At 33.3% G+C, this 72,089-nt stretch overlaps 1 protein-coding gene across 1 annotated transcript; it reads left to right on the top strand.

Moving 5' to 3' along the window:
* Positions 1–24,600: 24,600 nt before the first annotated feature.
* On the top strand, positions 24,601–66,030 carry LOC118183993 (uncharacterized). The gene is made up of 5 exons (XM_035353626.2): positions 24,601–24,737; positions 39,625–39,751; positions 45,693–45,835; positions 59,138–59,276; positions 65,415–66,030. Exons 1-5 carry the CDS (start codon positions 24,695–24,697, stop codon positions 65,659–65,661), a joined length of 699 nt encoding a protein of 232 aa, XP_035209517.1. The 5' UTR covers positions 24,601–24,694; the 3' UTR covers positions 65,662–66,030.
* The last annotated feature ends 6,059 nt before the right edge of the window (positions 66,031–72,089 follow it).

The raw sequence follows: 72,089 nt of genomic DNA, 5'->3' as shown, positions 1-72,089 counted from the left end.
GCTTTTGTTAAAAGCACATTTTAAAATATTATATTTTTATTGTGTCTTAAAATACGTAAAATTATAATTGTTTTAGTTAATAGTTTCATGCGATAATTAATTACACACTTTTCTTAACTACTAAACAAAATGTTTTGAGGTAATTCAAGCATTTATATAAGATTGTCAATTAAATACCGAAACAGAATTTAAATATCAGAAGCGCTCAGAATTGCTAACAATTAGGAAATCAAAAGCTTGTTTTCATTCATTAATTGAAAACCCGATTTATTCCGATATTAAGCGAAAATTTATATGCCGGCATATGCAATAAATATTTCCGAATATGAAATTGTTATAAGAATGTGGAAGTGCAACCCTCTTACAGAACATAAAATATTTTCAATAGGTTATAAATTCGCTGTATTAATAAGTAGTAGTATTATCATCCTCTCACACCGGTTTGTAATTTTTCATAAACTCAAAGTATATTTTGTTTTATTTATCTAAGATATGAAAGAAACATTTTCTAGAGCGAAAATTCCTTTCGTTCGTCAGCAAATCCTCTTCTGATCGATTTTATTGCTCAAGCAATATAAAACAACAATGAATAGAAATAAAAGTTTTCATTGAACCGATAACTTTGCTTTCATTATTAGAGCTTAGGATCATTAAAAGTTCATAGTTCACGCAAAATGCAAAATTTCTGCACTCTTAACTCAAGGAATTTTATCTACACAAACAGAAAATCGATATATAGAAATAATTAACTTAACTAGTCCCGTAAGGATGCATTTGAGAAACAACCAATTTATTCGTTCTGCTTCCGATAGAGTCAGCTGCACTAGCTATTCAAATGCTTTCCTCTTTAACATGTGATTAATTAACTTGTTTAAGAGCTCGATTAACAGATCATTGTCAATAATCGATAATAGCATGCTCATTATTAATCACTCCTTTTTTTCACAGAGAACGCAGTTTTCGGTAAAATCTGGCCATATTAATTCCGACTCAGTGAATATTCTCATGATATGACCATATATCAGTTCAAACCAGAGTAAATAAAAAATTAGTTTTCTGGATTTATCGAAACTTTGTTGTTACCAAATACTTTTGCTTAAGTTAAATCGCTTATCCAGTGATCAAATAAAACCGTGTCAGGTATTTCTAGAATTTACGTTAAAAGTAAAAGAGTATTGTGCTTTGTTATTATTGTATTTACCCACATGGATAAGTTGTTTTCTCTCAACCATTCCCACTTGGGCCCTTGCTTCTATTTTTCTTATTACTGTTCCTCATTCTAGATCAGTTGTTCCGATCTCCTTTCTCGATGATGATTCTTGTATTTGATTCCGTTCAGGTTAATAAACGTCTTCAAAAGAAATATTAACACCAAAGAGATCTGCAACGCTTTGGAGAAATTTTTTTTTTCAAAATATGTAACTGAAATTCTACTCACATTGCAAAACGTATTTAATTAATTGCGTACTGCTACAGTATTCTGTATATTCAACATCATAATAACTACAACAGTTAATTTTTAGTTCGAATAGATGGGAGAACATTACATAAAACATATTCGCTTATTTCCTTTGTACTTACATAAAAATTCGAAGTTGTTTTTCAAGGAATGCACAATATTAATGACGAATAAAAATAAAATTTTTAAAAATAATAGGTCGATATATTTCGTCAATTTCTGCAAGTCCTTAAAACGCTTAGTCGTGATAATATTCGAAGTGAATAATGAGACAAAGTTCCAAATAAGGTTGGGTTAAAGGTAATGACATTTTCATTTATGGTCTTTTTTTATCTCAGTTAAATTCGTTAAAAAATAATTTTTAAGTATTTCTGATTAGTTGAAACCTTAGGACAAAATGTAACAATCAGTTTTCTGTTAATTAATAAATGTGTTTGATGGGGTTATATTCATAAAGCACATTTATGCACATTTAAAAATGTCGAGACAATTTTTTTAGAAAGGCGAAGTTTGAGGAAACTTAGTCCGAGTTCAAAACTTTGAGTAGCAAAACAAAAATATGTCTGTGCATCGTCTCACAGACATGCTCAGGGATGGGCAAACATTTTCGGTCGCGGGCTAAAAATCAAAAAAAAAAAAAAAAAAAAAAAAAAAAAAAAAAGAGTTTGGCGGGCCAAGATAAATTGCTATTTCATGTTTAGAAGTTCTTTATATTGAGGTTCAAAGTGAGATATACTGATTCTAAGGAAAGAGGCATAATGCTCACCTGTCAGTCTACTTTTGAAATAATTCCTTCTAAGATTCATAGTTGAAAACACTTGTTCACATATACAAGATGAAGCAAACACATATATAAGATGAAGTTCACATATATAAGAGGAAGCACTTATTTTCTGGGCGTGAGATGTTAAATTTGAGAAACTTATTTTCGATAATAATTTGTAAAACTCTAGCTTTGGCATATTTAGAAACAACTGTTTGAGGTGATTGCTAGATTGCAACTCAGTTAATTCAAGCTGCAAATCTGACCTCACTGCTTCCCAATTTACGTTGAGAGGCATGGTAAAAATATGCAGTTCTGTTTGAATGGCACTGAAATCTTGAAATCTGCGTTCGAACTCAAAATGCAGTTTCTTTCAAGCCATCTTCATAATTCTTAAGCTTCTTTTCATTTAATGAGGGTATTGAATTTCACCTCGGGAAATGATATAAGTCATCCTTAGCTAGCTGCCCAGCAAACAGATTAAGTTTTAGTTTAAAAACTTTGAGATGGGCTCAGATATCGTCGATAAATTGATTTTTCCTTTGCATCTTGACATTCCAGTTTCTCATACGACAAAGAAGTTCTGTGAAAAATGCAAAGTCCGGAAGCCATTCTATATCTTCCAACATTTCGCACTCCGGAAAACACTGTTTCTCACGGAAGAGGGACACAATGTCGTTTTTCAGCTGCCAGACTCATTCGAAAACACATCCTGCACTAAGCCACCTTACTTTCGTGTAATGCAATGCATTAGAGTATTCAGATTGCACGGATTGAAGAAAATCTCGAAATTTCCTGTGCGGTGTGCGTAAGCCCACGAGATCGAATGGTATTTACAAGCTTCACGACTGCATCAAGCACGGGCTTCATATTTAATGCAGATTTACACAGAGCATCTTGATTTATAACACAAGGTAAAAAAACAACATTGTTCCCGGGATAGTTTTGATTAAAGAGTTCAAGAAATCCAGGTTTTTTCTTGTCATATTTGGTGCTCCATATTACATATATTTGTTATAGGCACTTTCAAAGTTAAAAGCTCTCTCTGAAATTCGCGAAAAATATCACATCCCGTTGTAGTTCCCTTTAAAGCACGCATGCACGTCAGTTCCTCGGTAATTTCAAAGTTCTCATCAACACCTCTTATAAATAATACTAATTGAGCAGTATCATTTATATCAGTGCTTTCATCCATAGTTATGGAGCAAAATTTAAACTGGCCAATCTTTGACTCTAATTATGATGTCAAATTTTTATCGATGTCTTAGATTCTAGAAGTCAGCGTTTTTTGAGATAAGCTTACAGTCTAAAAATTTTTTTCTTGTCTGAACTTAAAACATCACAGACTTGGAGCATGTATTGTTTAACGAACTCCCCCATCACTGAGAGCTGTATTATTTTTAGCAATATTGTATGCTACACTGTAAATTGCATGTGTAGCTGCTTCTTGGGTACTGTTTACCTTCCTGAAAAAAAATTTGTCGGCTTGCTAGTTTTTTTCAAAGACTTTCTGCATTTTGTTTTCTTTCATATTCGGATATTGCTTCGTAATTCGAATTCTTATGCTTAGATGTGAAATGACGGGAAATGTTATATTCTTTGATGATTGCTATAGCTTCATTGCAGATGAGACACGCTGGTTTATCTTTTACAACTGTAAAAAATATTTCCATGTCCATTGATCATTAAAAGCACGGCACTCTGAGTGAACTTTATGTTTTTTAGTAGCCATTTTGGGGCTGAAATATTTTATGAATAACCCAAACAAGCACTAGGTATACTTTTAATAATTTCACCACTATTCACAATGATGCTATATGTCCACAATCTTTCCATGCGCAATCAAGAATATTAGAACTCGCACTAACAGAAAAAGCCGCTGGCTGGAGCTTAAAAATGCTCAGGTTGCCAAATGTGAAGTCTAATTCACCTATATTACATTTCCATATGTCTGCTCCCCAAGAAAGCGATAACGCTTGTTGGCACCAATCTGCAGCTATAATAAACAAACAACTTCCGCTTTTAACACTTTACCGATTAAAAGCTGTCTGTGCTTGTCAATTTATTTCCGTCGATTTATGTTTTTTAGAGCAAAAATAGAGAAAGTAAAAAGATAATCAGTCCTTTGGGGGGGGAGGAAGAATATTTAAACAAAGTGGAAAACGAGATAGATATATAGTATATAAATATATACTTCTTTTAATTTGCCTCGGACCGGGAAATTAAAATTCTATCCGCGGGCCGGATAGAACCTTTCGACGGGCCGTAGTTTGCCCATCCCTGGACATGCTGATATGAAAGAATGTATAGGTACTAATTTTAAAATAAAGACATCGAAAAATAGCTAGATAATAATATTCGAAACGTCCTCAGGCGGATAGTGGAATTCCCCTTGTCTTAACAGAAAAATATACTTGTGTATATACATGTATATATATATATCTATATATATCTATATATATATCTATATATATCTATATATATATCTATATATATCTATATATAGATATATATATAGATATCTATATATAGATATATATAAAATAAACAGTGTGGCTTTATGAAAAAGGAATTAAAATTACCCTTGAAAAAGATATATGAAAAATGTTATTCTTGAATTTTAAATAAATTCTAAATTAGCCATATAAAAACGCTAATTTTGGGGCATTTCGATAAGCATGAAATTCAGATCATCCAATAAAGGCATTTGAAATAGTACACTAAATAGAAAAAAACATGTCTTATAGTTATGTGTTTTTGACGTCCGTAAAGAAATTTCCTTCCACGTAGAAAATGAACAAATAGACAGGGAAAAGTCTGATTGGTACTATTTTAAAGTGTTCTCAGTGGAGCACGTTAACATATTGTCTACATGCAGTGACGCTTCGTAGATGTGATCTTCATTTCTGTGGCTTCAAGACTAAATTTTATTATTTAAGCTATATAGCCTTAAATTTTGCGAAAAGTCCAGTATTTTTTCCTCATTAGTCTTACACAATTTTAAACGAATTTCTAATGAGTCTTCTATTAATAATTTAAAAGAGAAAAAAATATGTATGTTTAAAAGAAATTAAGCATTTCGAACAACTGCGTGAATATTTACTTTATAATTTTTAAATGACCATGTAAACAGAAACACATATAAACTATGAATCTCTTGAAGCGTAAACGAAAGCCTCACACTTTTATCTACACATTTTGTTTTAATGGGCTTTTATCACCGTTTTCAAATATCTTCCCTCTCAATATGCAAATAACAAAAACAGTAATCAAATCTCTAATGCAAACGTTAGTTGAAACGAAAAGCTATACATTCAAAAGTGCGTCAGTTCATTGACTTATATTTCACTTCATGCAATTTATTCTGAAAAATTCAGAATTAAAACGAATATGCAAACTGTACTAATGTTCATATGAGCTGGATCTCTCTATCTGTAAAGTAGTAACTGAAAAATTTTGGGTTAGTTCATTATGGCAAACCACGCAAGGATATCTGCCTAAGGAAAGGGATATCTTCGTGGAGGTTTTTCAAAAGAAAACTGGCTCGTATACACATAACACATGGGGAAAATCACGAAAATGGACATACAGCCAGCCCTTTCGCTTGAATAGAATGCAGGTCGGTTTGGTTTATTTAATTATGACAAAGCACACTAGGGCTATCTGCCTAAGGGAAGGGATGCTTTCGTTAAAAACTTTCTAAGGGAAACTGGCTCGTACACACGTTACACATGGGGTAAACCACGAAAACGCCCATGCAGCCATCCCGTTCGAGGGATTCGAACCTGGAACTGAACTACCAGTGTTCAGCGACTTTACCGCTCGTGGTTACCGCTGGTGGGCCTGAAATAGTTTGATTTCTTTATTTTGAACCTCCATACCTTCCATTCAAAATGCTACTGTTATCTCACTTTGAAAGCTTATTCCAAGGTAACTCAAATTATGTCATAGCGATCAAAAGTCTATAATTTAAAAATTGCAGGATATAATTAAATCTAATAGGTAATCTGATCTGATTTAATTGATTAATTAAAATAATTGATTAAAACAATTAATTATTAAGAGTAGTTTAATTAATTAAGTCTTTAATCTAATAGGTAATCTAATCTAATAAATTTAACTGATTTGATTCGTTAAAAACGGATTAATTTTAAAGTATAAGGTTTTTAAAATGTGGTTCTCTGCAGTTGTAGTTGTACAGATTCCGCTTGTAAAGTCGACAGCAATAATTTTTGGTATATCAGAATTTATATTTTTAATAATTCCACTAATTTCTTACTTTAGTCACTCAGCTGAGTTTAATGCATCTTCTTTAAACTCCGTCCTTAATTGTAGCTGCATATTATGAAATGATTAAGTTCTGAGCTGCGTGAAAGACATTTCATTCCAAATTTTAAGCGTTTTTCATCTAATATAATTATTCTTTTACCGTATATTATTTCCAGCCAGGAAAAATATTTTCAATGCTGTTGGGTTGACTTCACCATGTATGAACCAATATCGGCAATATCGATCTTCATAATGCATGAACCAATATCCGGCGGACTGCGAGCTTCGACAGAAAATTTTCTTTCCGAAAACCACTCATAGTTCAATGATTCTTTAACAATCTTTCTGTGAATACTGAGTCACTTAGTTTTCCCGAAATTACATCATATTATCCCTGTTATCAGGGACCCTAAAGCAGTGATATGCGGATTCTTAAGGTACCAGTAGCCCGTTTTTAAAAACTGATACAGTCGTTCAGGTGAAAGTAAATAAAATTTCTAGAGAAAACATATTTTTCACTAACATATCCGTATCCTATAATCTAGACCATTAAAATTTGAAAATCTGTGTCGGTTTTCACTGTCTTTTTCCATTAACTGCTGAACAAAGTATGGAACCAATTCCACAGCTTTCTTTGTAATGAACGTTTTGATATCTCTTATTGTGATGAAGTTAGTGACTTCTTTTCCAAAATATTCTGCTTCTTTTTACATTTCCGGCTTCTGCAACAGCATATGTACTGCTAGGTCTCGTTTTTTCCTTCAAACAGGTTGCTTGTGGACTTAAATTTTGTCATTAAACTCTCCCCGCTCTCCATAAAAATCTGAAAGAGATTAGAAAAATATAATGAAATTAAAACCAGCCCTTCTTAAAAATAAATTAACCTTTTTCAAAGTTCAAAATTAACTTTAACGAACCTAGCCTCACCACGAAACTTTAAACTTCAGGAGAATTTTCCTTTTACCTAGCATTCTTACTCTTGTCAATAACAGTATTTCTTGAATTAATGTGGTTTCTTTCGGTAACAGACGTCTTTCCGGAGTTAAGAACATCATATTAAGAATTTTTGAAACTAAGAAAGAAAGTCGTATCTTAAAATTACGTTTGATGAATGCTCCTAATACCATAAACCTTCTATTTATGTAAAGTACCCATTCCGTAGAACTTTACGCAGTATGAGCTTTACTTAAATCGAATTTGTAAATTGTTTAAATGTAACTTTGTCAGAAACTGTACTATTTATTATCATTATCCGTATGAGCAATCTCTCTCTCTCTGTTTATATATATAATATAAAATAAGAAAATAAATCTAATATACAAGATCTTAAATAAGAAAATAAATTTCTAATAAATTACTAACTTAATTAACAATAGCTCTTTAAATTTCTTCTTTAGATTTTTATATGCTCCTCCTTCTAGCATATGCAATGTATAAAAATTTCTCTCGACTACGTAATTTCTAGATCAATCCATACATATGATGTAATAACGTTGATGACATAACTAACGCAGAACCTAAACCGAAACTTAAACATAACTAATTCGAAACTTGCATTCAAAATTTCGAGAAATGAAACCTTTCTCTTAATAGGCTGCCATATTGTATAACTGCACACTTTTGCTTCTACCTCTCTTCCCGTTAAGATGCTGCTTCTCTCGTTTAGCATCTGCTAGTTGTCCATTGTTCTAAAAATATAATCTGTATAAAACTGTGGGGGTGAATAGTGCACTTACAATGATGATGTGCAACGAATGTGTCCAAAGAATTATTGATCAAGGAATAAAATTACGTGTAGAATTTACAGCTACGTCTGTCTTCGAGTATCATCTTTCTTACTATGTACTAAAGCCTGTCCAAGTTATTACAACGCAAAGAACCATCACGAATCCTTTGCAGCTTTCTCCAAGTCATCCTATTACATATATATATATATATATATGTAAGATGTGAAATATAAAAAATACGATGGCTTTGCTCTACGCGAACAGGCAACCTCTAATTAACTTTCCGCCATTTCAGGATCTTCTTCCTGGACCAGTACTTTCGAGAACTTTCTGGCGTATTATGTAACCGCTACTATAAATGAAGAGCTCACGCCATTTTTCATCAGATTGCTTTTCTCCTCCTGCCGCTCAAGACCTTTGCTGCTGCTCTTCCCGTCTGTCCTTCTTTGTTTGAATAGTACGACACAGTAAATTTAAAGTTAATCCGATTTAGTCTAAATTACTATCGCGTATGTAATCTTGGAGAATCTAAAAGAATAATTATTTGTCATTTGAACTGAATAAAGATGTGGAATCAAAACAGCTAACTTCTTCTGTATCATAATTTCATGCCAAGCTTCATGTGAGTGCCCGACTGCCAAAATATGACATACAGTATGTATATATATATGTTACTGTGAAAGACCGAAATTCGAGAATGTCGACATTCACCGGTGAATGTCAACCCATACCAAATATGTTAAATATGTAATACCAAAGACCGAATATTTGGTTGTATTCTTGTACATTAGGACCATCACCGGTGTATGTCGAGAATCACAGACATACTGTGGTGAAGGTCGAAAAGAGAAGTCGAGTTCAACAGAGGGGCGACTATCTGTCGCCAAATCCTTTGCTCTGTTGCGATTGAAGTTATTTCGCATGTATTTGTTATACTCTGGAACAATGTTTGTCAGTCTTATGCTAGTTCTGATGGTACGCTCAGAGTTTTCTTAATTTTTTTTTCCATCTGATACCCTAATTTATGTTGAATGGATACTACAGTGAATCGTGAACTTCTCCTTGAAAAGTTAAATGCATTAATTGCGAGTAAATGAGAAGGCAATTGTTTTCATTTTTCAAACACATTTCTCCTCACCGGGATTGATTACTCCTTATGAAGCTATGTTTGGCATTAAACCAAGAAGAGGCATAGCATCATCTTTTTTGCCTGGCGAACAAATCGCAAATATTGAAACCAATCAAGAACAAACCTTAAGAAATTGCTAATACTTTTGAAACTGAAGAACAGCTTGAAGAAACTGTTAATAGTTTTGAAGAAAATTTGAGCGATGGCCATACCGAAAGCCATATTCCAAAGAAAAATATTGAGGAGGACTTGCAACCTACCACGCCTTCCAAGCCTGGACTAAACAACGCGAGTTAATTTCTATAAAAAGATCGGCCGCGAAAGGTAATCTTTTACTGCGAACAACGAAAACGTTACGAAACTAAAAAAAAAACATTTTTCCTGCTCAAATTGGTGATACCGTACGAATACAAGTCCCTCATGTCGACCATGGTCGTACAGATGGCCAAAATGTGTTGGCAGTTGTTGTTGGAATAATACTCCGGCTTTTATAAACTAGTAAATAAAAATGACACCTTCAAGCAGCTTTATACCCGTAATCAGTTCTTAATTTGTAAAGAAAAGTTACTTTCCGTAGATGAGATTTCTTCTCAAGTAATGTCGCTGAGAGAAGCAGTTGCAGCTAATTCGAGAAGTAGAGGGCAAGGCTATACACGCTGTTACTGCAAAAGGAAGTGTTCCACAACTAAATGCAGTTGCAAAAGCAAGGGACTCTTGTGCAATTAAAAATGTCATAAAAGTTTATGTTGTTGCAATAAATAAAATTTCAATCACATAATTAAGTAAGTTTTTTTTGTATTATTTTCTTTTCTCATTTAGAATGTATTGTTTAAGTTTAAATGTTTATTTACATGTGCTGTTACTTAAGCTTTTTCATATTTTGACATATACGCTAGAAATGCAAAAGTAAAAAGAAAGTTCTTTATTGACTAAATTTAAAATTAAATACTGAGCATTTATCCAAGCACGACTGCTGTCATTATTAAGAAGTCAAGTAATATCGAGTAGCCCTTCTCGCGTTAGAATCAAAAGCTGCATGTCACGCAGTGAAAACGCCTGTATAAAGTAACGAACAACTCTTCTCACTAGGGATTGGTTACTCCTCTCTGCAAGACATGCGGAAGCGTTACGTCACCCTTGAAGTTTTATGGCGCCTGAAATACGGAGAACAAAATGCAACTCTCCGACGTATTCAACATAGTCGACATTTGCCGGTCAGAAATAAGGATATTTAGCAAATATTTTGGACATTCTCCAAATCTCGGTCTTTCACAGTAACATATGTTTATATATATGTGCTTTTTAAATGAAGCATCAAGCAGCAGTATTTACTCGATGTAAACTACAAAAGTTTGACATGTCCGTAAAAGAATGTCCGAGTTTTAATGGTATATTACAGGGGTTTATTTTATACTAAATATAACAAATCATACATGAAATTGAAGAAAAACTAACCTAGTTTTTCCTTATAAGAACTCAATGTGTGCGCCTTTAGTGATACGGCACACATCCAAACGAAAATGCAATTCTTCCCATACTGTCTGCAGCAAGTCCGGAGTAATGGAAGCAACAGCTTGTGCAATTCTACCTTTCAAGGTTGGTAAATCGTGGAGTAGGGGTGGAACGCAGACCCGATCTTTTAGGTGTTTTAGGTTTAGGTGTCAGGTGATCTTTAGGTGTCAGGTGAACGAGGCGGCCAGGTAACAGAACTCTGTCGTCTGGACCGTGACGCCCAATCCAACGGTCAGGGACTTCGATGTTTAACCAATCTCGCACAAAGAGACTCCAATGAGGAGGGGCTCCATCTTGTTGCCAAATAAAGTTTGCAGGTTCACTTTCTACTAATTGGGGAAAGAGCCATTGTTGTAGCATATCCAGATAAGAAACCCCTGTTACTGTAGCTTCAGCGAAAAGAAACGGTCCGTAATTTGTCGTCGTGAAAACAGCACAGAAAACGTTTATTTTTGGAGAATCTCTTTCGTGTTGTACAAGTTGATGAGGATTTTCTGAACCCCATATACGAACATTATGGGTATTTACCTTCCCACTTGTATGAAACGTCGACTCATCACTGAACACCACATGATGCAGAAAGTCATTATGCCGTTGAAGAACTTCACATGCAAAACGAAATCGTACTGCACAATCATTTGGCTTTAATTGCTGTACCAACTGTAATCGGTATGGACGCAAGTGTAAATGTTTTTTAAAATCGTCCGGACTGTCGTCTTTGGCAACTGTAGTTCATGACTTGCTTTCCGAACAGATTTCTGCGGACTACGACGGAAAGATTCTTCGACACGTTCCACATTCTCTACAGAAACTGTGGGTCTTCTCGGGCTTTTACCTTTACAAAGACATCCGGTCGTTTCGAATTATCGATAACATCGGCGGATATTTCTGTCACGTGGGAGATCACATTTAAACTTTAATCAGAACGCACGTTGAACGGCAATTACCGAATCACTCCTAGCAAATTGTAGAACACAAAACGCTTTACGCTGAAAAGTCGCCATTTTGAATAGATGACGCTGCAGCTGTGAAAACGATGTAGCGGTACAAGCGCATGCGCTTATCTGAAACTGTTGGAGTTATTCTTTATTCGTCACCTTCAACCACAACTGTCGAACGATTACAGCTGATACTATTACAATTTGAAACTCGGACATTCTTTTACGGACACCCTGTATATTAAAATAAACTGAAATTACACTTTTCTAATAAACAATATAGTATCTTGCTATAGCTGATTTGGCTCTGTAGTAGGACAGACAGCGATGGAGGTGGATGGCTTGTAGACAGAAATGTTATTCTTTTGACTATGTCTACCTTCGCGATGTTGACGGCTACGGATAGTAGGATCGAGTTGTTTTGATTGTCATCATCACGTTGTTAAGAGCGCATCTCACTAGCATGTCTGGAGAAGATTTCGGGGACACGTGTATTTTTTCTTCGTAGATGGCCTTGCAACTAAACGTATTAGAATATATTCTACTTCTTAAAAGCCTCGGTTAGCCCTCTGTTATAAATTTCTTTATGTCTGGAGTTGGAGATTCATTATTAAATATTTGTTCAAGCAAATATTGCTCCTTCTCACTTATTTCTGAAAGAATTCAGGAAAAGTATTTTCCGTGTCTCTATCTGGAATTACTTCCTCACTCCTCTCTTAGAAGCTATGTAAATTTGTACTCTTCTTGAACCGTTCGAACACTCACCAGCTTTAAATTTAAATACACTCTCCGTGTCTGTAATGCTGACCTCCTTTTGTAAATCCTTAGGTAAGACCTAATCTTCTCGTGGATAATCGAAAACTCAAAAGGATTCGTGATCTACGTTAGATTCTCGATTCAGTGAGACAACAATTCTTTCATCTCTGAACTCGGTTACTTAGCCCTTGAACGTTACTGCATATTTCATGCTTTCAGAAATGCGAACTTCAAACTTCACCGTCGTATTTACTGTCAAACTAGGTTGATTTCTATCTCTTGTTATTGCTGATGTAGGGTCCCGTCTTCACAAAGGAGAGAGCCAGTTTCCCTTAGAAAGTCCTCCACGAAGGCGGCCTAGTGTGCTTTGCCGTAATCTCAATAAACCAAACCAAATCACAAAGGAGAATTATCTTCAACTTTCCTTCTAAAGTACTTGAAGACAAATTTTAAGATATTTTTCTTGCATCACTACCAGCGCATTCGGTTTTGAGTTTCAAATGCGTCTGAAGGGTAAAGAAATAGAGAACGCTAACGGTAAAAAAACAAGTGAATAAACTAATTGCTCTAATATTGTTTTAATAAAAGAAATACCGTTCAGGAAAAATAGGAATTGTTTATGAAATCCTTATTTATAATTGGCAGATTTTTATCTGGAATGCAAGTGCGCTAAGCACTCTTGCAAAACTGCGAATTTAGGCAACTCGCGTAATACGTAAGTTAGGGGATTACTGCATAGCAATAGTATTAATAAATCAGTACAAATGTAATCGCAATAGTAATATACTTTTGTCAGGTTGTTTAGGTCACTCTATGTGTCTGATATAAAACTTTTGATGTAGATGGGTAAAATGTAATGTATAATTTTAAGATATTCAGCTTAAAATATTTTATTCTGATTTTCTATGTTTAGAAACTCGGAAAGATTTGTACATTAAGAAATCCAGATCATGAGCAAATAATTTAACTTGCGCTACCCTATCGTAATAACCACATCTTGTTTGATTCAATAGATTGTGACAAGATTAGGTTCTTCTCAAATATGTTTGTGATAAGATACTTAGCTGCGAAGTGTCATTATAAATTGCATGGCATATATTTCATCTAATAGCAGCAGTCACTTTCGAATTTTTGATCCTTTTAATGGATGTGTATCTTTTGTCCAATGATAAAGTCTACATAACAAAATCAGTCATAGTGCTCAATCATTCTGCCAAAAAGAATATCGAACCGCAGTGCAACAATTCAACAAAGCGAGCCAGGCTCTTTCCTTGTGTCAGGAAATAAAATATAAAAGTTGAAAAGGGCCTTTTTTCACTTTATTTTACACGGTTCGGTTTTTCTTATGATTGGTTAGTATAATTGCATTCGGCCTCTTGAGAGAGACAACCTGGAAGTAGGTTTTCCAAATAAACAGGCAGTTTATATAAATATAAATATCAAATATATTAATTAATTTAACTTGTTTTCTAATTTGAGTTATTAGATTTCTCAGTAATTAATATGCATTCTTATTCATGCTTTTTTCTTAAAAATGCTTGTTATTCTCTTAAAAACTTAACTTTTGGAATTTAAGAAATTTTATTTTTTATATTTACCTACTTCAGCAAATTTTTAAATGAATGTAACCTTAAGAGGTGGTGATTTTGTAAAAATGCTATCACATGGCATCAAAATAAGGAAAGCGGTAGATTTATATTAACTTGCATATTTTTGCATCTAATTTAAAGAACTAATGAGTGATTGAATACATTGAAAACACACTATTTTTATACTATTTATAATGTATTTTTGCCTTCTCTTCCACATGCATTCGTGATGTAATTGGAAGCATACTCAACGCGTATTGGAGAGTCTCGGTGAGGGCACTGCACATTTTTGCCATCTCCTGCTTAATATATATATATATAAAATGTGAAAATTTTCAGATTATATATATATTAATTAGAAAGCTTTCAAATAATATATATATATATATATGAATCTGAAAGCTTTCAGATTTTATATATATATATGTGAATCTGAAAGCCTTCAGATTTTACAATGACGCCCAAAGGGGTATTCTTTTTGTGTGTTACCTTTATTTATTAAATAACATATTCCTCGCACTTAAATCATAAAATTCAGCTCAACAGCAATATCGCAGAATAATTTTAAAATTAGCATATCTTTAGAATTTTCGATGCACAGTCTCGCGCTCTGGAGATATTTTTTTTTCATACAGTGTTGCCATTGCTAGCTTTGAAATCGTTGAATCTGTTAATCAAAAATTCGTTAAAGGTTTACAAAATATGAAACAGGTAATAAAACAGACTCCGAATTCCAAATTTGCGCTTCCAGATGCCCATATTCGGGTGGAAACGTATGTTATTCAAAATCGGATGGGTCTAGGTACCGTTGTTCTATCACAATGCAAGAAACATACATACATTTATGCAGATTCTTAATTATTTAATTTCTTTAAATAAAATACAGGGCTCTAATATTTGGTGGCAACAATTTGAAAAGTGCACCGACATTTATAGCGAATCAACGTAAAATGTCAAAACGAAACTAACAGTCCTTTTGGGCAAATTGCCTCTTTGGACTAAAAACAAAAAATCTGATGTGTACACCCCATGACTTCCTTGTACGGAATATTAAATTATACGCATTTTTCCTGCATTTCATTTAAACTTATTGAATTCAACTTCGTCAATAGCGCATAAACCGCACTAGAATAAATGCACTCTTTAAAATTCAGTATATTTTTTACCATAGCGACACTCTGGCGCTAGATTCACTTAACAGCGTTACATCTCATTCATTTTATAACTCAGAACGCACAAAAATTATATCGTCTGAAGAATTATCTAATGTTGCCACATGTTCTCTTCAAATATAATAAATCTAAAACGATGCATAAAAGAAAGTAAACAAAACACACACACACACACAAAACAAAAAAAACAAAAAAAAATTTTTTTCACAGACCATTCAGCGCCGCTTACCTAATGCGCATGCGCTACTCTTAAACTTTCTGCTCTGTCCGATTAAAACTGACGACAATATTTGCTGATAATACGAAACACTTATTTCCTCGAATTTCTTTAAATATATTTCTCATTCAATGAATTCAATTCTCACTTCGAGGCAAGGCAAAAATAAATAAAAACTCAAAATATCTTCATTACAAATTGATATAGAAAACATAAAACACCAAATACAGTTAAAACAATTAAAAACAATTTTTACAATTAAAATTAGAGTTTCTGCGCAAAAACAAGCAATTCGGCCAACAGGTAAAAAGGCAGATGTTTCGGTGCACAAAACTAAAAGTTTCGTCTTAGTCCCACTCGTCGAAAAGACACTGAAGTCGTATAAATTGACTTAATTTGTTGCGGAAGCTATGCTGACTCAACATATGGGGTAATTTAATAACTTAAATGGGGTAATTTAATAATTTTAATTATATGGGGTAATTTAATAACTTAAATGGGGTAATTTAATAATTTTCATTATATGGGGTAATTTAATAACTTAAATGGGGTAATTTAATAATTTTAATTATATGGGGTAATTTAATAACTTAACAACAAATCCATTTTTCTGCTAAGTTTCAAATGTAAACAAATATGGCTGCTATGGTAAAAAATTAGGCTTAGCTGCACTTAAACTACTTTTAAATTACTTACAATTCTTCATCTATAACATTCAGGTTAACTAAAGGTATAAAAACCTTAACCGGAAGGATAAGAACAACATAATTCGATCATTATTAAACCAAAAATGCGCAATTTACCAATATATAAGAATAAAAAACTGAGCTCACGAAGCCGACTAACACAGTGTGTTTATATATGTATGTGTGTGTGTGTGTAATGCTTTTGAAGCGTAGTCGTGATTACACAGTGTCAAGCTGGGAACAACGCCGACACAAAAGTAAATTAGGCGAATTCCCAATCTTTATTTCCGCGCATATAAGATCATCTCAGTAGATATTTATTCCTGTGAATACATTTTTAGGATTTTAACATATGAACAGTAAAATTAATATAAAACTAAATGAAAACTTGTAGAGACATTAAGTACTTTTTTTTGGAAGCAGGCAAGATGAAAAATTAGCAATCGCCTTCGCCGGTAATCGAACCATGGACCTCTGGAATACCATTCCAGCGTGCATAACCACTACACCACGAAGGCACGTTAGGAAGGCGGGAGAAATACCTTATATACTCCTCCTTTTAAAGGGCGACTGGGGTTTTTAGGGGACCCAATTGCCAAATCCTGGGAGAGGAGAATCATCATTCACCACCCTTTTAGATCGGGCGCCACTGTAGAGACATTAAGTATTTTTTTTTCTTTTTTTGAAAGCAGTCAAAATGAAAAATTAGCAATCGCCTTCGCCGAGAATCGAACCACGGACCTCAGGAATACCGGCCTAGCGTGAAGAATCACTACACCACGAAGGCACGCTAGGAAGGCGGGAGAAATACCTTATAAACTGCTAAAAGTTGTGTACCATATTTCTGTAATATAGAGTGTCTCATATAAAACGCAAACTATCTTTTTTCTTGTATATTTTGGAATCAAACACTCAGAATATATGAATGAACATGAATGGCAAAAATTCAATAAATATTGATACAATAATTGATGGAAGACATCACCATGGAGCTTCCATTATTTTCACACAGTTTCTTGTCACATTTCTTTTCTTTACTTTCCCTTTTTTCCCCTCTTTCTTTCAAAGTTTTCATTTGAATATCTTTCACATTTTGTTCAAGCACATTTAGTGTTTTAGGTTCAAAGTTTGCTGTTAATATTTTCTTTAAGAAAATCCTATAAGAAAAGTTCCAATGAATGACTGAAATCCAAAGGGGAACTTGTTCCACTTGTAAATATTGGCTAGACCCGAATACGAATACTTTCATCCATAAACTCTAATGTCACACCTCGCATCACATGGAAAATGCTAGTCATGTTGAGCGGTCTAACGTAGAAAAAGCTGACTACAGAGAAGAACTCACCTATATTTTTCATATTTTATGGCATTTGCATGTCTGAGTTGCGTATTATATTGAACATCCTGGTAAATCACAAATTCAGGAATAAAAACCTGTTGGACTTTGCCAACAAAACTCAAACAAATCATATTAGAAAACTGAAAACTCTGACCAAATTAGTTCTTTATCTTTAGATGATAGGAAAGTATAACTTACATTTTTTTAAAATTTGCTCGCTATTCAAATGCTATTGAAATTCCTCTAAAAAGTGTTATGGAAATGTTAAATAATCTCGAAATGTAAAAATGTAAAACATTTTGCTTGTGTCTTAAATTTGTTTACGTTGCTCAGTCGGAAAAATCTGTTCTAAAATCTGCATTTAACCATCCATGGGTTATTCTAGTCAATAAAAATGAACTCATTAATGATCGGTTTTGGATGTCGACAACAGCTACCTTTAGAAACGTCTAGCTAAAATTAGTTATCCTGTTTTCGTATGGCTTCTTGATTTTAAAGGTACTTTCGAACTTGATAACACCCAGTGGTGTAATACAAAGAGCCATTAGAGTATATTAAGCTCTTTACATTACGCCTACAATTCTCATCGCAGTGATACTTGACCTTTCCTGTCTCAGTTAATTGCATTGGGAAAAGTAAAGTAGCATAAAGACTATGTAATACTAATTCGTTTTATTATACTTATTATTTGATCATTAGCATCCGAAGAGCTCATTGATAACTGAATAGTTAATTACCCTTATAATATTTAAATGGTGAATACCGTTATATTAATTAAATAATAAATTAACATTATATTATTTAAAAGAATTATATTTCCGTTTAATATATATATATACATACATAGATTAACGTTCTGAGATCTAAAAGAATCATAGTAATCATAAAAAGAATTTCCAACTGAAACTTTGGCTTACCTTGATTTCAGTTTTAATATTATGAAGATAATATTTTTATATGAATCCAAAACAACAAGTCTGTTCAAATGTACTTGGAAAAATGCAAGACATATTTTATGATCACATCTGATATTTAAATTTTAAAAGCTTTTAAAGCAAGTCAATAAATCTGCACCTTTCATTTCCATTTTTAAATCACATATTTCACATCTATTCTTTAACCTAAAATGTTTTGAATAACGTAAGTTAAAGAGTGCAACTCAAGAGGTCATGTTCTCAATTCCCACAACTCCGAGTTTTGCTTATAGGCAGAAAATATTCTCTTGCGTCTTTGATCTCAGAGAACAGAAAGGGCATAGCATCAAATTTCAGTTCCAGTCTAGATCTTTATAATGACGGTCTACTTAAATAAGAAGCCTAGAAGAAGTAAGAACTTCCTTCATAACTCATTACATATGAAGGCCCACCAGCGGCCGAGCGGTAAAGTCGCTGAACAGTGGTAGTTCGGTCCGAGGTTCGAATCCCGCGCACGGGCTGGCTGCATGGGCGTTTTCGTGGTTTTCCCCATGTGTAACGTGTATACGAGCCAGTTTCCCTTAGAAAGTTCACCACGAAGGCATCCCTCCCCTTAGGCAGATAGCCCGGACAGTATGGAAGGTGTGTATGATCAGATTATATAACTAAACAGTTAACATCATTCAGGGTACGTCTTAAAGTCGAATAATTCTAATCTCATCCAAGTATAAGTTATCCACAAACGGCTCTTAGCTTAAGCTTTTCTGTCGTTAAAAAGTCGTCTTGCCTCCGGAATCAGAATGTGCTGCGTCAACACCCAGTTGAAGACAATATCTTTAAAACGCGCCATAAGAAAAGCACAAGATCACTTGAAAACTTTTTAATATAGAGTCATAATTAGTTGTCATCAACAGAAGGTCATAATTCATAGGGTTCAAAACCCTGCGAATGAGCTAACTGGCATGGTTTTTATTACGGTTTTACCCATCTATAAAAGGTTTCGAGAAAGTTTGCATTAAAATGTCTCCAGGAGGGTAGATAACTTTCGTGTACTTTGTTTTTACAATTAAAAAGCATACTTAGTTATTATAAAATATATCTCCTCAAATCGCATTCTTTGCTAGATGTAACAGAAGACCATTAGTCCGATTTCAGTTTGCTCAGATCGCTCTCCTACGGTAACAAAATAATTGTTTGCAGTGTGCTGTGCTCATTCTATGTCCCTTTCTAAAATTTTTATTTGCTGTGTTTAATTTAGAATGTAAAGTCACAAAGCATTTTTTCAAACGAAGACTGTAATAATCGTCACTTGAGTGGAATGGCATATAAGATACAAGCACAATAAAAATTATTGTAGAAATTCACGTATTTTAATATATTGGGAACGGTCATAACAGTTTCAGTTGTTATATTGGCAATAGTTGCTGTTTTTCGTTTTTTGGACAATAGCATAAAAAAGGTGCAATTCTTTATTCTTACGTCGATTATGTTCAGCATGTTATTTTTACAAAGGTTTCTTGTCGTAAAAGCGTCGTTGAAGTGTGGCTGAGAAAAATATTAAAACTACTTCTTTGAAACTTAATATGAAAGATTCGTAAAAATTTTTATTTTTTACGTAAGAGTTTTAAAGTTTTTTGTACTCCAATGCATTGTTTTTATAAATGTTTCATAATAATAAGGAGATTGCAAAAATGTTCCTCAAACAGAAAAAAAGGGGGGATCATCAAAGCAACATTTTATTGAATTAGTATAAAAGCCTCACTTTTTATTATTATTTTCTCTAATGGTTACAATTTTTTTAAACTTGTTTTGTTTCTCGTATGAGTGCCTGAACCTTCTGCTTTCTGATCGGCCATTAAATTGAAATTACAGATGTTTTTTCTATAGGCCCAGTATTTATGTTACAACAGACAGATTAAAAATAGAAACCAGCTTGCGAAATGCAGTAAAAATTTATTTCCTCATCTCTTTGTTTAACTGAAGTGCTTTCTTCTGCTAGTTGTTGCAAAGATGTGGCATTTGACCTATTGCATAATCTTATGACTTCCTATGCTCTTTTTTGAACAGTTTAAAATGGATCGACTCTAATAACGTAAGTGTGGAGAAATCCAGTGAACAGCGAAGCGAGTAATCGCTCAAGTTCAATAACAGAAACGTAAAACTCACGAAGGGTTAATTACTCTTTATTGCTCAAAATAAAGAATAACAGTCGGCCCCTTTCTCAGGGCGTAAGGCGGCCCATTCTCAGGGCCAAAAGCCTCCACGTGGGGTCAAACTCAAAAGTGAAAGAAATAAGAACTTCTTAACTAATGCTCAACTAAAGAGATGTAGCCAAAGCTAACATAAATCTAACTAGTTGGCCCCTAAGTATCGAATTAGCTAGCGAAGCTATCAAGGGCCCGTTATATGGCCGAGCGTAGTAACAGCTTAGAGAAACGTGGCCAAAAGGTAAACGCGAGCTATTCAGAAACTATGATACTTCCCCTCGAAGTCAGCGGAACTTAAATACTACTCGTACTCATTTGCATTAAACGTGATTCTAAAAACAGATTCTGGTAGGAAATTGTAAGCTGAAAGTATGAGAGATAGGAAAGGAGGTTTAACTTAAAAATAACTGTTAAAAACTTAACTGTTAAAAACAAGTAGGCTTCAAAATGTTTGAATACGACTTACTCAGCCATTATTAGAAATCATCTTTTTTCCGCCATTGTTCTTTCTGTAATATGTTCACGCTTGCTTGAATGGTTCTAGCAATTTTATATGAGTTAATTTACTATATACTACACTTTTTGAGTTTATTTAGTTGCTGTCGAGACTTTAATAATATTTTCAATTTATTTGTTATTAAAGTCAAGTTTTAATATGCTACTAAATGGCTGTTTTGTGCTAACGAAATCCACAGTAGCAGGTAAGGATACTTAATATTTAAATTTGTTTTAGTTAGTTTTGGATTTTGCTTTATTTTGGTCATTATTAGATAGTTCTTTTCATTATTATTAACCAATTACTTTGATTACACCAAATTTTACAATTAGACTGATTGAAACATTGATGTCGTATAAAAATAATTAGTTTTAATTAGCATAATATGCATCAAGTCCAAATAATTTTCATGTTTAGAAAAACTGTTTGCCTTTTTATGATATTCTGTGTGAACTAACGTTTCATTTTACCTATTAAATATGCCGAAACTTTTAAGAGCAGACTCCTTTTAGATTTTGCATGTACTGACATATTTAATGAAAATATTCACTATAAGCATATCGGACAAACTATAAATAAAAAAAAACTATAAACATGGGTGATTTCTGGTTGAGTACTTCATTACAAAAATCATTCATTATTTATTTCAGCATATCAAAATTCTTATTATAATATAAATTTTAAACGTCGTTAATACATTTTATATAATTTGGCCTGGCAATCTTATTCTCATTTATCTTTTCTCGAGTATTACATTGTATTTTTTTGCAATGTTGCATCTTTTGTTTTTATGTCTCACAACAATATTTGTCAACACAACGTGGGAACAGGGGCCATCATCATCCCACTTAACTGACAAATACTTGTACTTTTTAACTTCCTCAAAAGCATAACAATTAAGAGTTGTTAACAAGAACCTTTGCCACTAGATAAACAGTAGTTTAGCGCATGTGTGTGAGACACATCATAGGCTGCGTTTGTACAATAAGGTAGAGAAAAAGAGCACTATTCTAAGAGAAGAAATCGTAAGAGAGAAATTATGTTCTTTAATAATACACTTTGTTTTTCCGTTTTGTGAGTTTAAACCTTTCGCTTACAAGGCGTGTTATCTCTTTCTCAGCAACTTTTTACATTAATATTATAAGTTAAAAGCACAGTAACAATATTTTATTGGATAAACATACATTGCTAACCCTAGACTCGAAAAATTAAACGTTCCGTTTAAAAAAAAGGGGGGGGGGAAGAAAAGAAAATAGAAAAAGAAGTTTGATACTTTTCAAATGACATGACATTTTTCCATTTCTTAGGAGTAATGGAAGTATATGAGCATATCTAAACGCATTTCATACGCAAGCTATTGTGTTGTTTAAGTTATACTGTGCTCCTTAAGGTTTCCAGTAGCATATGAAACACGACGAAAACCAACCAAGAACTGCGGAAGACTAAACTTCTACGTCTCAATATACTATACTAAACTGGTGAATTGCTCAAAGGAGATAACCAGTATCATATTAAATGTTTTGAACAGGTTTGGCTATTTGATTATTGCAAAGTATGGAAAGGCTATCTGCCTGAGAAGAGCGGTGTCTTTGTGGAGGACTTTCTAAGGTAAACTGGCTCCTATCCACGTTACACACGAAGAAAACAAGAAAACGCCCTTGCGCACGGTCCGTTCGCATGGAATCGAAATCAAGTTGAATTACCAGCGCTCAGTGACGCTACCGCTCTCGGCCGCTGGTTGGCCTTTTGCTTTGAATATATTATTACTTGAGCTCACCACAGCATCAGTAGCAGTCTGCTAAGGAATTCTGTGAATAATACATTTATTATAATTAACTATTAAGTTTATCATATTTGCATTTATAAGCGTTAAATGTATTCTTGAAAATACGCCAAATGCCACGAGATTAAGCTAATTAGGAAGAAGTGTTCTTGCTATGAAGCAGTTAAATGTATAAGTTTCAATCCTCTATTCTGCTTTCGTTTCTTTTTTGTGCGAATCACTTTTCAAATAAAATGATACTGCCACCAAATATTATCTCTATGCACTATTATTAAAGAAATAATACAGCAGATGTAAATACTCTAGCGAATATAAAAAATGCATAGCAACACTCTATTGAGAATTTTAAAGGTATGCTAAATATTCTGTGATTTAGTTCTTAAATTTTATGTGGCGTAAGTGCGAAGAAAGTGATGTTTAATAAATAAAGGTAAAATGACAAATAAAAAAGTTGTTATCTTATTAAGAAAACTGAACACTGATATCATGAACTGAGGGGAAAAAACTGGAAAAAAGTGTATGGCAATTTGTTGGGAATTCTAAAGATAGCCTGCTTTTAATCATTTTGAGATTGTTAAGTCAATAATTTGTAAATTCGAAATGCTATGTGATCAGAGAATATACCACGATCAATACAGTATTTTCAAATGAAAGCAGAAGAACGAATGTGTTCATGAGTGCGTATAGTTATCCTTTTTCATTATATGGGAAGAAAGAATAATAAAATATGTGTGTTTATACTTAATATTAAGGCATAAATTTTGTAAACATGTTAGCTCTTTTTCTTTATATAAACTATCACGTAGTTCCACGTTTTAAATAGGAACGAGTTTTAAGTAAAGTACCACTTGATATTTTATTTAAAGTTCGTTGTTGTTTAAAACATGGAATTGGCGGGAGGTCATATGCTGGCTGTATCATATCTCTTTAAATCTAAAAATAGAGTAAATATTTGGATGATCTTCATCTTTATTTCCATTTCCAGTAAGGAATCAATGTCTTATTATATATTGTGTAGCTGCAGTGACTTACTTTTTGCCAGCTTTTGATATAAATCGTAATTTTTTTTTTTTTTTTTTTTTTTTTTTGAGAAATAGTGTTATTAGTTCTTGGGTATAAAGTGGTTATACATGTAAAAATAAATAATTGTATGTGCATGTAAAATAAATACTTGTCGAAAGAAGTGTGTTTTGCGCTTTGTTTATCGAAAATAAAAATATTTTATTTTCTTCAAGTGTAAAATCTTTGTTGAAATGAGACAAAGTTTGAAACGGACAGATAAAGTACTCTTATTTGCATTATAGTAAGTACGTATTTGACCATTTACATTTACTTAAAATAGCCAACTTTAGTACATGCATAGGTTATAGTCCCAGTTATTTCGGATAACTGGATTTTTACTGTACTCTAATGTATATTTTTCAGATACATACTTAATGTATATCATATTTCACGCATGTATTAAATTATACGCAATTAATATGCCCAGCTTCAGCTTATTTTTGGACCCGCCTGAGAAACTGGAAAGGTAATTTTGTAAACTGCTGCACTGCATTCAGCATACGCTAACCATTTACTTAGAAATGCATTTCCACTAGATGGCGACACACAATCTCCCTCTTCAACATCCCTCAGATCTTTTTCAGAAGGCATTGGATGGAACAGAAGCTCAGGCGGCATATCTTTTCTCCTGAAACTTAAGATTGCCACGTGTTTTCGAACTCTTTTGTTGGACTGGATGGGGGAAGCATTTGTTTTGTTGCTCGCCCTCTTATTCAGTGGTAAGTGACGTATGTTTTCCTTTTCGTGGTCATTCAGTAAAATGTATAATCATATTCTACTGGGATGAATGCGTAATATTTTTATTTCTGTCTCCCTTTTTTTCCATCCTTAAGTTGTTGTTTTAAAGTATCTGCGAAGTCCATATGCCTTGGTCAAATATTTCTATTAAACTTCGAATCTGATATTCTATAAAGATATGACACATGTTAAAGATTTAATGAAGAATTAATTATTGATGAGCTAATAATGAATTCCTCTTTAAATCTTTAACATGTGTCATATCTTTATAGAACAGAAAGAATCTAAGACATCGGAGCTCCAGAACTTATTTACTTGTCATCCTAAAATAAGTTACGCAATTAATGCTTTGATTTAACGTACAGTTTCTCCCAAACTTCAATATATTTAAAGAAAGCATAGACACTTCTTTTAATAAATTAATGCATAGACTAACAGAACTTTCTATTTCTTTTCCCTAAATAATTTGCATATAATAACTGCAGAAGTGTGCGATAAAAATAGAGTTGCCTTCTATAGAACATAGTTAGATTTCATGAGAGTAAAAAATGAAACAACGCTTTCAGAGTTTTGGAAAAAGCATGTTTAAGTTTACTATCACTGGTGTAATGAAATAAAAAAAAAGTGTTGAGCTACTTTATTTTTAAACATTTATATTGTAGAGACAATAGGTATTTTTTTGGAAGCAGAAGACGTGAAAAATGAGCAATGCCCTCGCCGGAACTCGAACCACGGACCTCTCCAATAGGCGCCAAGCGTGCTGACCACTAGTCCACAAAGGCATGCTAAGAAGATGGAAGAAATACCTTATATACTCCCCTTTTTAAAGGGAGACTGGGGATTAGAGGACCCAAACGCCAAATTCTGATGGTGGATAATCATTACCACCACCTTTTTTAGTTTGGGCGCCACTGTAGAGACATTAGTTATTTTTTTGGAAGCAGAAGAGGTGAAAAATGAGAGTGCCCTCTCCGGGGATTGGAACCACGGACCCCTCGAATATGGGCCGAGCGTGCTGACCACTACACCACGAAGGCATGCTAAGAAGACGAAAGAAATACCTTATAATATCAGTTACTCTGAATAAAAAATAAAAGTAAGTAGTATATATTAAAAGTTCTGGAAGTTATTAGTTTTGTTAATTTAACAACTTTGATTTTAAAATTTATCAAATGTTTTGCTCAATATCATTAAAAAATCTAATAATTTAATATTCATATATTATGCAAGAAAACATTTTGAACAATATAAAAGTTTACTTCTAAATACATATAAAATGATGTTATATTACAGGAACGAAGTTTATCCGAACATTTTAGTCTCTGGATCAAACCACAAATCGCATGAAAAAGTGGAAATAAAAAATATAAACAAAATTGGAAAAGAAATTAATTTGTTATCAAAATTAAGTTAATGAGTGTTAAATGTCGGTGCAAATGGTCCCGAGTATCAAATTTAAATGATAATGAGATCATATCTTCCATTCAGGATAGCTAAAAATAGAAGCAAAATGAAGCGATTTTTATGATAATTATCCAGGCATATCAAGTACTGAAGCATTTTCGTGTTAAGAAACAGCTATGAACAAAGCGCAGATGTAAGAAGAGTCTGATCCAATATGTAAACTGAAAAGAATCGCGATAGAGCCGCATATAAAGGATATGTTATGTGAAACAAAACAAAGAGAAAAAATACGAATTTTTTTATTTGTTAAAAAATGCAATTAATTAATTCGCAATTTTTCTAAAAAGTGTTATGTATTTTGTATTTTAAAGGAGATGGCTGTGAAAAATATCGCTACCATTTTTAGTGACCTTGAAACCTCGCAGTCCGGGATTCTAATACATTTTACATCGTCTGTCCAGTTATCAGAAATTTTGTTGACGTGAGCTGCGATTGATCATGAAGAAATATAATAATCGACGTTTTATTACACGTATTTAAAAAAGACCGTGAAATATGTTATTTTGAGTTTTATTAATTAAATTAATGATCACTAAACATTCGCAAGTTTTGAGACCATAGCTTTAACTCTGGAGCAATTTTCAATTCCACAATTATTTTTGTAAATAATGTTTATGTTGTATTTATGTTTCATAAAAAAATTCTGTGGTAAAAATTGCGATTTTTTTTAATTCTCGAAATTTATTTACGTGCTTTTGAGCATAGGTTAGGTTATTTGAATATGGTGAAGCACACCAAGCCATCTGCTTAAAGGAAGGGATGCCTTCGGGCAGGAAATTTTAAGGAAAACTGGCTCATACTCAACTTACATACAGAGAAAAACAAGAAACCTAACCATGCAGTCACCTCGGTCACCTGAAATCGAAGTGGATCTAACTCCCAGTATTCAGCAGTGTGAACCACTCGGCTATTGGTGAGGTGCCCTACTGGTGCAGATTAAAACGTAGCAAATTAAATAAATAAATAAAAAATCTCAAAGGTTTCGGATTTTAAATTACGTCCAAAGGGGCGTTTTTTTAACATTTTGCCTGTACCTTTATTTATTAAATATCATGGTCTTCGCACTTAAACCATGAAATTCAGTTCAAAAGCAATATCGCAAAATAATTTTAAATTGAGTATATATTTAGAATTTCCGAAGCACAGTCTCACGCGCTGGAGATAAAAATACTTTTCCTGTACAACTTTGATATTGCTTGCTTTCAAATCCTTGAGTTTGTTAATCAAAAATTCGTTAAAGTTTCATAAAATATGAAAGCGATAATAAAACAAATTCGAAATTTCAAATTTGGGCTTCCAGATGCCCATATTCGCAGTGGGATTACGTCATTCAAAATTGGATGGCTCTAGGTACCGTTGTTTTATCACAGTGCGAGTAAAATACATATATTTATGAAGGTTCTTCATTATTTAATTTCTTTAAATATAATACAGGACGATAATATTTGGTGGCGACAGTTTGAAAAGTTAAACGGACATTCAGAGTGATTCGACGCAAAATTGCAAAACGAAAACAGTAGTCCCTCAGGGACAAGGCCACTTTGGACTAATAAAATAAAAAATAAGCTTGCTTGTATAAGTGGGAATCAATCAAGTGCTGTTTCATACGAGACTGTTTCTTCTTTTAATATAAAACGGCATAGCATGGCACAATACTTCTAAACATTCAAATCCATAACAGAAGCTCTGAGAAAACTGACGGTCATTAAGAAAAATTGTAGATTAACTTTGAATATGAGGTTTTACTAATTAAGCTAAAGTAAAGCTTTACATCCAAAATAATAACTGACTGTGAATGGACAGACATATAGCCTTAATGAATTCTGCCATAATCCAAGTAGTCCAATCTAAAATAAGTAAGTTTAAAAATATCTCCTATTATGAAACTATTGATTTGCTTTTTTTTAATTTATGAGTGCATGAAACAGTCTCATTCTACTGCCTTGATATCTAACTAGTGAGTTACTTAACTATTAAATCTTTACTTACTTAGCAATTAACATGAAATCCGTAAGAGCTAGAATTATAAATTTACAGAGTGTTCAATACCCAATAATTTGGGAAAGTTGGCAGTTAAATATGGATTATCAGTAGTTTACGATTATGTTTTCTTCTAAATGCGTTTCATGAAAATATAAAGCTAAATAATGCAGAAATACATATTTTATTCCAAACTTGTCAGGCTCTACAAAATTGCACAGAAATTCATAAATGCATATTATTTTAAATTTATACTAAAAATGTAAATTATACTAAATACATACTAAAATGATGTTGCGAGTATATAAAAACAATCCCAAATAATTTATTAAATGTTTATAAAATATTTTCTCTTCCCTTTTTGCGTGTCTTCGGGGTGTAATTGGATAGCATATCGGCTAACAAGAGGAAGAGCCGGTGTTCGAATGCCAGCAGAGCACAGCATTTTTCACATCTCGTACATCGTTAAATGTTAAACTCTACATGTTAACAAAGCGTTTATCTGTACTCACATAGGTCTTCAAGAAAATCGTGTTTTATTTTTAAAAAGCAAGTACACAAAAACATGATTGGTCTAAGCTCTAAACGTCAAACTGAAATTTGAATTTTTCACAAAGTAAGCCAACCTTTGAGAGCTGCAGCAGGTATTATATTTATTAGTCTGGTTGACATTAGGAAATCGCATGCTGTTTTAATGCATTTTTCCTTCACAGCAATAGATGTCGATAGTATCGAGTTCACAAAAGTTTCGTTATTTGTATCGTATATTATTTCTCGTAATTCAGTAGTGTCTGTTTTGTTCTTACTTATACGTTCAGTTAATTTCGCATTTTTTCTCAAAATTGTATTTTACTCTATAAGGTATTTCTCCTGCCTTCTTAGCTTGCCTTCGTAGTGCAGTGATCTGCACGCTGGCAGCGTATTCCAGAGGTCTATGGTTCGATTCCCGGTGAAGGCGTTGCTCATTTTTCATCTCTCATGCTTTAAAAAAAAATCCTAATATCTGTATAGTGGCGCCCGAACTAAAAAGGTGGTGGATGATGATTCTTCACACGCAGGATTTGGCGACTGGGCCCCCTAGACCCCAGTTGCTCTTTAAAAGGGGTGTATATAAGGTATTTCTCCCGCATTCTTAGCATGCCTTCGTAGTGTAGTATTCATCACGCTGGGCGCGTATTCCAGAGAACCGTGGTTCGAATCCTGGCGAAGGCGTTGTTCATTTTTCATCTCTCCTGCTTCGAAATAAAATAATGTCTCTACAACTCGGTTTATTAAAAATTCTGCAATTTTCGTCATTCTGATTTTTGAGGTCAGAATCAAAACGATATTGCAGAGCATCAGAATACGCCGTTTGTCTTTCTTTTATACGATACTTTAAAGGAATTTTTATCTTCGATGTTTAAAACTGTTTTTTGATTTGTTAGTTCCTCAGTCATGAATTTCAGTGTAACTTCAGAGATATATGAATTAATGCTTTCTGTGCAAAGTCTTTCAATGTTAAGTTTCATCAGTTGTAACGCTAATATTGTAGTAGTAAAATATCTGAGTCTGTTCCCTATAAAATGTACATCAAAATTATAAATTTATGAGCTATATTCTAACTCCCAGAGGGTGGAATTAAAACGACCTATGCAAATCATATTTATATTGATATATGGCCACAGTTTTGCCGAACAACCTGTGCAATAATATCAATTTATAGCTAAAAATGTGTGGCCTTTTTTTCCTTTTCCCTTGAACTTTTAACTGCTTTACCAATATTACAATTTTTAGTGCTGCCCAACCGGGATAGTGATTAGAGACTCTGACTACCGCACCGAAGGACCCGGTTTCGAATCCCGGAGAAGGCACTGATGTTTGTAAATGTATAGTACGGCATAGGAGAACTCTAAATATGCGGCGAGCCGTAAGGTCCTCTCGAGAGGTTGATGGTACGGATAAAAGGAGTAGAAGACCCTAGGACCTGTCTCTCGGAGGTGCTCTCCTTCAAAATTGGGTGAGGAACCGAGTAAAGTCGTACTGTCACCTGTATTGTTAAGGCTTTTGCCAACGACAGACGCAATCTTGACTCTTTTACGCGGTGAATTTCGTGGGCTTGCTCTGATTTCAGAAGAATGAGATTAGTCACAAAAACAGCAACACAGTTTTTAGTCACAAGAAGAAATCGCCGATATATTGGATTTCATTCCTTTAAGTGTTCACCATACACTGAAACACATATAGAGAGAAAACTACTTTGTATTCTGCTGTTATGACCCGCATAACTGGAGTTTATTAACTATACCAAAAAAAAAAAAAAAAAAAAAAAGGTTAAAAAGAAAAGAGAAACCCTCTTTTCCATAAATAATATCTCATCACAGAAAACTTTCTTTCAGATAGCGGTTTTTTAACCGTACTACTAGTTCATACTGCGTGTGCATGAGTAATTGCATGCCGCGTCCATGTCTTGAAGAAAGATGAGCCAGCAGACTTGCGAGATAATGCTCTCATTTACCACAACCCGATCCCTTAATCCTACTTCGGAAGTCTCATATAAGTATAGAGGAGACCTGTCAAATGAAGCAAAGAGTTCTATGTTTACGTATCTGGAAATTTGCTTCCAACATTTATTTGACATATTATGATTCCCAACAATTCAGACCACAACTAGGTAAGTCTTCTAGAGAAAAAAAAAATGGAGTGAAATTTTCTAAGCGCATCTTATTTTTATCCATTTCTTTCGAACTTTGAATTTTGCACTTAAACTTGTAATTTCCAAAATACGAATAACGAGAATTTTATTTTAATAGAGTCATCATTATTTTATGCTACTACAGTCGCAAACTATAACAACATTTAATAAGCACGTTTATTTGCAAGTATATTTCAAAATTGACTTTAATGACCTTTCAACATTAATTTCCCAAATTCTCAAAAATTGTTTCACGTCATTTACAGGTGCTACGTACTTACTTACACTAATGACGTCAATGAAATTGATAGAAATAAAATTTTTCATTTAATAGAGATATGACGGTCTCCATTATTTTTCAATATATGATAGTGCGAAATATTTAAAATTTGAAACATTCTTCTTTCAAATATTCAAATATGACTTCAAGAAAGAACTGCCAGACATAATTTATCTGAAATGATAACAGTGCAGAAACGACGATATTTTATTTTTTTCATAAAAACTGAAGTTTTTGAATTATATCACTTAGGCAGTTCACTGCCAATGTAAACAAAGGTAACAACACAAAAGAAAACATCAATATAAAAGAATGTAAAATGAATGTAAGTTCAATAATGCAAGTACTTACAAATGTATGCTAGCTATGCATTTTTCTTCTTCAATCGTAAACATCATGAATCAACTACACTTCCGATACTTATATACCATAAGGCCTTTGGTATGCAAGAATTTCCTTTAAATTAAAGAGCTTTATACTCAAGCACCGTGATGAAATATTTTCGCTTAGTTTGCGAAATAAAACATTGATAAATTCTTTTGAACCAAAGATTCTGGCTAGCACGCGTCTGCCTTTTTAGGCTACTCTTAAGCTATTATTACGTTCGACCGTACTTTAGGCCTTCGCAGTCAATTAGTGTTAATGGGCCAACTCCGTTAGAAGTTTGATATCTTCGGCTATATCTTTTTAGTTAAGATTAGTTTAGTTCTTAGTTTCTTAAGTTCAAGCCCATGTGTCGGCTTTATTGTACAACTCCAAGGATTTCTGTTACAACTTATTGGAATAATAAAGGGTTATTTCACCATTCTTACTAGTTGTTTCCTGTACCACGAACTCAAGCGATTATTCGCTTATCAGTTCTTAAGATTCTTCACATCCAACTGTAACTTTAAAGTACACAGAACAGAATCATATATACTATTTGCATAGGCTTTATCATAAACACGACAACAACATATAACGTGTAAATCAAGTACCCATGTTTTTAATTAATATTTACTATATTTTACTGCAATACTAATTACTTTACTAATATTTACTGCAATAGTAAGCTATTTTCTTTATTTTAAGTTACTTTTTAGAGTATTCATTTCTGTCCGAAATAAGAATAACATAGATTAGATATATACTTATAATGGAATTACATTACTATTGTTTAATACGGCGCTCTCAAGCTGAACATATGTTAGTATTCTTTCAAAGCATAATAGGCTTAATATGATGCATACTTCGAGGATTTATTGTATGCAGTTGATATAAAAGTGCATGGCATGGGGTTTGTATTGCAACGCAACTGAGTGTATTCCTCAATGGCTTTAGCAGCATTATGTTCTGATGCACATCACAAGACTACCAAATTTTATTCAGAAATAGTAAAAGAGCAGTAGATAATCGAGGTACGGAAGCTACTATTTTGAAATATCGCTGATAAAACTATAATGTGTAGATTATTATTCAATGTAATTGTAATGTTTAATTTTTAAGAATATATACGAATTATAGCAAGATAACCACATATATGGCATATATGGTATTTCAATGCATTTGAGTTTGTTAACGAGTCTCTAATTAATATTTCTTTCAAATGCGAGATCTATTATTAATACATAGATACTTAATAATTATGAAATTAAATTTAAAAAAATCTTATGTGTACACCACACGACTTCCTTGTATGGAATATTAAATTATACGTACTTTTTCTTGACACTCGGGCTCTAGGTTTACCGAACAGCGTTACATCTCATTCATTTTATAACTCAGAATGCACAAAAATTATATCATCTGAATAATTATCTAATCGTTGCCACATGTTCTATTCAAATATTATAATAAATCTAAAACGATGTATAAAAGAAATTAAACAAACAAACAAAAACACAAAAAAGAAACAGTTTTTCACAAACGATTCAGTATTCCCCATTCAATTAATTCAGTTCTCAGTTCGCAACAGGGTTAAAAATACATAAAAACTCAAATGTCTATATTAAAAATTACGAGTAAATCTTAAGCACTTATTTCCTCGAATAAATTCCAGAATGGATTAAGCATGATTTAATTCGCAATAATAAATGTAGGCGTTATCTTTGTTGTTGCGCAGCTTAGTTTCTCTAGATTGGCAACAAATCCACAATTCTGCTAAGTTTCAAATATAAACAAATATGGCTGCTATGGTAAAAATAATTAGGCTTAGCTGCATTTTAAGAACTTTTAAATTGTTGATAATTCTTTAAATCTTGGATGCGGATTTACTAGAGGCATAAAACCCTTAACTAGTAGATAAGAACAACATAGTTCAATAATTTTTAAAGCAAAAAATGCGCAATTTATGAACATATAAGAATAAAAATTCTGAGCTCACTGAGCCGAGTAACAGAGTGGATATATATACATATTGATATATATACATATACATATGTTTACATACTTTTGGTGCGGCCGATTGTAACCAAAATAGGAGGTGCGTGTCTATATCTTATAGCAGTTTTATATACAAAATTTCAACGTTCTGAGGCTACTCGTTTTTAAGTTATGCGATATACATACATACATACGTACGTATGTACGTACATACGCACAGACGCCACGGAAAAAACTCTTCAGTTATTCTGTCAAGAGCGGTCGAAATGGATGTTTTCGTTGAAATATGATACCCGAAATATTTTGCGATTACAATACTTCCTTTTTACTTCGTACAAAGGAAGTGAAAACAGCTTTAATTTTAAAATAGTTTATCACTTTTGTATATTAATATGCTGAAATATAATACCGAATGGATTTACAAAACATTAATTTGCTCTGAATTATGATATAAAAAGTGAATTTTTAAAAATAGGTTTTTATTTTCGGTCAACCTAGACATATGCCTGTCATTTCTTGGAACATTACAGAAGCTTTTACTAATGACCAGACGACAATCTTAGTATTTATTGGAAATAAAGATTAACACTGCTTTTAAGATGCTAGTGAGAAACAATGGATATAAATTAAAGGCAAGACCTTACACTTCCAATTTCAAAACTTAGGTTTGAACCTAAAGGTCGTTGATTAGAACAAAGTTTCTCAATGGATATGGTACAGTTGTGTGCCGCAAATAAACTGGAAGATTTAACCATAAAGTCTTCATTATGTGGTGATAATACTTGAGGGCTAAGCTGAAAGTGATTAATAAATTATTTGATAAGAACAAAATTTTATGGAAAGGTTTCTCTCTATATACATTGATGGCATGGCTGCTGCCATATGAGAGGATTGGCGTCCGAAGTTTATTCAGAAAATCCTAATGCTCAAATAATTCTCTACTTTACTCATAGGAAAGCTTTCATGTCATATATGTTTAACTCTAGAATTAAAGTCCGCATTTAACCTTCATTATAAAAATGCTAATTGTCGAATTTAATGATTTACGTTTCTCTTCCATGCACACTATCAAAAGTTTAAAGAGACCATCATTGAATATTCTTCATCATGAATTGCGTGTAGCTCTTTCTATCATATGCCTAGATATAAAAAAATTACTTTCGTAGAAGCAAACCCAAGTATCTCACTGAAATAAGATGATAATACATGTATTCATCGCGGTAAAAAAATTCAGATGCTTATATTAATACTTAAAATGCTTATTTTGCCATTAAGTTATTATTATTAGCATACTTACTCATAGTGAGTAATCCTTTTGTGTATAATTAATTTTACTGTTGTATTTTTCGTATCATCATTTTATAAAATAAGTGTTCTAAAAATTTAATCACAGTTTCAATCGGTAATGCCTGTCAGATGCGATGTAAAAGCTATGTAAAATACTAATCACTGAGGATATATGCATTATGTGTTTCCATTCTCTTTGTTTTGTTTATTTTGTGTTTATTATCGCATAAGAAGAATTATCTGAAATGAATGCTTAGCTGGAATGTTTATGCAGTATAATGAAAAATATGAGAAAGAAAGATTTTATTAATCGAACCTCCGGTAGAAAATAGAAGAAATTATTCGTGTTAATGGAAAGAATGTTTCTTCACAATGCCTCATGATGTTATTCATGCTTCTGAGTTGCCGTGAAATTATTTATACTTGTGTGGTTCGCCGTGATATAAAATAATCGAGAAGCACTAGTTTAGAAAGCACACAAGATTCAGGGCGCAATCATGCGATATTTCCAAAATCTTAAGCTTTTTTTTTTTTTTTTTTTTTTTACTATTGTTTTTAAGAATTAGTTTAATTTCACTAGAATACCTTATAAAAATAATCCGTTTAATCGTAAACACTTTTTCTTTAAAAGGACTTCATTACCTAATGGCTCGCGACATCCGAATGGATAAGGCTTTGAACACTGGTAGTTTGTGTATTCGGTTTTTTCCGATTAACAGGCTGGCTGTGTGGGTTTCCGTGGTTTTTCCTTTATGTGAATTTTGAAAAGGAGTTTTTTTCCCTCAAAAATTCTTCTTTAAGGTATTTTTCGTAACGCAAATAGTTCTTGCATGCTTATATATGTATGCAGGAACGGAAAAAATCCGCAATGCCCTTGCCGGGATTCGAGCTCTGGACTGCGAATGCACGTCGAGCGTGCTTTCAGTTATACCCCGAAGGCATGAGGAAAAGAGGGAGAAAATACTTATTAATATAAATACTTCATGAAGATAAAAGATAAATTATACTTAAATTTATTTCAGAACTTGACATAATTAAGGCAATATAATTTTAAGAAATTAGCTTCGAAATGGAAATTAGATTATCCTACATACAGGTTATAATTTTAAGTACAGAATATCCAGAGAAAACTGTATTATCGATCCTCGTATTGTATTCTCCCCTGTCTTTTCTTTTCTTCATATTTCTCAGAAATTCTTTCCCAGATTGCTCTTCTGGAATCTTTTCACAACCCCTATACCTAAATAATAGTTTTAATTAATACGTCAGCTTCGCCGCCGATGGCGATCGTATTCATTCCCTGCCAGAATTCCCCAAAGGCATACCGTTACTTTTTTTATACAAGGAGATCCCGCACATGTTCCATTTTATTTCAGTGGATTATCAAAATTATCAAGAGTAGTACTTTATTATCTGTAATCTATTTTCTATTGCCTATCGCTAAACTTCCTTTGCTGAGCAACCTTTAAACAGAAAGCTTTGCGTATACTCATTTTTTCCCGCTTTGGAAAATGATCAGCTGTAATCTACGCCTTTAATTACGCACACGTTTAATCATAAAGGAAATATTTTGCTTTTTCTAATATTGATGCAGTATGGCAAATACGTTTGGATTAAAGTACTTCATTGCCAAAGAAACTCCTCGAAATTACTGTCGAATTAATTAACTCTGGAGGCTTATTTGCCATAGCCCGGAAAGAGCAAGGAATACCGTAATGGTAGTGGCATGTCTTAACTTAGCAACCTTGTTGAAAGGAATGGCAAGATGTGCTTCACCATCTCTCATGGTAACAAAAGAATTTTTAATAATACTTTTGTACTAAATTTATGGAGAAAGTTACCATGTAGGAATTACACTATTTTTCTACCATTTTGTTAAAATTATTAGAATCAGTCACTGCACTCCTACCCATTTCTTAAACCTTCTACTACCATATGGCTGATGATTTCAGTAGTTCTTTTTTTCATTCAAAATAAAGTAATGTATTTTATTCTAAATGGAAAGGATATTACTGAAATTTATCAGATGTACAGTACAATGAATGTTATAGAAGCAATAATCACATCAAAGGAAATGTAACTTGCTAAGATGGTAAAATACTGGTACCGTTTTGGGAGAAAAAAACATATGCATTAATTGCCCAAATCTGATAATTTTTATGGGAACTATTTTTGGTCTTTTCTATGAAATACTTTCGAAGATTTCTTAAGAGTTTTGTAATAACCATTTGCACTGTAGTGTAAAAGGTTTTGTATATGTATTCAAATTCGTATGTATCTATTTAAAATAATGAACTTAACGTAAGTTATTATAAATGCTATTAAACTCTTTAGTTCGTTTATAAACATTCTTTAAGCTGTTATTAAATACTTTTGTAAATTAGTGTTTTGAAGTTTCTAGTGTATTGAAAATGTCTGCCTGTTTTGTCTGCCAAGTAGTTTTAATTCAACACATTTTTTCAAACTACTTAAATAGAATATATTGTTTTCTCGTCTGCTTCCTTCTAAATCTTTATTGACAATTTTTTTACAAATGTAATTTTAGTTACTTTAAGATTTATAAATTTTGTCATTTAAAATAACTGGATAGATCCTAAAACCGATGACAAGTCACTAAGTTAAAATCCTTTATTCTTTGAATATGGGATGTCAAAAAATTTCATACTCAGCTGAAGAAATTTTTGCATTATAAATTCCATTATTCATCACTGTTTCAATTATCAGTTTCATTTTCCATCCGTATGAATATGGTGGGAGGTAATTTTAAAAAGGCGATAAAAGACGCAATAAAATATGATTGTACAACAACATGAGGTAGTATTTCTGTTTTATTTATTATTAAAGTTTTAAAATATAAAACATTGTGTTGCCCAGATATCTGCACAGATAAAGTTTTCCATTAAAAATTGCCATGAAATTCCAGCAGTTATTATTCCAGCAGCTATCATGTTCAATTCGTCAACCAGTTTGTAAAGCACTATGCAGGAATGCATGAAGCTTCAACTAAGGGCTTCAAAATAAAACATATTTGATACTTGCCATCTGGCTAGGAGTGATTTGAGCAGTTTTTAAGTATTTTATTTTACTGTACAAAACAGTAAACAAGATAATGAGACATATTACTTCTAATTTTCAATTCTATTGTACCGTTCACTGCGCTATACTAAAAATGGGTCTTCTTTACCGAGTGCTTCTATCATTTTTTGTTGATTGTTGTGGTGAAAGGAGTTTCTAACATCCCTTTATTGTCTTATCCGTCACGGTGAAAGTCCTGAAGCTGTCTGATAGTCAAAGTTCAACTGTATAACTTAAAATATTTTGTATTAAAAACTCAAGAGCAATTCTAAATAGAAATTTCTGTGTAAAAACTGTATGGCAAACAATAAGGTAATATGTAATAATAATTAGGTAATATGAGGATGCAGTTAAGTGCTTGCGACCGTAAGTTGCATACCTAAATTTCATTACATTAAAAAACGTAGCGACAGTTAAAGGTCATTGAGGGATACTGAAGAAATATCCGTATTGTTACCTAATGCACTGAGAAATTCAATCCTTTCTTCAATAGAAAGGATATCTACCTCAAACATAGATGAAAAATAATAGCAAAAAAATTCTGAAAGGTTTCAGATTTTAATGGTCGCCCAATAGGGTTTGTTAAGATCTTTTACGCTCTCGCTGATCTCTCAGTTACCAGTCTGCTGTTACATTCACTCCGGCTAACCCATTCTTTTTGTGTTTTTAGCTTTATTATTAAGTATAATTTTCTTTTTTTTGTCTTTTTGTTATTATCATTTTGTGTGTTTGGTTTATTTATTAAATATCATGTTCTCGGCGCTCACGCCACATAAAATTCAATTCAACAGCAAAATCTCAAAATATCTAAAAACAGCATATCTTTAGAATTTCCGATGGACAGTCTCGTGCTCTGGACTTAAACATCTTTTATTCCGTATAGTATTGCCACTGCTCGCTTTGAAACCGTTGAGTATATTAATAAAAAATTCGTTAAACTTTTACAAAATCTGAAATAGATAATAAAATAAATTCCAAATTCCGGCTTCCAGGTGCCCATGTTCGGGTGGAGGACTATGTTATTAAAAATTTGATGGCTCTAGGTACCGTTGTTTTTCTACAGTGTAAGAAACATACATACCTTCATGCAGATTCTCCATTATTTTATTTCTTTAAATATAACATAGGGCAATAATATTTGGTGGCAACAATCTGAAATGCGATACTTCTTTTTTAAAGATTCAATGCAAAATGCCATTTCGAGTGTAATATCTTGTTCTAACGTCCCTTTTGGAATGCAATTATTGTAGGCAAAATTTTAAAACAAAGCTTACAATAACAGCAGAGCATATCGAGAGAGAGCTACCATTCGTTCATCAATCAAATATATTCTGTTCTTATTGTAATTATTACATCCGCATGCTTTATCTTTGCCTTCCTCGTGTTTCTTTCTTCTGTATTTTACTTGGAAAAGAAATGTGAAAAGCTGAACTTTAAATGAAAAAGAAATGTAATTTTTGCAACTGACCTTACAAACAGAGGTAGATCTATTGATTATCTTTGCTGAATTACCTGTAATTTTTCAATATCACAAAGCCGCACATCGTTACTTAATCTAGTTTGCAATATTGTGTCATTATTTGTTTTAATAGCAAATATGTGTTTTAATATTACTATATTTTAACACTTCGAAATCACAAATTACAGAAGTCATGTTTTTTTTTTTTTTTATTTTTTTATTTTTTATTAAGAGCACATAAAAATATGAAATAAATGTTATGACTAATACATATTATTTTTATTTTATTAGTAATTATTAGAACTTACAGTTGCTCGACAAGTGAGCTGGATCAGTGTTTCGTCGTTCTGCAATCTTTGGCAAAGAGTGATGATTTGGCTTTTGCTTCCACAAAGGATGAACTCCATTTGGTTTGCAGGTAACTATCTTTTCTATGTAAATTGCTTCCCAAATAAGTTTCAGAATCCTCTTCAGTTCCAGATTTAATTTATAGTTTCGAGACGACTCGAAACTGTCCAAATAATTATAATAATAGCTTTGTCAGGAAACGCGCTAATTTTGTGATTGTTTCCTTTCAAAGAGAAGGCTAGAGTCAAGGGAGTTGTAATTCATGCATCGCGGGGTTCACATTCTGAGACTTAGTATTCAGGTATCACTTTTACTCTATTCTTTGAGACATGCATTGCCAAATTTTTATCTACTACACCCAGTTTTCAATGTAACTACTTATGCATTTTTTAATCTAGATTACAAACTGCATGTCAGAGGATTATATCGGATAACATTTCAATAAAGACAGGAAAAGGTTTTGAAAATTATTGACAGAAGTGAGTGATAAAATCTTTAACAATAAAATAACTTTTCTTATTTGCAGAACACAATTCACTTCTTATACAAAATCAATGCAGAAGATGCACTTAGGTATAGAAAGGTCTTACCTTCCCTTTAGAAACAGAACTAAAAAAATACAGTTTACATATATTTTCATGGTTAGTTAGAAATGAACTCAGCGTACTGTGTAGTGTATATAATCCTAACTGTTCATTTTTTTAATTATTTCCTTCCTACAATGTAAAAGCGTTCTTGCATGTTTCGTATTCAAATAAAGTGATTAATTAAGAATATTTACTTTCTATTTTATGCTTTTCTGCTGGAAAAATAAACATTCGCTATTTTTCTGAATATAAACTGCTTTTTAAGGTATTTTAACTTCATTTCAAATATTTCAAAAGAAAGGCATTGTTTTAGTTAGAGGAACAGTTTCACCTTGCTTTAGTGAAAGGAAGAGATTCTAATCAGTTGAGACAAAAACAGAGGTTTGTAAAACCAAACAAATGCAAAGTTGAAGCTATTCACTGTATAAGGTACTTCTTCCGCCTTCCTAGCGTGCCTTTGTGGTGTAGTGTTCAGGACACTGAGCCGGTATTTCAGAAGTCCGTGGTTCGATTCCCGGCGAAGGCGTTGCTAATTATTCATCTTGCCTGCTTCCAAAAACATCCTAATGTCTCTACAACTTATGTGATCGTTCCTAATAAAGATGTACTTTGTTAAAAGCAAAGGTAAAGGAAGATTTATAAGGACTTCTCTCCTTCCTTCCCCTTTCCTATGTGCACCTCCATCTAGCATTAGAAAGTCCGTGCTTGAATCCCGATGAAAGCATAAATGAGTTTCCGGTTTTCTACTCCAAAAACTTTAATGGTATCTAATGTGAGGGGATATAGGAAATTATCCCATTCTTGCATGCATGTCTTCGTGATGCATTTACAACTATCGCTGGAAGATCCATTGTTCTAATCATGGGAGAGTGATAATTAATTTCTAAAGTTTCCTAATTCCAAAAATGTTCAGTGCCTCCACAGATTGACAAAAACTGTGTAAATTCTAGACAATAGATACGGGTATTAACCACCATTTTATGTATACGAGTATTAACCACCATTTTAAAATTATTAAACTCACATTTATATGAGAATGCATGTTTAATAAATATTAGTTTGATTTGGCTCGGTTTATCAATGTACTGCAAGTATATTTTAGGCAAAGACTTATTAGATTACGATCCGCTGCTTTAGTTTCATTACAAGATTTTTTTAAAAAACAATCGTAATAGAAAAATCTTAATTTTCAGCAAATGATAATAATAATCTTCTTAAAGGTGTAATGTAATAATAGTACAGTAAAATATAAGAGAATGTTGCAAAAAATCCATTGCGTGCTGGAGTTCTGCGGATTCCTTCTTCCGTGATCAACTACTGCAATAAAAGACTCTGATGATTCATGAACTTTTGTAAACGAAGTATGTAATCTCCGTGAAATAGTGAATACTTTGTATATAACAGACACAGAATTATAGTCTATTTTAATAAGAAATTTTAAAAGTAAAGATATCAACTGCATATAAATTTCAGTTTTACCACCTTAAATTAACGTGGAACTTTCTTGCGTTTGATTCTAATTGTTGGTTTCTAAGTTGGCTTTTTTCGTTATCAAAAGCAAAATTATACGTTTATTAATATCAGCAGAAGGCTTGTCAGCAATGAGGTAACTACGTTTGGATTTCCTTTTATATTTTTATACGTGAACACATACATCACTGGTTTCATAAGTTCCATTTCTTTTAATGACGAGTTTTCCTCTGTACACAAAAGTTTAGACTTTTCTTGATGTATACCACAAATTTCATGGGCTTAATAATTTATTTTCATAGGGTTAATAAATATTTATTTTCCTTTCATATCTCTTGTTTAGATTTCAGTATGATCATGACACAAGAATACAGTAGGATGCAAAATGAATCTCTTGAAATAATCACAAGAAATAACAAGTAGTAAAGACATTCTCATTAAAAAAAGTCCAATTAAAAATCAGTTGCTCTTTAAAAGTATTTTATTCTTCTTTCTTCAATTACCCAATTCCATAGATAAACGTTCTTAACAACAATAAAGCTATACATTATATTTAACGTATAAAGTCTTATCCAAGTTCAGTACACATGAATTTCATTAGACTAGAACTGGAAGAGAAAATTCTTTTAGTGTATGGACTCAATATCCTTATGCAACCGAAGGCGCTAAACAACTAACTTCTTATGATTTTTACTTTACCGAACTCAAGGCCTTTCTCCATGAACTTGAATTCTACACCAATCTAACAGGATGCATCCATTGCGATTTGCGATTTATGTCTGCATGACTTTGAATCAAAAGCCAAGATATTTTTCAAAATCCTTACCCGCATCAAATAGATGAAGACTTCCTTTCTCCCGTATCACTTGGCGAATAAGAAAAGTTTCGAGGACATTCCCTAGTATCCCATTTGCTAATATCTTAGGCATTCTCATTAATCAACGACAGATCTCCCTTGCAGCACAAAGTATTTCATCCAGTAAAGAACGAACTCTCCTCAATACTTTAGTCGTCAAAAGGTCTAGATGAACTCGTATTTTCAAAAGCTTCCTTTGCTGTATTCCTTCAACACCACATTACTTTTACTGTTTCAAGGCCATAAACTTTGACTCTATTCTAAAATTTCTAACTTTTCTAAACATCTAAATATTTGCCAGTTGAGACAGTTGCATATTTAAAGCAATTTATACTTTTACGCTGAAATAAAACTTAACCATCAGAAATAGACGTTCATTACTAATGCAATTAAGGTTTTCTTTAAATATTCAGTGTATCAGGATTTGTAAAGATTGTTCGAAAAATGTAACTTCTTGTTTACTTTTTTAAATATTGAAGGGGTCCACACATAAATCTTTTAAATTAAATTTTCTTTTCAAAACTTTTTTATATTATCGTCTAATTGTTTTCTGTAAGTTATTTATGTGCAATTATTTGTATTACGATTATGTTTAATGCTGTATAGTACCGAGAAAAATGTTAGGGGTTCGATGAATAAAACCATTCTTTTGAAAGGGGTCGGTCCAAGAAAACAGAATGGAATATCGCTGCTCTGTACAATGCTCTGTCTATTTTACACGAAACCAAAGAATTTCTATCTTACAGTGTTCAGTGTAACTGTAGTCAGTTGTCCAAGTTCAGTACACATGAATTTCATTAGTCCATTGCGATATTTTTGTGCATGTGTGTGGTTGACATTTTAAAAATGTCAAGCACTTGTTGAAAGTCTTTTTTTAGCCTTGCTTTATAAATGAAATATTTTGCTTAATTTATATGTCACTAGAAGGAAAAATGTCATGTCTTATATTCTAGCGCACTACATTATTAGTATTTTAACAGACTGGAAAAAAAGGTGTAACGGAAGAAAACTTGCAGATAAGAGCACAAATGAGACGCCAAAAAGCGACTGCATGTATAAAGTAATATTGATAAATTTTAAAATATGTCTGTTATATTTAACAACATGTGTTAAAAACAACTGACTGTTTTCAGTCGTAAATAGATACCATGGCCGTTGGACAGTGTTGTTGTAGTGAAGTCTGAAGATAAAACACAGTAATGGTGATATAAATCCGATGCCATGATAAAAAGTTATTTATTTTAACCTCTAGGTACTTAAAAATGCTCCCAACATGGACCACTGCAAAAACATAATCCATAACTGTGACATTAAATTAATTTACAGTACTAAATTAGATAAAATGTTTTGCTGAGTTCTAGTTATAATAATGACATGGGCATAAAATTATGTCTTAAATAATGGCGAGTATCTTCGGTGATTCTCTGGCGTTAAAGAAGTGTTCAGTAAGTGTAAAATTAAGCACAGTTTATAGAATTCTTAGAAGGGTTGGAAGATATTACGATATTCGTAGTAAAATAAAATATCATTTATCAACCGTATACATGTTCGTGCGCAAAATTAAGAGAATTTGCGAATGCAGAATTCCTAAGAAAATAATGGTGAGATTTTAGTGAAATTTGGTATGTATATGCATTTATAACAGAGATGTATACTTCACAATTCAAAAGTAATTTTATGTACTCTTGATTATCAATAAAGCTCATAATGCAAAGATGTCCAAAATCCACATTGGGATTATCGAACTGAAAATGAGTCTAATATGGGATATGGTCCCCTCTCACAGCCAGATAGTCACGCAGTGTGAGTGCGTACTGGATAGGAGGTAGATGAGGTGTCCCTGTGGCAGTCGATCCCACTCCTGCAACAAGGCAATTTTCAACTCTGGGATGACTCCCGGAGAGGGATGCAGAGATAAAAGATAAAATCGCCTTACCAAGAGTGTGCCAAACATGCTATATATGGTTAAGATCAGGAGATCTGACTAGCCTATCCATGCGTCGAATATCCTAAGTGTGCAGGTAATCATCAACCAGCTGAGCCATATGCAGACGACAGTTATCATCCATTAACAGCATGTCAGGGTGTCAAAATTAAGATCTTGCTATACCTCAAAGCTGTCAGGGAGGCTTTGTCAAACACATGCAGGAGGTGTGCGGTAGTCCAACATAATGCCTGCCCAAATCATTATACCTCCAGGACCGTAATGATCCTTTTAAGCCGAGAATCAATGTGCAGGCTCAATCTCGACTCATTTGTAAAAAGCACAAGCACGGTGCTCCACGGAAGTCTGGTGCAAGGCGCATGTTGTCTGCACCATATTAAACGCGTTATCTTGTGTGCTGAAGTGAGCAGGGACATAAACAGCGGGCCTTCTGGCATACAGCCCTACCAAATCTCATGAAACCTTCGGGCAACTGTACACCGTGAAACTCGGGTTCCAGTGGCAGCATACAGCTTATGCGAGAGCTGTGAAGCCGCAGTAGTCCTGTGTAGCCGCACTAAAAGGGTTATATAATGATTCTCATTCGTCGTTGTGGATCTCGGTCTACCTTGTCCAGGTCTATTGTTCTGAAATTCTTTCCACAAATTGCAGACGACACAGAGCGTTACACTAAGATCTGTAGCTACCTGCCTCCTACTGCCAGTTCTCCATCTCATTTCGTCATCCACACATTCGTGTCTGTTCAATTTATGTTATGTCTTATAAACTTTATTCAACTCTTGCGAGAAACGCGGGCCAATGCCTGCAGTGCCCGAAATCTGCTTTCTTGACCGTGGGCCCCGGGGTGCGTAAGGCATATGCCCTGAACAAATGGTCAGCTTGTCGCAGGACCCCCAGCGTTTAATCCCCAAGTGAACTTGGTACTCATTTTATCGACCCAAGTGATGGAAATCAAGGGATGAAAGGCTGAGTCGACCTTGCCCAGCCCGGGAATCGAACCCCGGACGTGTGGTGCTGCTGCGCCACCGGGCCTCTGTTTAATACTTTTCGCAAAAATAGACATAATTTTCAAATTAGCTGAATTTTGCTCACGAATGTATAATGTTTAATATGAATGTGTATTATTTTGAAATATAATATATATACTTCATAGGAAACTTCAGCAGGGAGTAAAATGTGTTGATGAGCACACTTTGCGATGCTACGACTCAATTCAACAAAGATTACACAATTCTGTTGTTTCCGGATCTCGACAAGTTATTGAAGATCTTTGTGTGGAAGGAGAACTACAACAAGGTGAGAAAAATCGTGCAATTTTTCAATTTGAGTATACATATGAAAATAATTATAATTTAGCATGAAATATAATGCTAGCTTGGGTTAGGTCAACTATTAATCATGTTAATTGTTATATTAGGTTCAATTTGAATCTTCAGAAGCCTTACTTTGCTGTACGCAATTTTAAACCATTGAGCATCGCAGTTTTAAAAAAGTGATAATTTGGATATTTTAGTGAAAATGTTGTTTTATGAATGCAGGTATTAAAGCAGAATACTCCACACAATGCAATATTAACATTTCTCATCTCTGGCCAAGTAATTTGAATAGAAGACCGAAGCAGTGTAGCTTCCCCAAATGTTGAGATCCATAAATACTTTCAGCAGAAACTTTTGCAGAGTCCATAAATATATTTTAGAAGAAAGGTCTGTAGGTTTCATAAACATATTTTGGCAAAAATGTTTTTGTCTTTAAAAATCGTTTAAAAATTGCTAATAGATAAAAGAAATATATAAATAAATAGATGGATTTTATATTTGTTGATTTTTACACACTTTTTTTAATTAATTCATAATGCCAAAAATGAGCCCTCCAATGAATTTATGTTGCTACACCTTAGTTGATTCATTTGGTAGCTAATTTGTTGCAGCAGCAAGAAGAATATCTTTTAATTTATCGGTAAGAATTCGAAATTTAACCTTTTGGACTTTTATTAAAAATTATTAACAGCTGTCTTCGATTTATGTATTTATAATTATTTTCAAAATTAAATCAAAAGGTAGAAATCTGATTGCATGCAGATTTGTGTCTTACATACTTTTAGTCTTCCAATCCCATTTACCTGGGAAAAGGGTGGCCGAAAGGCTATAGGTTAGTGAATGAAAAATTTTAAAATTTTAAATTAAGTTAATAAATAAAACAGTAATAAGTATTTAATATACTAATGCTCAGTGTTGTGAGTTGCTCCAGATTTCCCAGTGTTATTGTCAGATAATATTATTCTCAGGTCAGAGGTTAGCTGTTTTCCAACTGCACATAATCTTTCCGTTCTGAAAATTCAATGATGATCAAGGCCTTTTAAGAATTCTTCTGTTATAAACTTTTCTTTTTTTTTTATTCTTGATACAGAAGTATAAGTTCAGAATGGGGACACGCGTGGCTGCGAAGAATCTTCAGCGCATTCTGAGGCTGAATTAGAAATTTAGGATACGCTTGTTTACAGTGTAAGGTATATCTTCTTCTTTCCTAGCGTGCCTTCGTGGTGTAGTGGTTCTGCACACTGGGCCGGTATTCCAGAGGTCCGTGGTTCGATTCCTGGCGAAGGCGATTGCTAATTTTTCATCTCGTCTGCCTCCAAATAATCCTAATGACTCTACAACAGAACATAGCAATAAAGTGATTATCGCAAACAAAATAGTCGCGTGAAGCACATAAAAAGTTATCTTTGCTTAATACGAACTAGATTTTGAAGTAATAGAGCTCATTCCCTTTCTTACAATTCGTATGTATAACTGAAGTAGAATGTTTAATTTCCTTAAAAATTTGAGAACTTCCCCCTTGCATTAACAACTCGGTTAATTGTAAGAAGCCTAATCGTTGGCCAGTTTCGGTATGTTTCTAATATTTTCAGCTTTTGATTTTAAAGGAAAGAATACCGAATAAGAATAATCTAAAGCTCACTATATGGAGAGAAATGCTAAAATGTAACTTAGAATAAGTTTTTTTTATTAGAATTTCAGTTTAAAAACTTACAAGTTTAATAAAATTAACAGGCTTTTGTAGGAGTGAACAAAACATAAATGTTAACGTAAATCTTAAGAGATAAAGTATGTAAATCACACGGTTAAACCGTAGTGTAACCTTTGGCAATAGCACTATAATCATGCGAACAAAACTCGACTAGCAAAGGCTAAAACCGGTTCAGGTAAGCTGGGCCAAAGTGATTAGCAGAAGGTCAGAGGCCATCGTCAAAAGCTCTCTTTTAGCTTCAAGAAATTTGTTCTTACATATAAGAAAACTAGCATCCTGGGGAAAGCCAACGAAAATAGAAGTAACAGAAATGATAAAAATAATGGGCTAATAAACATAAAATCCTACTGTGCTTAAAATCTGTATAGTTCCATACTTTAGCTAAGGAGCTTATTTTGCAAATGGTAGTTTTCTTTAGATCACAATTTTTTAACTAATATTTATATCACATCAAAATGCATAATAGTATAAACACAAATAAGTTAAAATAAATAGTGTTCTAGTTGTTTGCTCTAAATGATGTGTAATAACAAGGTTATATTTTTGCCTAGAAACATAATTTATTCATTTTAATTGTTAATGATGAAACTTTTTCTGTGCTTTCATTCTCTCTCTCAGTTAAAAGATTTAGTGCGAATATTATTAAGTTTGCAAACCCAGACTAAAACAATAATCTGATCAATGCGTTGGATTATGAAGCCAACCAATGCTATCTAAATCTCGCCATGAGAATATATTACTTTTTATGACTATTTGTTAACACTATTTTGTCAGTCTAGGCAAGAACACGAACCACTAAAAGACTATGACTAAAAGTGAAATACGCTTATTTAATAGGAAATTACCCCGAAGCTAATCTCCTTTCGACCATTCTTTTCAGGTTTATTAATGATTTGTTTATTGCTTTTAAAAATAAAATCACGAATCTATGATTTCAAAACATATTATGTAACATAAAATTGAAGCAGTTGGGTAGTAATTTCCTATTTGGCATCGATTCTTGTTTCGCCAAAATTGCAGTTAAATATGTTAAATGGCAATTCTAATTCGTTTGATTTTCTAACGCCAGATGTGGGCTATAGTTACTGAACATTGTTATGAACTACCATATCGTATTACTCCTTACCAGTGACTTCTACGTAGCTATTTGTGACAGTGAAGGGAACTGAAGAACATATAAAGGAATTAAACAAATGCAGCATTATCACTGAGGTACAGTCTATTAAACGCCATTAAATTCCTTGGATACTCAGTTAAATATCTCGGGGACATTTCCCACACATCATGTCAACTAGATAAACATGAACGAACCCTTTTAATCGATGAAATGTATTCAATTAAGACAGAATTGTAGCCACTACTGTTGTGTCATCTTGATACGACGAATTAACGATTCTCTGTTTTAGAATGACGAAAGGTACTCTCCAGAAATTCCATCTGGTTCCTCCTATTTGAAGTGAGAAGATGGCAAGAATAATAACTTGAATTGTGAATTTGTTAAATCATTTCAGATCTCTTAATTGCGTAGTATTTTAGAACTTAACATAAAATTTTATTCTTGAAGCTTTGAAATTCGAGTTCGTGTGTTAAGCATATTGACAGGATATTTTCAACGAAGCGAACTCGTAAGAAGCTTTATGTACGATCATTAAAAAGTTTATTCTACTTGAATTTTGATTTATAAAATGATACCATATTTCCATTGTAATCACATCATATTAATATTGCAATTTGAATAATAGGCAATAAGTAGCTTTGAATGATTTGTTGTGGGGAAAATACCAAGAAACGTTTAAAAAGTGTTTTATATATATATATATATATATATATATATATATATATATATTTTTTTTTTTTTTTCTTTTTTACCAACAGTGATTAGCAGTAGAGACTTTATGTGTTTCTTTTTTTCCCCAACATATTTCTTATGGAGTGAGAGTAGGGAACTATGGAAATGCCAAGCGAATTTTATTTGAGGAAGGGAAAACGACCTGAAGGCTAAATTTTACAGCTCAGCGTGCCAGATTCCAACATGGGTACCTTTAAGTTACAATTAAAATGGAGGAACCTTAAGAACTGATGAGCGAATAATCGCTTAAGTTCGTGAGATAGAGAACAAAACGTGAGAAGGGTTAAAAATCTTTTATTATTCCAAATGAAGTTCACAGATTACTCCTTCTTGGAGTTTTACAATAAAGACTCCACTCGGGCTTGAACTCAGGAAACTAAGAAATTAAACTACACAGTTTTATTGAAATTAGATTCATTTCGTATGACCAGGATGTCGAAAAACAGAAGGGAATTAGACGTCTCAAATTCGGAACTGAATAACAGAACACATGAAATTATCGTTGAGCGAACTTTAATAAAATCTTCTTTATTACCTCAAGCAGGATAAAATATATCATCAACACAGTGAAGCAAAACTGGAAAACGTTATATTTTAAATAATTTAGATTCATAATAATCCATATACATATCAGCAAGAATAATACTGAGAGGATTTCCCATGGCTAATCCCTCAGTCTTATGGTAATACTTATTTTGGAAAACAAAATGCGTTTACTACAAAGTTGATTAACTTTGTTAACTAATTAACTTTGTAAGTTTCGTTACATAAGAAATGAAATTTTTCAAGCCTCGTTTCTAGGCAATTGAACGGAACAATGGTGAATACGGATTTTAAATCAAATGAAAGTATGGTGAAATTCTTAGATGAAATATTTGTAAATTTATTTACGAGTTCTGTTGAATGATTTGGTGTAACTGTTATAAACTAGTACAGCGAAAATCTAAGAACTAAATATCTAATTTTAGGGTAAGAAGCATGTCTAAATTTGATAATATGGGGTGGAATGAAATACCATATTTTGGGGAAGAGAATATAATCTTGCATAATTCGCAATAATTGAGATAAGAATAGTCTCGTTCTCTTTGGTAACATAAACTATGAGAACTCTACCTAAGAAGTAAGCGACTAATTGCTATATCTTGTAAATTGCCACACAGACTGTGAAGGGTGTAAACGACCCTTTTATTTAACCCAGATAAAGTTAACACCAGGAAGCACATCTTGTGCTTGAGGAACATGCCAGCAATTATGGCGTAAATCAAAAAGTAAAGGAATTGAAATTAAAACTGAGTAAACCGTAAGACAGCCTAAAAAGCCTAACGGCGGGAATAACACAGCGCCGCAGATATACCGCTCTCAAGAGAATCAAGTAACAAACGGAGCTTTCAGCAGGCGGAACACGCTCGGACTCCGCCCTCCAAAACCTTCCTTTAAATACTATCTCTTTCCTACCTCATTTGAATACGAACTAGAAATTTGCATTCTGGCAGGAAAATGGAAAGCGAGAATAACATCAAAGCTAACTAACATAAAATAACTGCTTAGTAAAACTAAATGTAAACTCTTAAAGAGATTTTGTAAGTAAGTCGTAGGATTTGTGAAGATTTACTTTCGCAATTTTTATTTTTGAGATGTTTAGATGTCAAAGGGTGTTTAGGGATCAAATTATATGAACTTTTTGTTTACGAGTTTAGCGACACCATTGGTGTAAGTACTTCGGTTCATAACGACTATCTGGCCACCTTTGCCAGCCGCTGAAATGATAGTCTCTGGTTTAGAATGAATTTCGGGTAGCTTTTTTTTCTCGTGTTCAGGCTAGGACTTGTATATTTATTGTTAAATTTCACATTATGGGTAATAAGATACCTAATCGGTTCTGTTTTTTTTTTAATTATTTTATTTTTATGTATGTGCATTAGATTTTGCCGTTAGGTTTCATTATTAATCCAGGTGGTAGTGTACAAGTAACAAATTTAAGCAAAAACTCTGAACATACAGAATAAAAAAAAATGACGTAACGTTTACTAAAACTGTTTACTATTGAAATTAATAAAATATTATTTAATATAGCTTACTGTTTTCAAATTTCAAATGAAGCACTCTGATACACTTTGACGTATTATAATTTTGAAAATAAAAGAAATAAAGTATGCAGAAGAGATTTGTAATTTATGATTTAGCCATAACATGATTCTAACTGGAAACTGGTAAACAACAGCGTCACTTTCAAGATTTAATATTTTGTGTTTATTAAGCTGGTAATCTCTTGTCAGTTTTTCCTGCAGTAACAAGATTGACGTAGAAAAATTTTTTATTTTACTTTCCTTCCAAAATATAAGCAAATAATATTAACGTCATTTTCCCGTGTCCTTTATATTTTATTTATCAGAAAATCTATTTACTAGGGGAAAATGCTGACTATTTTAGGAAGACCTTTTACTAAAAAGTCAAACATTATACAGTCAATCAAAAGTCTTTATTTACTCTCTCCAATATGCCTCGAAAACTGGAATTTCAAGTATAAAAAAGGAAATGGTAATTCATTTCTATTTCGTTCTTCTACATTATATTGTTCGACTTCAATTTTGTTCATTTCAGTTTGGTTTGCTATTTATGATGATTATTATAGCAGTTTCGTTTTGTGCTACTCATTCATTTCTTAGGTAATAGGTCTTCATCTGTAATTCATCTTTTATTGATTACGTAATTCACTTATCAAATTATTCCTCGGGAAGCATGATGATTTTACAACGATGCCACGTTTCTTTTCCACTGTTTCTGAAAAATAATGAGATTAAAAAAATATACAGATGTATGATAGATATAAGGGGTTCCTTGCAATTTCGATTTTAAATTTCAACCTTTACCATTATTAAATAAATCATTTTTCTTCTTCCGGAACAAATTACTCAAAATCATGGTTATATCTTAGCACTGATGAAAGGAAGTTAGTCATTATTAGTATAAAAAAATAAATACTGTTTAAAAAAATGCTTCTTCACTCGTTTATAAGCAGCTTATTAAACCTTTCTTCTTTAGCAACTAGTTAGTCTGAACTATTTTCGACTTAAAAACGGCGTTCGTGCTTTTATTCTCTCAAATTACAATGAGAATTTCCGTTTGAAATTATCATCAAAAGATTCAGTTTGATCAGCATTAAAAGATACATTTTCAAAAATCTTTCTATCTCTGATAAACTATTACAGTAAGACCTTTTCCCGTTTATATACTCAGAATGTAATCTTTCATACGTAAGAAAGAAATTATTTACCGTTGCAGTAACATTTCAAATTTTAATTCTTGTTTTCAATAGAACTCTTTATCACACAAAAGATCTATAAATAGTTATTCATAAACTGAAGGGATAAAGCGTCAAACATAAAACTATTAAAAACTTAAAATGTCACATACATTGAGAAACAGTCGCATATTTTTAAAAAGGTTTGACAATACTAGAAAACTTCGTTTTCATATTAAGTCATAGCAAGAGAAAGAAATGTGATTTTCGGTTCGCCAGGAAGAAGGAAGATTCCCTCGTGTATACTAAATGTTTGAAGTAGCGCAAGTGACATGTTTAATATCCTGAAAGTAAAACAAGACTTACTTGCAGGCTAAATCCAAAGAGCAGTACAATATTTTATTTTCTGTGACACTGTGTATCTTTAATATCCATCCACGCAACTTAGGAAAAAAAGATATACTTAAAACATTAAACAACATGGATGTTACAAGAAATCAAAACCAAATAGAACTTACATTTATAGCAATCATACTCTTTTCAATGTAAAGTAATTGAAAATTGGTAGAAAATCTGCATTAAAGTGAACACCTATGCGGAAAATCTTTGAGGTGTACCTCATTTATTAACTAAACATCTGACAAGCAAAATTACGCAATTACGCATACGATAGTAAAGCCTATGATTAAACATATTTTCATAATTATACTTGGGCACAAACATAAATTTTTCTTCTAACATATGCGACATTTTCTTCTAACATATGCGAACATCAAACTCTTACGCGAGTTTATATAGCTTACACCCAAGACAGTTAACTGCATAATAGTATTTAATTTTTTTAATTTATTCTTATTCTGTTTCTTATAATTTTAGTCGGTTTGTGTTTAAAATTGTGTCAACAACACTTGATTGACAACAAAAAGCGCGAAGTATGTGAAATCAAGTTTACGCTACGAGTAAGAGCAGATTTAAAAATGTAAATAGTAAAGTCATTTCATAAATGTCATGGATGACAAAGAGAAATAGAATTCTCATGATAATGTATAAAATGCATTTAAGGCATTAAGTATAAACTGGTCTAAAAGCCATAAAGATTTCAAAAATCGAACAAATGATTATAATGGAGTTCGGTTATCATAAGAATGAATCACAAAGAGACTTTTTTGACAGAGAATAAATACTTAATTCCGTTCTTTGTTTGGAGAGGGAGCTGTAGCAATCCACGGTATAAGTCCCAATCAAAATAACATTGAAAACAATGCGGAATAACTTCTTTTTCATGGCGATTCCCTGTAAAACTAGTCTTTTTATAAGCTTTTATTTAGTTCAATGATGATGCTTGTAACATGGTCAAAAGTTTGTCATCTATTTTTAATATACTGCATGATAAACTATCGAGTTCAGATTTTGTACACATACTATTTGTACATGACAATGCAGCAAGGTGAAGGATTTTTTTCAAAATTTGATTAAAATTTTTAAGCTAAACTTGGATACATTTTGCTTTAGAAGATAAGCAGCGGCCGAGCGGTAAAGTCGCCAAACACTGGTAGTTCGGTCCGAGGTTCGAATCCCACGAACGGGTTGGCTGCATGGGTGTTTTCGTGGTTTTCCCAATGTGTAACGTGTATACGAGCCAATTTTCCTTAGAAAGTCCTCCGCGAAGGCATCCCTCCCCTTAGGCAGATAACCCTCGAGGCTTTGGCGTAATTAAATAACCTAACCTAATCTTTAGAAGATAAATGAAAAATCTCAGAAATTAACTGTTTGCACTATCGAATACAGCCGAAAAAAATCTTTTAAAAGAAAATTTGTGATATTTTTATGTTATTTCTGGTTTTTCGGTGAATTTAGAAAAACCATTCGATTTTTTTCGACTGTTTACACCTATGATTTTAAAATTTGAACAACTAAATGTGTATCGATTACCAAGTTTTGAAATTTTAACAGATTAAAAAATAAACTCTTCGCCTTCTTTTAAAACTGGAAAGAAGAAAAGATATTTATTAGGCGATTATAAGCATTTAAAAAATATACACTCTGTTACATAAATCGCCACGTAAAAAAAAAAAAAGAGTTATCCAAATGGGACGAAAGTCGGTAGTTTTGATATACAAGTATTGAAAATGAACATTATGATAGGAATTGAATGTTTTATTCAGGAAATACAGCTTCAAGAACAAAAAAAAAAAAAAAAAAAAAAAATCAATAATGCTTTGGCCCACCTCTGACGCAAGCTGCTATCCCGATGGGCATTGACTCGTAGAGTTGGAAGATGTCTTCCTGCGAGATTGCTATCCCTATATGGCGAGTTAGATCCGCGCAATACAGGGACGATCGGAGACTCCTGAGCCCAGATGTGCTCTACTACAGAGAGATCTGGTGATCGCGCCGGGAAAGGAAGTGTTAAGCCCAGGGGTCCGCGAAGGGAAAGGAAGCAATACGTAGTGTAGAATCCTTTCGATGTATTATCATACTGTGATGAAGTCACGGATGGCAACCAAAGGAGTCCGCCATCAAATGAAATAGTACTCCGTAACGTAACTCCTGGCTGTCAGGTGGTGCGGCGGACGACAGTCAAGTAATAAGTATCCCATCACTGTCCTCTACGTCTCAAGACACGTCTTCACTCGTCATCGGGGCTCAGTTCGAAACGGGACTCATCGCTGGAAGCAATTCTACTCCAGTCCGTGAGATTCTAGGTGGAACAACTGGGTGCGGCGCCATTGCAAATGTGCCTGGTGGTGTGAAACGGTGAGAGGCAGTCGGCGCAATGGCCTCCGTGACCTCAACTCCCGTAAGCTGAATTGCCTATCAATGGTCATTGCATTCACTGGTGTCCCAATTGCATGTCGGATCGCTGATAAGGGCGCATCAAGGGACGATAGGACGATCACTGAGAAATAATTGTCTCTCAAAATACTCCAAGGTCAATAATAATTCACTAAAACTAAAAGTTTTTTTTTTTTTTTTATAAAAACCCATTTATTTTACTGTAAGCACATCAAAACTCAATATGTGCATCTTTAAATATTACAAAAAGATAAAGATGCCTTTTCCCCCTTAATATCTCAAAAACAATGCATAACTTTCTCTTAAAAAAAGCAGACTATAACAACAATATATTACTGTTACCAGAAGTTAAATGTAAATGTAAAATGATACCGTAATTTCTTTCGTAATAAATAAAGGATGGTACTTTAAACTGAGCAGAAAAAGATATAGAAAGGTGGCTTAACCGCCAAAGAATACTAGGGCAAATTTGGAATACCGTGCCTTCCTCGAAAACAGCGGAACATGATAGTGTAATGACACCATCCAGGTGCTGCTCTGCAATGTGCTGGTGCTCAAGTGACAGGCAGTGGATAGCTAATTATTTGCATATTCTGTCGCAATGTATGCATTTCAGCAGTTTCGTCCCATTCGGATAACTCCTTCTTGGCGCGTTACTTTTTAAGTTATAGAGCGTAAATATTCTATAATATGAAACAGAAGGGTTGAAATACCTCTTCTTTAGTTTCAAAGTTCTGAAGTTACGATTTCATTACATCCCAATTTTTCTTACTTCTTTAACTCCCCGTCAATCTCAAAAACAACAGTATTGATAAGTGATTAAAACTATTTGCAATGAAATTTAACGCGTCATTTTTAATTTTTTTTTTTTCATTTGATGAGTTTATATGGATTTTTCTCACTATGTAATTTTAAAAACTGGTGTTTTTAGGTTTATAATGTCATGTTCTTTCATTAAGCTTAAAAATTCTAACATTAAATTCCATAGGTTATAAAGCAAACTCCCCACCATCTTTTAAAAGCAGATTGGTAAAAAATATCAGTTAGGTGACTTTCTAGAGTCTTTTTAAAAACTAACCGGAAAACTTTTAAAATCTTTCTTAAACTAACAGTAAAAAGCAAATGCTTTTTACCACGCTCAAAACTTTCCCATCCATTTTGAAACTATTATCTAATAAGCAGTGCTCGGGCGTCATTTTTAGTCTGAGTATAATTTTAGAGGGGTTAGTCATGTAGATCGCCAAATCGGGTGAGGAATAAAAACAATTTAAATTGTCATATAAAATTAAATTGAGCAGAAAAATAGTATTCACACTAGAAAATATATTCAACGAAATCCCTTGATATTTCAACAGTTACAAGCTCTTCTTTTGTTCTCTACACTCCGTAATTTTTGAATGAAAAACACGAATACCAACTAAATTATGATCACAATGACATAAATAAAGAAGAACCTTTTGCTAAAAGAGAAATACTTAAGAGTTTTAATTCCGTTATTGCTAGATAAAACAGAACAAAAGGTAGTTGAAGGGTTGTCCTTTTGAACTTTTTCAGATTCCTTTTTTAAAAAAATACAAACTCCAGAACTAAGTTGAAAGTATTCTAAAACTACTACTACTATGAGAACAGCGTTCTAAATAAAACTCCTTTAAGAAGTACTTAAGACCCACAAATGTATATTCGACATTAAAGATATGCTTTTGTACTGTCAGCAACTGGAGCACTGAAATAGAACTCTACAGTATGATCGAAGGTTTTGCCAACAGAAAACAAATAAAGTTGTAATATAATATTCAAATGTTGAAATTAAAGTTTTAGCTCAAAAATAAACATAGAGCTTTAATTTATTTCCATACATGTCATTTTGATATTTTTTGGCTATTTGGTTAAGTATTGAGTGGGGAGATAAATTCATGGACAATCCCGGCAGCAAACCTAAAGTTCTCCCCTCAGAGCAAACCTCTGGCTATGCCACTGCTCATTAAATTCATGGACAATCCCGCCAGCAAACCTAAAGATCTCCCCTGAGAGCAAACCTAAAGATCTCCCCTGAGAGCAAACCTCTGGCTATGCCACTGCTGATAAGCAATCAAACTTAAATTTTACATACTTTTCTGCACTTTTTACTTAGTTAGTGGCAACAATAATTTTCGTTGGAAATCATGACATCTAAACTTCTCAGGCGTTCAAAATTACTTACTGTTCTAGCGTGAAAAGGAAAATACACCTTTTAGTTTTTATAAATTGCTTATTGGTATTGCCATACAATGATGGCAATACCAATAAGCAATAATACAAAGTAATAACGACACCTTTTGGGAAGGTATGTTACAACTGCATGCTAATTCAGTTGAAACAAAAACGTACCCGCGAAAGGCAGAAACATGCTCTGTCTTAAATCCAAAAGCCTCAGCTTATAATGTATTTGTCCCGCCTTCTTAGCACGACTTCGTAGTGTAGTGATCTGCACGCTGGGCGCGTATTCCAGAGGTCCGTGGTTAGATTCCCGAAGAAGGCGTTGCTCATTTTTCATCTCTCCTGCTTCCAATTAACCTAATGTCTCTACAAGCTTAAATAATATTATCTAACTGATATGCGTTCTGCTGAAGAAGCAGAAAGGAAAAGTTATAATAAAGGCTGAAATTATAAATAACTGATTAGTTTCAAATAATCACCTTACAAAGGTAATAAACGCGAGTGAAGTCAGTATTTGTAACATATCTCTTGGGGTGTAGTATTAAAGTACGATACTATAGCAACATTCACATAACTGAAAAGTAAGATTTCTAAGTAAGATGAATAACTGAAAGTTATAAGGTATTTCTCCCGCCTTCTTAGCATGTCTTCGTAGTGTAGTTGTCAGCACGCTCGACACGTATTCAAGAGGTCTGTGGTTCGAGCTCCGGTGAGGGCATTGCTTATTTTTCATGTCTCCTGCTTCGAAATAACCTAACGTCCCTGCAAGGTAAGATGTATATTTTAATGCATACTAGTGTGTTTGGTACCTTTTTTTTATGTTTTTAGCAAAAGGCGAAAAAACATTCATTTGAAAAGCTCTTAAATTTTAAATTTCTGAGAATGAAACTGTTTAAAAATTTTGCTCACAATTAGTGTTCTTCTTGTCAGCAAGAAAGTTTGCAGTTAAATCCAAAATATGAAGTTAAAGTATTAAATTTGCTAAATGTACACGAATATTTAAAAAGGTGAAGACATTTCAATCCTATAAGAAGGAAATGCAGAATATGAAGTACTGAAACAAAATATTTCTTAATAGAGAAGAAATAACGCAGTCTCATTAATTTTCTTATGCAGTTCTTTAAGCAGAAAAAGTAAATAGAAAAGGAAAATTTTACGAATTAATGCATATGCTGGATTAAACATTTCCTCCTAATAAGTAACGTTCGATTAATGTTGACTTAATTTCTAACCTCGCACGCTAATTGAACTGCCATCTGAGCAAAAGAACATAACCACGTTATATCCAGTTTCTAAATGTTATCTTTTTCATTTGTCGTCTACTTAAAGATTTCAAAACTTCGACTTGGAATTGATGGAACATAGCATGATTTAAAACAAAATTCGCGAAACAAAAACAAAGTTAAATATACATTTTACCGAAAATGTAATTTAATGCAAATTGCCTTTATTTAAATTTGAAATCACGATCTTTTTTTTTTTTTTTTAGATTACTTGCGTCATGCCCCATGCTTTAAGAACATATCGACCGATCCGAAGAAATGTGCTACTAAATACCAGAAGGTGGCCATTTTATCTCAAGAGTCGAAAGAAGAAGATAAAGATACCCATTTGAAGGCATTTTGCTGGTAAGTTATAAGTAAGAATATTTATTAGTAAGAATATTTTAGATTCTGAAATTAAGAAAATACACTTACTAGTCTTTTACAAAATATTTTTCGAAATGGAAGCATACCCTTCAAAATACAAACGAGTTATTAGCAAATATTTTATGTTTTCTATTTCCTTTAATATCATCAGTTACGCACTTTCACAAACAACTTATTAATTTGTAACAGATCTTGAAGTGAATTTCTAGTGAGTAGAGCAGTTATATTAGAGCAGAAAACAAGATTAGTGTTTTTCACTTTGAACAAATGGAGTAGTAAATAATTATGTGTATTGCTTAAAATTAGCCTAGCTCCTAATATTTAAACATCTGCTTTATAAATCTACTTAAAAGATTATTTCATTGAACGTCTTTCTAAAGAAACTTGAATAATTATTTGCATGCTAAAACTATCTTTGAATTTTTAATGTGAATATATATGAGCACTAACTTTCATAATATATGTATTTCAGTAAACTGTTAGACAATGAAGCACAGTTAGCAGGTAAATATCTAAAATCAAGGTGGTTAAGGAAATTTTAACAAAATTTATTTTCATCATACAGCGCTTTGCAATACAAATAATTAATATGAAAATTTCTCCACATTTGCAAAAGGCTGAGAATCAAAGAAATGCATTACAACGTATTTTCTCCGTCAGGTTCGAATCCGGGGAGAACGTTGCACATTTTCCTCGTCTAAAACATCAAAAACCCTAATGACTCTACAGTGGTGCCCGAACGAAAAAGGTAGTGAACAATAATTCGTCACCATGAGGGTTTGGCTATTAGGTATAAGGTACTTTTTCCCTCCTTCCAGCATGCCTTCGTAGTGTAATGGTAGCACACTCGGCGCGTATTCGAGAGGTCCAGGTACGAGTCCTGGTGAGAGCATTGCACATTTTTTTCATCTCCAGCATCAAAAATTCTAATGACTCTACATCACGTCACTCTTTATGAATGTCACAAAAGCCAGTGCTAAGTAAGGGATAATGCTGTTTTCTAACAGTGCATAATAATGAATTTTTATATTCAGAAGTTGAGCCATAATTCCATACTTGAAGGTAAAATGCCGTCTGATGGAAATTACTGCATTTAGAAATTTGTATATTTAAAAGACTTTAAAAAACAGTTATCTCAGTCATATTTGTGCTAGGTGTTTTTTCATATGATGTAAATTCTTAAAGTATTAATTTCTTAAAAGTTTACCGAATTCTAGATCCCAATATGTAGTTTTGATTTATTGCTACAGCTATCCTATTAACAAAGAAGTAGTTTAATTACAAATGTGGGTAGAATTTTTTATCATTTAGATAGGATAATTTTGTTTTCTAATTTATAATTTCTATTTTTTATTCATAGCTAGCTTTTTAACGCTTCAGTTTGCCAAAGATTTCCAGCTATGTCATTACATAATAATCTCTGGTTTAGAGAGTAATTATTGGGTTATAATTCACAAGATGCTGTCGTAAGTAATAATAATAGTCTATAATGAGAACGAATGACATTGGCATGAACTGCGCGGCATGAAAATGCAACACTCTGAAAGACTTGGTAGAATATGATGTCAGTTAATACACAAACCATGCGTATGTAAATAAGCGATGTTATTTATAGAAAGTTAAATTTATACAGTGCTGAAATAACAGGGAAAAAGATGTATGACGACATCTGGCGGAGATGCAAGCTCAAGTCCTACAAGGTACAGGTTCAATTAGTGTGCGAATAGTATTCCTAAAGCTTGTTGCTCATAGGCTCTGAACCACCCTGCAAAGTTCGTCCTTCGATAATCGATGGGGAAGAGCAGACAAACGATGACCAATCACTTCCCAGAAATGCTCGATAGGCGAAAGATCAGGGAACATCTAAGGCCAAAAAAGCAATATGCCATGCTGCAAGGCCTGCCCGGCTAACAAATGCCGTGTACGATCGCGTTGTCCTGCTGGAAAATACCATTTTGCTGCCTTTGGAAGTAAGGTAGCACAAATGGCTGCAGCACCTCATCAACGTATAGACATGCCGTCAGTGTGCCTCTGATGCGCAACAATGGTGACCTGCTATCATGATTGATGGTACTCCAAATTATCATGCCATGCTGACGAACGGTGTGACTTTCAGCAACAGTAGTCAGATTGGCTGTATATCCCCCATGCGTTCAAACTCTTAACCGGTGACTATCATCAGACAAACAAAACCAACCAGAGTGTTTCCTTCAGATGTCCAAATGGTCCGTTGACCACACCATCGCTGTCTTTCGCGTGAATGGTTTGGCGTTAATGGCAGTCTCCGCAAAGAGCGGGCTTGTGTGCAAGCTTCTTTCAACTAAACGTCTGGTAACTGTTTTCCCAGATATCGGAGAATCCAAGGCCCCCTGCACATTCTTCAAAATGCCCACGGTAGTTGACTGTGGGGGCGGTCACCGCCTCTTCTCTTTATATGCGTTGATCTGAGCGTCCTGTAGTACTTCTAGCTGGATATGGTCTTTTGTAACTATTTACATTCCCTTCATAAATCCATCTAGACCAAATTCTATGCTCAGTGAAGATATGTACGTATTCTTCAGCAGCAATACGACGCTAAGACCAACCAGCCGTACTTAAGTCTACAGTATGACCCCTCGTAAAATCGTCCATTTGCCAGAACTACCCACGGTGTCGTCATCTAAGCATTTCTTCATTCAAACGTGTATATATAAATCTATATACAGGCTGCGATAAAATTAATGGTCATAATTTAAAGGAGGAACAGACAAGAGAAAAGTAACGGAAAAGCACAGATACTTACAAGAAATAGTGTTTAATACTTACAATAATCGTTTAAATGTAAGACAGTAACTGCAATACATGCAGCATAATAACGAGAGACATTTTGTTTGCGAATCGCAGATTGATTCGTCCGAAAACCCTGTCGCCAGAATTATCATCGCTGCTGCAAATATTCATGACATGCGAGCATCTTCCAAAGTATTATATAGACCAATAATTTCGCCATCGTTTTGATGAAAGTATTGAAATTGGTGTTCGATAATACTGCCGTGAGCTCCGACTCGCTGATACTGCCGTGAGTTAGCATTTATTTAAAATGTTTCATAAAGGTAGTCATTTTGCTTGCCAAGAGGGGAGGACAACATGATCTCATGAGATTCTCGGCTTCATTGTGTTTTCGGTATTACAGCAAACCTTAATAATTTGACTACCTTAACATCCGAATTTGGGTGACACCAGAAACTCGGAACAGGCTATGTCACCCTTATAATGTTGACAGTTGTATTGACTACTACGAAACATCTTAGTATTTCTAAAGATATTCAACAGAAGTATGAGGAATGTCTGTCATATCACATAATAATACGTGATAAATGAAAATTCTGCAATGAAATTTTCCTTCAATAATTAGCTTTAGGATTTGCTTTTACAAAACTCATACACAAAATCAATAATCTAGATTTTTTTCCAGGATTAGTCGGTATCCATTTATACATCCATGCAAACGCAGTTAATTTTATTTAACGCATTCCTTTTTTCTGACACAAACAAATATATTATTTATCATTTATGAGTAAAGAAAGCACATCGTAGTGATTGATGTTCTCAATAATGATAGCTGTTGCAATAAAAGAAAATTATTTCTAGTCCAGTAAATTCATTCAATTCGCTTAGCTCAACTGAACTTTCTTCGGCATTATCAACTCCGATATCTTCCTTAGCAACCAAGTTTTATATATTCTCAGCAACTAGTTAAATTAATTTGGTATTAAAAATTTTTAGGATTAATTTTTTAGAATATTATTTTTTTTATAGTTTTAGACACGTGCACTTAATTTACATATGTTCTTAGAATTTAAATGATATTTTAAATTAGTTCGCAGCAATAATTAATCTTGTATATTTTCAATTAAAATTTCATAATTAAATTTTTAATTTAAATTAACTTTAAATTAGCTATACGAATAGAGAATACTTGTTAAATTCAAATATATATATATATATCACATAAATAATATATCACAAATATATCACATAAATCAATCATATATCACAAATATATCTCACATAAATCAATCATATATCACAAATATATATCACATAAAGTAAAATTTTTGAAGTGGGGTTTTGCTTGTTTGAAATGTTTTGGTTTTAATATTTTAAAAATATGATTATTTGAAATTTATTAATTCTTAATTTGAATCTCTGGTCTTTGTGAAATATTGGTTTAAATTTCTTACTTTATGTCTTTAATGATATATATATATATATATATATATATATATATACATACAGAGTGATTCGCTACCAGACCGACAAAATTGCAGAGTGTGTAGGGAGTGCAGAGAAGACTCGGAATTACATAGGAAGGTAGGGTCGCAAATGTCGTAGTTACGAGCTATGGTGCAAAGAAGCAGGGAAAAAGAACAGAAACGGCAACGCATTAACGGAACAGAAAAAAAAAATTATTGAAAGTTTGTACTAAGATAGGTATTCGAAATTACGACCAGAAGTCGTCAGGCAGGCCAGACAGCGGCGCTGCATGGAATTCTTTACATTCCTTACATTCGGCGGTTGTATCAGGAACGTTACCGGAACAGGCGTGCTCCACATCACACGACCTTCGCAAGTGTGAACAGAAGGTTACGCGAGATAGGTTGTTTAACAAGAGCTACAATGAATCGATATCGAACGACGAGGACAACTGACAATGAATAGGCGGTCTGGCAGAAGACAATCCAACTACGAGTACTCGAGCGATAGCCGAACGAGTGGATTTATCTCAATCCATTGTCTGGATGAAACTCGCAGAAAAACAAATGAACGCATGCCATCTTTTCATTGCATCCAGTTATTAGAGCCTGCGGATTATCCGCTCCGGAGGACGTTTGCTGCAGAGTACTACAGACAGCGCATTTGCTGCGTCCATATTGTTGACCGATTAAGCATACTTCACACGTGATGGAGCCTTCAATCAGTATAACGCCCATGTGGGCCTTCATCGTACGAAACCACGTACAGCTCAAGAGCGTTTCTCGATCAATGTTTGAGCCGGCATTCTTGGCGACTACCTCATTGGACCGTACCTTCTGCCCAGTCCTTTGGATGGTAGAGCATACCTAATCTTCTTGCAACAAGTCCTGCCCAAACTTCTTGAGGCAGCGCATGTTCCTCCGTCGTTGCGCTGCTCCATGTGGTTCCAACATGACGGGATTCCTCCATATTGCACAACTGACGCCCGCCAACACCTCGAAGTAAGTTTTGGAGAACGATGGGTAGGTCATGATCGTCCGATTCATTGGCCTGCCAGATCATCGGATCCATCATGCATGGACTTCTTCTGGGGTCACATGAAGAGTTTGGGGTACGAGACGCTCGTTCCTTCAGTTGAAGACTTCGTTGCTCTAGTATCTGTAGCTGCCTGAAAGACATGTGGCATGCTAAGAATCTTCCAGAACATATCGAATTCCCTGCAGCGCCGGTGTTAGGCCTGCCAGACGACTTCTGGTCGTAATTTCGAACACCTGTTTTAGTACAACACTTCAATAAAATGCCATTCTGTCCCATTAATGTGTTGCTGTTTCTGTTCTTTTACTCCGCTTCTTTGCATTATAGCTCGCAAGTACGGAATTTGCGCCCCTGTATTCCTATGTAATTATAATTATTTATCGAGCATTATTTCGCCCAAACGTTTCCGGAGTTCACTCGAAATTGACTTATAATTGAGATAAGAAAGCAAACTACCAACCTCAAGGTAGGAACAACTAAGTAGAACCTTTGGATAGAAGGTATTGAACGTTTTGAAACACGGTCATACCATTTTATGCAGTGGAGTGCTTAGTACTCAAGATGTTTCACTAAATTATTTGGTTAAACATTGATATACTTAACGTACAATCATATATAATAACTTGAATACTTAATTACTACTATATTGAATTTAAATAGGCTGAAATTTCACGTATTTGATAAAAATTTCGTACAGCATGATAGCTTTTGTAATTAAAATTCGAGTCTACTGATACAGGACAAAGTCGATTTACAACTGTTAACTTAGTAGACTTAAAAACGTAATCAGCTGTTTTATATTGCTCTCAAACTCTACACCTAATACTGGAATGTACTTTCTTCCAGCGCACTGAAAGATTTCACACTATGTCAACACGAGCACGTAGTGCGAGATTGCGGACCACGAGCAAGCCAATTTCTACAACACCATATGAGCAGGATGGCGGGTTCACTAATGAATGAACACTGCGTCCTCTTTACTTACGGCTCTGATTCTTGCTCATCTGGCTGTCGACATTCGAAACTTCCACAGAAGCCTACCCATCAAGCTGTGTTCTTAATTATATTTTTAGGCGTATTATGTTGGGCGTAAACAACTTCAAAACGAAAGAGATTTATCCTGATTTTCCGAGCAGCAGTCGTCACATCTCAGCCGTATTCAATAATTTTAGCAAAGTAAGAAAGAAATAAAAATAATGAAGAAGAGTTATGTAAACATGTTCATCAAACAATGAGTGTATTGAACTTGAAAGGCAGTCGACTCTTTGATGTGATTTTTCTTTTATGTAATTCAGATGTACGAAATATGTATTTACAACCCCTAATTCAAAAAGTGTTTCCCTTTTTGGTCATGCGCAGTATCAAATGTTATATATTATCTCTGTTATACTTTATGTTATTATTGTATTTATACATTGTTGTGTTTATATTTTATTTTGTTGATAAAAACTTTCATGCTGTTTCCGTCGTTCTTAATGAATAACTAATAACACAACTTAGGTACTAATATGAAAAAATACTTTCTCTTACAAGTTCACCAGTACAACAACTCATGTTTACAGATTTGTAGATTTCAAAAGGTGACATGAATGAACAGAATATAAAATAAAGTATCATTGTAGATTAATTGTTGGAAACTCATGGCCAGTAAAAACATCTAAAATTGCCACGTTAGAAAACAACAGGATAAAATACATAAACAATTACGGCTTAACAATTAAAAGCTACTGCTGAAACGTTTGAAAGTAATAGCAGCATTGCCTTCTTCAGCAACTAGCAACAGAATGTCAGTTTTCCCTTTTCTTTCCATATTGTTTCAGTTTATGGAAGTTTTTATAATACAAGAAGATTATTAATACTCAGTATAAGTATTTTGCATCATAATTGTAAAATTGACCGATTTTATTCTCCTGAGAAAGTGCCTAAGAGGAGGAACGTTTTGATTCTTTGGTTGCATATTCTAGTTTACAGGGGGAATTAATTCCGCTCTTGCCAGAGCTTATCAGAGAATCCACCAGGTGCCTCACAAATAAGGGCTCATCAAATTGGTCCACCATAAAGGTGTGTACCTTAAGATAAAATGTAGTAAAAATAAGAAAACAATTAAGACGCATTGTCTCTGAAATCTCACTGGCGGGTGAGGATGCGATGACAGAAGACATTGTCCCTGAAAGGACATTGTCCTATCAGGGGTGATGATTTAAAACAATACAACTCTTAAGGTTACGGTTGCAGTGAAAACAATTCGAAATTTTCGAATTACGACATAATTGTTTTCTGCACTAATTGATCTGAAATAAATGCACTGAAAATAAATGGCGCTGGAATGATACACGTATGACGAAAATTGCTGGCGTATGCATTTGGTTAAAGAATGAGTTTAAACTGTTAAAAGTAAGGTATTTGTTTTGCAAGAAAAGTGTTTACATGGAAATAACGTATGTACCTTTTCGTCATTTCTGTCTATTGTGTAAATTTCCACAGCGCATTAATTTATACAAAGGCATCAATTAGACTATATAACGAAAGGACAATATGTAACTTTCAAAAGACATAAACAAGTGATATGCAAGGCCTAAACTAAAATATTTCTTAACATCACGGGGAAATATAGTAAAATTAATCAAAATGAAAAATAAACCAAATGAAAATATTTAATAAACATTTAAGGCATCGATTACCTATTCCTTTTACTTAAATTATGAGTAAGTATAACTGGAATTATATTTTATTCCAGCATGCGCTATTTCTATATTCACGCATTTTGGTACACCACGTCCATAAACAAATAGCGATGAAGGAAAAGTCGCCAAGCACAAGATTTGGTAACCCTACGTTTCCTGTTTTAACCAATCGGAATCAAACCGTAAAAGAAATGGTCTGTAGGCTTTGTGAATATGCCCTTCACAGATGATTATGCATTGCCTGAAGGAAATTGTTGACAACGACGAATGTAACATTGCGGAAGAAATCTCTATAACTTCATTTTATGGTATCTTTCAATTCTGACAAATCTCATGGATTTCATGCGATCTCGTGACTTTTAATTGCACATATTTATTTTTTTCAAATAGCAGATCAATTGCCTTTTCCGACGAAGTCCTCCAAATTACATATTCAATAATGAGTTACTAAGTACGATTAAATTTTGACTTTCTGCGTCATAACATTCTAACAAAGAAAGATGAGAAGCGTAGCAGCATAGGTCCTAGCAGCACAGGGAAAGAGAAGATTCTGATGCAAAATGGCGCGCATTCGTTATTTATAGTTGCAATTACGTAATAGGCTAGCAAATTCTAGAAGGTACTGGTCTAGGGGAAAGATCCTAAATTGCAGAAAATTAATTGAAGGTTGCTCGTTCGCGTAGACCAAAGCCATCGTATTTTTTTTTATATTTTACACATATATATATATATATGAAATAATAACAGCAAGGAAAGACCGAGCACTGTTAATGATTACGTAGATCGATATTAAAGAGGAAGAACTCTGATTGCGTAGTATGCTAATATACTGACTTGGTAATATCTGAGAAACTTGGCAAGCGAGGCAGTTTTAATTCCATTTTTTTTTTTTTTTTTTTTTTTTTTTTTTTTTTTTTTTCCGATTGACACAGTTTGTGGCCACAGTTCGCTTTGCACGCTAGCCGTGCCTATTCAAGAACATTTACATTTTTGATATTATTGCAATAGGAAGCAGCATAGCGAAATTACGTCCAAGCAGAGAGATAAGCTGAAGCGCTTAGTTATCAAGATGGAAGCACACGAAGAAAAAGCTTTTGGTTTGAGTTAAAAGTTTCAGTTTCCAATTATTACGTCGTAGCTTTGCGCAGGCCTGCAAAAAGGAATGATCCAGAAATGACGCAATGCAGATAATTATTACGATTTTTAGAATAGAGAGGGAGAATTAAACAGTTACTGTTAGTTTTATTTATACTTTTTTGATGTACATATTTTTTTATCTTATATATGTATATATACATCAATTAGTTTTTAAACTTTGTTTTAGAAATCTTTTAAGAAGCTTTGTCCACTGCTTTTTGAATTTTACATATATATGTGTGTGTGTCAAGTTTTAACTCTTTCATGTTTTTCATGTCCATGTGACAAATACTGAATTTTCTCCCTTTTTAATTAAGAAGCTTAAAGTGAAAATCCAAGAATCGTACAGCAAAGAGTTTCTGCAAACTTCAAAAGGATATAATAGTTAACTTTTGAAAGTTTTGACAAGAGAAGAATGCAATATTCTTTCCCTTATTTAGGAGGGAGGGATGCTTAGTTACACGAAAAGTTTCCTTTTGTCATTCTATTGTCCGCAATGTTATGCAGTAATTTTTTTTTTCTGCAGTAAATCATCGATAATCTAGAGCCTTCAGGGAAACGACGACGCCAGATAATCGATTGGCTCAAACAAAAGAGCCTTACATATTTTGCTTTATATTATTTCTATACATTTATAATTATATTACATTTTCAGATTGCATGCATAAAATTTTACACAATAGCTATTATTAAACAGCAACTGGTGGCGTAAAGCTTTCAAAATTAAATTAAGTGCCCATGTTAAAAGAATAGATATTTAAAAAGTTAATTTAGAACAAAAAAACTGTTGAGAATAGTTAAGCTGGATGAATGTAAAGTATTTACGTATAAAATCCACTCTTTCTTAAATAAATGAGGTAATGTAATGTACATTATTACTTTCTTAAGCGAGGCGAGAGGAGGTCTTATTTAAATCTAAAAAGAACGAAAGTCTAAACAAGCCTAGTTTCTGCCTGGGGTTTATTTACCTTACAAATAAACTTACAAAATTTCTATGTTAAAACAGTATGGTGATGTACTCATGCATTGAAAAGCTTTAAATGTTAACTTTATTCAAATATAGTATTTTTTACCTGTAAAGTCTAAATATGTAATAAATTTGTTTTTGGTAATTGGCAGTGGTATCAGACTTAACATCTACTGTTTGAAACAATCTGAGACAGTAGCATGAATTCGTGGCCGTTTGTGTGTTTTCTCAATTCCAGAATGTTTGTCATAATATGATATGATATCTTTTTCATACGAATTTCAATTCATAAGATATTAATTAGGCTTTCTTTAACTAAACACATAAAGTGCCTTGCCTCTACTTTCAAAATTTAAGGAGATATAAAAGAGCTCTTTTACTAACTTTGATCACTTTTCAACGCACATCGGCGAGTAAACAGAATATTTTTCGTTCTGATTTGAAGAGAAAGTACGAAACAAAACAGAAGTTTCTCCTCTCGGCAATTAGTAATTCTATGTCAGGTAAAACAGCACTCACTATTAGCTTTCTAACAAGGTCCATGAAATTAGTAATTGCAAATATCTACTTAAGTTTGAACGTAAAAGTATGATTCGTTCTATATTTAGCTCGTGAAAGTAAAATTAATATTTTACTAAATGGATTTCTGCTTTACAGGGATCACATAAAAATTTTAATTTTGCAATTATAAAATTGTTCTATCATCGGCGATGAAATTGCCTTCATATTACTATCTTATTTTAACAAAAGTACGTCTCTAGGTTAGTATTTACAGAAATAAGCATGCGGCCGTATTTTTTAGACACCGTGTAATTTAGGCATGCAGACTGAATTATTATATTATTCAGATTATGACAAAGCAATCAAGGGCTTTCTGCTTAATAAAAGAGATGCCTTTGTGGAAGATTTTGTAAGGGAAACTGGTTTGTATTCCTGTTACGCGTATGAAAAAAACACGGTACTCCTGTGCCGTCAGATTTGAAACCCGGATTGAACTACTAATATTTAAAGGTTTTAGCACTCGACCGCTAGTGGGCATATTTACGCGTACACACTAACTGAATACTTTACACTTACCGAAATGAATTGCAATAGGAGCGCAAAAAGCGACATTAAAAGCTTACATCTAATTTCAAACAACGTGATAAAAAGTTTTAAACACACACCAGAACGAAAAAACTGTCTAAACACAAATCAGGCAAACACGATTGCGAAAACTTTTATTTTTAGCTTAAAAATTTAAAATATGAGCACGTCTGCCTATTCGGTAACAAGCTGTGCTTTACAGCAGTTCATTACGGAACTCAAAATACATATTGCAAGATCTTCAGCAATCGTTCAGCAAGGTTCTGATTCCGCAAAGCAATGATAATCTCCCACGAAGTCATTACTTCCGTTAGGCCTTTTTTCGTTTTACTTTAATCAGTTATCCTAACATAATCTTATCTCACTCAAGCTTCCTTTTCAGTCACTATGTTTTACAATTTCTTTCTTTCCTTTCATTGCTTTCCTCTTGTGTGACAAGCTTTCCTCTTGTTCGCGATGTTTCGGGCGAACAACCTTTTTCCCGGTTACTTAAATTTTGTTTAAGTGTTCTTCTAAAAATGTTTAAATCAAATCTGAATAACTGGAAATGAGATTACTTCCAATAGCATATTATTCTAAGACTCATACTTCGACCAGATACTGCTATCATTGCCCTAGAACTTAGAAAATCATCTAAGCAGAAAACAAACTTTCAAGGTACGAGTTCATTTAGAGTTAGAATTATGTGAGTTCTGGGTGAGCTAATTACTAATTTGCTTAACCCGTTCAGGACCAGCGTCCCGTATACACGACACAACGTTTCCTCTCCTACCAGCCCAGCGTCGCGTATATGCGAAGAGCTCCCATCGATCTCTGCAACCCAGCGTCTCGTATACGTAACTTTAAAACGAAACGATATATTTGAATTTTTTAAAGCCAGTAGATGGAGCTAAATAGTAACTGTTTTCCCACGGGTTTATTCACATGGCATTTGACCTTCAGCGCCTGTGAATTAAAGGGGCAGAGGCGTTTTTGTTTATTTCGTTAGGAATTTCTTCTTTTATTTTTGTTTTCGCTTTTGTTCTTTGCTTTTTTTCGTTATTAGAATGTGGATAAGTGCATCCAGCTCTTTGTTTTCATTTATGTTATTTGCCTTTTTTGTTAGGAAAGTGCATTCAGCTGACTATAGCAGGTGTAATGTCACCGAACTTCCGTGATGGAAAAACTCATGACCAGTTGTTTTTTTTTCTATTTATTTTTAAAATTAAGACTTCTTGATTAATTAAAAAGTAACATTACAGCATTATTACAGAAGCGGAAAGACTGTAGTATTATAGTAATTTCTCTTTACACTAAATATGCATAATTAATAATAGCCTTAATTATTTTCAGTCTTTTAAACTATGTTTTTCAAATAACTTGAATTCTAAGTTACGATTATTTAAGATTTCATCGTTTTTTTTCCTGAAGTGAGAGTAATTATGAAAGTAGTTATTAAAAATATATGAAATTAATACTAGGTTTTAAGTAAATAAAACTCAGTTAGACACAAATAAAAGTAAAGATATATACGTGGGTAAACAAAGAGCGTTTTTGATAACAACATTATCACATTTATTTCTGTTAAATCTCAGAGACATTGAAAATTGCCCCTGTCATGATAAATTAGGAAGCGATTCTTAAGGTAACATAAGCAGTATATTACCT

This window comes from Stegodyphus dumicola, chromosome X1, assembly GCF_044657685.1.
Source record: "Stegodyphus dumicola isolate Sdum_Otavi_A_Nest chromosome X1, ASM4465768v1".
Lineage (NCBI taxonomy): Eukaryota > Metazoa > Arthropoda > Arachnida > Araneae > Eresidae > Stegodyphus > Stegodyphus dumicola.
The sequence above is the reverse complement of the archived record's forward strand: the minus strand, read 5'-3'. Positions and strand labels throughout refer to the sequence as shown.

Bases quoted from the DNA above. Each gene is read 5' to 3' on its own strand.
- LOC118183993 (XM_035353626.2), top strand. From the start codon at position 24,695: ATGGGGGAAGCATTTGTTTTGTTGCTCGCCCTCTTATTCAGTG. The intron at 24,738-39,624 runs GTAAGTGACGTA...TTATTTTATTAG, and splicing joins GCTCGCCCTCTTATTCAGTG to TAATTATTAGAACTTACAGT. The intron at 59,277-65,414 runs GTAAGTTATAAG...ACTTTCTTCCAG, and splicing joins CATTTGAAGGCATTTTGCTG to CGCACTGAAAGATTTCACAC.